The sequence below is a fragment of the Theropithecus gelada genome, chromosome 11 (assembly GCF_003255815.1).
Source record: "Theropithecus gelada isolate Dixy chromosome 11, Tgel_1.0, whole genome shotgun sequence".
In the NCBI taxonomy this organism is placed as follows: domain Eukaryota; kingdom Metazoa; phylum Chordata; class Mammalia; order Primates; family Cercopithecidae; genus Theropithecus; species Theropithecus gelada.
This window is the reverse complement of record NC_037679.1, coordinates 35,033,543-35,105,631: the sequence shown is the minus strand read 5'-3', so window position 1 is coordinate 35,105,631 and position 72,089 is coordinate 35,033,543. Positions and strand designations below refer to the sequence as shown.

At 41.1% G+C, this 72,089-nt stretch overlaps 2 pseudogenes; one reads left to right on the top strand and one right to left on the bottom strand.

Annotated features, from left to right (window-relative positions):
* Positions 1 to 34,539: 34,539 nt before the first annotated feature.
* Positions 34,540 to 34,798, bottom strand: LOC112634093 (annotated as a pseudogene).
* Positions 34,799 to 36,361: 1,563 nt separating this feature from the next.
* On the top strand, positions 36,362 to 36,806 carry LOC112635064 (annotated as a pseudogene).
* The last annotated feature ends 35,283 nt before the right edge of the window (positions 36,807 to 72,089 follow it).

Below are 72,089 nucleotides of genomic sequence, written 5' to 3'. Positions count from 1 at the left end.
ATGGTGGCTCATGCCTGTAATCCCAGCACTTAGGGAGGCCAAGGTGGGTGGATCACGAGGTCAGGAGTTCAAGACCAGCCTGGCCAAGTCTCTACTACAAAAATTAGCCAGGTGTGGTGGCGAGCACCTGTAATCCCAGCTGCTTGGGAGGCTGAGGCAGAGAACTGCTTGAACCCAGGAGGCGGATGTTGCAGTCAGCCGAGATTGTGCCATTGTACTCCAGCCTGGGCGACAGAGTGAGACTCTGTCTCAAAAAAAAAAAAAAAAAAAAAAGAATCACTTGCTATTCCAGGGACAATAGTTCTATCTTGACATAGTAAGAGGATTAAACAAGTATTGAATCCTTAGTATGTGCCAGCCACTACACTAAGAGCATCACATTCACAATCTCATTTAATCCTCACCGCAAGCCCATGAGCTGAGCACTGTGCGTGCATGCTACTGGGAGGTAGTGGGTGGGTCAGTATAGGCTCTTCCAGCTCACTGCCATGCCTTGGCAGGGTGAGGTCCATTGCATTGGCTTCCATGCCAGATGCTGTCGGAAAACACACTGGAGGCCAGATGTAGTAGCTCATGCCTGAATCCCAGCACTTTGGGAGGCTGAGGAGGTGGGGCAGATCCCTTGAGCGAGGAGTTCGAGACTAGCTTAGGCAACATGGCAAGACTCCATCTCTATGAGAAATACAAAAATTAGCCAGGCATGGTGGTGCATGCCTAGTCCCAGCTTACTCAGGAGGCTGAGGTAGGAGGATTGCTTGAGCCCAGAAGGTCAAGTCTGTAGTGAGCCAAAATTGCACCATGGCACTCCAGCCTGGACAACATAGTGAGACCCTGTTTCCAAAAAAAACCAAAAACAAGCAAACATACAAAAAACACCAGAGACCTGGTTCCTAGGTTCATAGCATTCTCCCGTGGAACATGAACAGCTAGTGTAAGACCTTTCTTCCTCCGGAAACGAGTGAGTTATGAGTGCAGATACAGTTCATTGACAGTCAATGTGATCCATAAGCTGGGTGGGACAGTGGTTTTTGCAAGGCCACATCCTACCTTATCATCTTCTTCCTTGTAATAGCTGTAAGAGTATTAGCTCATATTTGTTGAGCTGTTGTTGAACTCTAGACACTGTCCTAGTCATTGTACATTCATTCTCTCTTATCCTCATTGCTACTCTCTGAGGGTGGAACTGAGACAAAAAAATTAAGTCCATTTGCCCAAGGACTCACAGCAAATGGAAGGGCTCTGATTCGGACCCGAGGGCATCTGTTTTTAGAGGCTAAATGCCTGACAGGGAGATATACAGCTGAAAGTCTCAACCAGACCATAAATGAGAAGCACTGTGTTTTGTTCACCTTCCTGACACCAGGTCATGTACTGTAGGGACTCAGTAAGACTTGTTACTCAGGGCCAGGTGCAGTGGCTCATACCTGTAATCCCAGCACTTTGGGAGGCTGAGGCAAGTGAATTACCAGGTCAGGAGTTCCAGACCAGCCTGGCCAATATGGTGAAACCCTGACTACTAAAAATACAAAAATTAGCTGGGTGTGGTGGTGGGCATCTATAGTCCCAGCTACTGGGAAGGCTGAGGCAGGAGAATCGCTTGAACCCGGGAGGCAGAGATTGCAGTGAGCCAAGATCGCATCACTGCACTCCAGCCTGGGTGACAGAGTGAGACTCCGTCTTAAAAAACAAAACAAAACAAAACAAAAAAACCTCAAACATTTGTTACTCAGAAGAACCAACGAAAGGTTGTTGTTTTGGGGGACTGGCAGTGGTGTGGAGTATATTGGATGTGCTAAGTGCTTTTTAACCAACTTGGATCGAGGCCAGGGTTATTTTCCTATTCTAGGTCTGACCTCAAAGTGCTCCCTTTGGCATGTTGGATTCAATTATTAGGGTGGTTTCACATTTACCTTTCCCAGCAATAGTTTTCAGCCTTAGCATTCTGCTCACATTTCACATTTAACAAAGTCTCTCTTTAGCAATCTGCTCACACCTCTTGCCTTTGTGAATAAAGTTTGATTTTCACAAAGGGCACTTTCTAGTCAAAATTCCATACTTGCTGCTTTCCCGGCTATGAAGTGCTGACCTGGGTGGAGGAGGCATTGCTTCCTTAGAAAAGGACAGAGCTTGAAGCTCTTCATTCATCTCAGGGCCCTTCTCTCCCACTTTGGAACAGTATCAGTCAGATGTACTTCATCAGAGAGACCCTGGGCCGGTTCCTAGGAACTTCCTGTCCGCCAGCTGCTACAGTGGGGTTGGCAGGTACCAGGTGTGGCCAGCAAACATACCTGCCTCAGAGGCCTGGGTCCTTTGAAGTACCGAAGGAATGTCACACTTCAAAGAAACCTCACTGCAGCTGTCACCTGGCTATCAGGGGAGGTCAGAGAGTTAATATGCAACCATGAAACTCCCACCTCCAGCCAACACCTGCAAAGCTGAAGCACATTTTTTTTTTCTGGTGCACAGGATTTGAAAGCATTGTTCCTAATTTATCTCAGCATTGTTCCTAACTTATCTCAGCAAGAGCTCAGTGCCCTATGTCTTCAGATAAAGATCCATTGTACATATCTGTCCAACAATAAAATAAGTAAATGAGCTGGAGTTTTCTTTTCTGAATAGGAATTATTTAGTAATGAAGTAAGTCTTTGCAATTACTATTTGCAGAAGTTTAATTATGGGACTAATTTGTAAAAAACATTAGCAAGACTTTGTACAAATGTAGCATCTTTTATCCGAGGATCACAATGTGTTGTATGCAAATGAATGAACTCTGCTGACGACTCTGCTTGGTATGCACTCAATTACTGTTTTAAATTTTCCTTGGGCATTCAGCACTCTAGGGCTGGGGTGGGAAGCCAACATTTATTTATAAATTGCAGCAAGATGGATGTAGATTAGATCTAAAAAAGGACTTCCTGGTTGTGATGTTGCTAAATGCTGGCCTGAATTACTGTGGCAGTTTTTAAAGACTTCCTGTCACTTTGATGGTAGTCTTTTTGTTAGAAAAACAAACCCATCATCTTCTTCCAGTGGAAGCAGCTAAGTTTTGAACTTCAACACAAATAGTAAGCCATTAAAGAAAAGAAAAAGAGGGTTGGAGCGAGTGACTACAAAAGCCCAAATTCTGGCAGACTCTCCTTTAAGGCTCTGGACTCTGCTAAAACCTGGACAGCAGGAAGGTATGCCTCAATTAAAATCATAAAGGCCAAATTTTGCCTGGGGATAGCCTTTGTTACAGTTCCTAGCCTCAAAGAAATGGCTTCAGCTCCCTTTCCCTCCCACCCTTACTTATACACTCCAATAAAGATTTGCGTCTAAAAAATAAGATAGACAAATACCTGCATATATATGTTTAGAGTGGAATTTCATTACAGATTTCTGCCTAGTCTTGACAGATAAACCAGACCCAATGACCTAATATGCCTCCTGCGTTTGTTTTATTTAAGCTTCGTGTTCCTTCTACCTACTCCTCCTTCGGCAGAAACAGAAAAGATTTTAGAAAAGAACAGGTTCTTTGCAAAACTGCCTATGGCTACTCTGAGGGCGGACCCTCATTCACCCTCACTCTCTGCTTCCTAATCTCTTTCCTGTCCCAGTACCTTATGGTTTATTGAACCCTCAAAACTTTCTGTAGCTTTGGTGCTAAATTTTGCAATCAGTTTTCTTCCACTCTTAGGGGTTAGTGCCCCTGGGCTCATATTGGGCTGCAGTAGAGCAAGTGGAAGGTCAGAGGAGCTGAAAAGAGGAGTTTCTGGAATTGGGCTGCTTAGTTCAAAATCTGGTTTATGAACCATGGGAACTTGAGCAGGTTTCTTCATCTCTCTACCTAGTTTCTTTAACTGTCAAATGGGGACAGTATTAATCCCTACCTTATAGAAAAGTCATGAGAGTTTAAATGAGATGATACGTGTACAATACATATTTCAGATAACATGTATGATTCATATTTCAGATAACACAATACAGATTTCTATTAATTAGACTCCAAACACATAAGGATGCGTATACTTGTATCTCATAGCATTTTTGAATGCTTTTCACATGCTTCTTAAGTATTGTACACGTATCATCTCATTTAACTCTCATGACTTTTCTATAAGGTAGGAATTAATACTGTCCCCATTTGACAGTTAAATAAACTAGGCAGAGAGATGAAGAAACCTGCCCAAGGTCCCATGGTTCATAAACCAGATTTTGAACTGAGCAGCCCAATTCCAGAAACTCTTCTTTTAATTAATTAGACTCTGAAAACATAAGGATGCTTATACTTACGTTTCTTTCCTGGATCCAGAGCATCTTCAATTATTATGGTGTTTCTCCAACTGTGGGTTGGGTATTATTAATGGTTCAAGAATTCAACTTAATTTGATATCCACTAGCCTATGAAAAAAGGAAAAATATCTGTGTACAAGGCAGGTATTAAGGATAGTACTGCCAGGCATGATAGCATGCGTCTATAGTCCCAGCTATTCAGGAGGCTGAAGTGGGAGGATCGTTTGAGTCCAGGAGTTCTGGGCTGTAGTGCGCGATGCCAGTTGAGTGTCTGCACTAAGTTCAGCATCAGTGGGGTGACCTCCCAGAAGCAGGAGACCACCAGGTTGCCTAAAGAGCGGTGAACTGGCCCAGGTTGGAAACAGAGCACTGATCAGTATTGGCATCACACCTGTGAAGAACGACTGCCCAGCAGCCTGGGCAACATACTGAAACCTGCCTCTTTTGAGTTCTCACCTTATAAAGTGTGCTTTCTTCTCATGCATCTATCCTAAGACAACAGAAAGTACAGTATGTAAACTTTTTTTTTAAAAAAGAATAGTGCTGTTTTAGAAAACTTTTATTTATTTTATACCTGTATACTTATATATGATATATACATTGACTTAACATGCTTTACCTATGTATATTTACATATATACTTACATGAGGTACACTGAATCATGATGTAAAATATTATTTCAAGCACAGTCAAAAAAGTGCAAAAATGCAAGACATTTTTTCATACAAATTGAACAGAGTTGCCTGCCACAACCCTGTGACTCCCCTGCATCGTGGGTTATGTGCTGAACTCTTTCAAGATGATAATGGCCTTTTAGAAATATTATTAGGAAAGTCATAAATGGAGCAAGGAGGGAAGAAAGGAATAATTTAAATGACATATAGGGGAAGGCAAACAAAAACTATTAGGCATAGTATATAAATTGTAGAAGCTCATTTTTTACAAAGTATATACATGTAAAGGGTTAATATCTTTACTATATACAGAACACTTACAAGGCATATGAGCCATTGATTCATAAAAGGACAGTCGGCCACCTCTATCTGTGGATTCTGCATCTGTGGATTCAACCAACTGTGAATCAAAGCATTTCAAAAAAAATAATAATTATCTCTGCACTGAAAATATACAGACTTTTAGATCTTGTCATTATTCCCTAAATAATACAGTATAATAACCTTTTACATAGCATTTACATTTTATTAGATATTGTAAGTAATCTAGAGACTAAAGTATACAGGAGGCTGTAGGCAGGAGAGGAGTATGAGGAGGCTGAGGCAGGAGAACTGCTTGAACCCGGGAGGCGGAGGTTGCAGTGAGCCAAGGTCGCGCCACAGCACTCCAGCCCCAGTGACAGAAGGAGACTCTGTCTTAAAAAAAAAAAGTGTACAGTAGAGACCAGGTGCAGTGACTCATGCCTGTAATCCCAGCACTTTGGGAGGTTGAGGCGGGCAGATCACCTGAGGCTAGGATTTCAAGACCAGCCTGGCCAACATGATGAAACCCTGTTTCTACTAAAAATACAAAAATTAGCCAGGCGTAGTGGTGGGCGCCTGTAATCCCAGCTACTCAGGAGACTGAGGCAGGAGAATCGCTTAAAACTGGGAAGTGAAGGTTGCAGGGAGCCAAGATGGTGCCACTGCACTCCAGCCTGGGCGACAGAGCGAAACTTCATCTCAAAAAATAAAAAATAAAAAAAAAGTATACAGGGAAATGTGCATAGATTATATGCAAATACTATATCATTTTATATTGCAAGAGTGAGTATTTGCAGATTTTGGTACCTACGAGAGGTCCTGGAACCAATACCCCATGGATACTGAGGGACAACTGTAAATAGTAAGCATATAAAAATATCTTCAGCTTCATTAGTAATATAGGAATACAACGGAAAACCTTGAAATTATGTTTTTCATCTATCAAATTAACAATTTTGTTTTATGGTAATATCCAATGTAGAGAAAGTTACAGGGAAATAAACACTTCCAAAAAAGACTAGCAGGGATAAAGATTGGGATAACTTTTCTGAGGCAGCAATCTGGCAATTTGATTTCAAAAGCCATACAAATGTATATACCCTTTGAGTTCACAATTCTACTGCAAATAATTTATCCTAAGGCCATAATAAAGCTGTTTCACAAACATTTAGCTATCAGGATGTTCATTGCAGGACTGTTACGGTAAAAAAAATTGGAAGATAATTTAAAAAAAAAGACAATTGATAAAATAAACTTTGGTGCACTGACAGAAGAATTTAAAATGATGCTGTGGTATGGTTTGAGATAATTTCCTTTTGTGTAGGGTTTGGTCTCTACAAGCAAAGCTTTGGGTACCAGACTTCTCTTAAATTAAAAACTAGGACCTTATGTTTTGCAACTGTGTCAAAGTGCAATAGATTGAATTTAGGCAGAAGTGCTAACTTGAATAATAATGCGATTGGCTTTAAGAGTATATAGTGTGGAAGAAATTGCATGTTATTTATACAGGTGTCAAGTAGTCCACACTTGCCTGCTGTTCTCCGTAAGAGCTGTAACCACACCCAGGTAAGCTTTGGCCTCCCTGCCTGTAACCTGATAAAAGGGTCAAGCCTGCAGGACGGTGTGTTGCTATACTCACTGATGGAATTTTCTCTCCCCTGCCTGGGCAGGTGAACCCAAGGCTATGAACCAGGGCCTGTAGGTATTTGAGGCTATCATGATGCTGCCCCTTCATTCCTGCAGTCAACTAGGAGCTGTGGGGACTGCAGCACTTGCTCTCTCCTGGCCAGCAGCCCGGGGGTGAGGAGGGCTTGGGGATCCGTTGAATTTTCCTTTTTGTTTTCTTCATTTCTATTGACTCGAACTCACCTGTTAGAAAGAAAAAAGTCTTACTAGTCTTACTGTTGGAATTAGGAAATTAGTCTTTAACTGGACTGCAAATATGGCTCACACCTGTAATCCCAGTGCTGTGGAAGGCCAGGGCCTGAGGATCATTTGAGGCTGGGAGTTTAAGACCAGTCTGGGCAATATAGTGAGACCTGTCTTTACAAAGGATTAAAAGCAGCCAGGTGTGGTGGTGAGAACCTGTAGTCCCCACTGCTTAGGAGGCTGAGGCAGGAGAATCATTTGAGCCCAGGAGTTTGAGGCTGCAGTGAGCTATCATTATGCCACTGTATTCCAGTCTGAGTGGCAGAGCAATGTCCTATCTTTAAAAAAGAAAAAAGATCGAGACCATCCTGGCTAACACGGTGAAACCCCGTCTCTACTAAAAATACAAAAAGTTAGCCGGGCGTGGTGGCGGGCACCTGTAGTCCCAGCTACTCGGGAGACTGAGGCAGGAGAATGGCGTAAACCTGGGAGGCGGAGCTTGCAGTGAGCTGAGATCCGGCCACTGCACTCCAGCCTGGGCAGCAGAGCGAGACTCCGTCTCAAAAAAAAAAAAAAAAAAAGAAAAGAAAAAAGAAAAAAGAAGAAAAAAATAGATGAAAAAGGACAGTGTATACCCCATGAAGTTAACAGTTGGGGTTTTTTATGTTTTTTTGTTTTTCCTGGTTGGGAGGATTCAGGTGGTTACTCTTTCCAGTTTACCTCCATTTTATAGTTTTTGTCCCCAAGCACATATTACTTTAACTAGAAGGACAAAAGAATGTTTTTGTCACTGTTGTCTTGTTCACTGCTGCCCAAGTCCTAGAATGGTCTCTAGTCTACAGTAACCTCTCAATAACTACCTGTTGGAGAAATAACCGAATGAATAAATGTCAAAGGTCATTGCTTCCTTTGGGAATGGAAAGCTTTAGTACCATCAGATTTTTTTCAATATCCTCAGCTTCTCAGGATCACAGGTTGGAGTTTGAGTAGCATATGTTAAAAATCATAGTTCCTGTCTTCTTCAAAAGTCCTGTGACTTTCAAGAAACCTATGACTTTGGGCACCCTGTGTGCTATCTTTCCTTCAGCACAGATGGTTCCTGCCTGCTGAAAAGTGCTGACTATTGCACCTCAGCTAAACCACTCAACCTTCTTCTAGAGGCCCAGGGAGATACGAATGTGACCAAGAACTTGGCCTTTAATATTCAACCCAAGTCTGGCTAGAGGTCGGAAGGAGAAAAAAAAAAATCCCTCCATGAGCCATAGCTGTTTGTATATTCAGTGTCTCTAGGCAACTGGGAGGACATTTACCATTCATCCTCCAAGAATGCTGAGTAGCCCTTCATACGTGTGATTCACTTTGGGGTAAATTTCTGTCCTTTCTAATGAGCCTGTGATGGGAGTCAAGTGAAAAGGAATCATTAGCCGGGCGCGGTGGCTCAAGCCTGTAATCCCAGCACTTTGGGAGGCCGAGGCGGGCGGATCACGAGGTCAGGAGATCGAGACCATCCTGGCTAACATGGTGAAACCCCGTCTCTACTAAAAATACAAAAAACTAGCCGGGCGTGGTGGCGGGCGCCTGTAGTCCCAGCTACTCGGAGGCTGAGGCAGGAGAATGGCCTGAACCTGGGAGGCGGAGCTTGCAGTGAGCCGAGATCGCGCCACTGCACTCCAGCCTGGGTGACACAGCGCGAGACTCCGTCTCAAAAAAAAAAAAAAAAAAAAAAAAAAAAAAGAAAAGGAATCATTAAATCTGGTTTTATTCAAGTTACATAATTAACTCTGGCACTGAAGTTGGCTTCCCAAGTTTTATACATGGCCTGAGTTTGTCCATTGAATTAAAGGTGAGCATGGGGGTTGATGACACAGTGGCTATAGGTTCTTATTTCTTATTCTTCTTCATAGGGTTAATTTGAAGAATAATTTAACTAAAGCACCTTGTGCAGGGTTGGGAACGTGTTAGTGATCAGTACATGAAATGTCCCCGTCCATTGCCTCTTTTCCCTCATGACCCCCTACATGGGAGGTTTTCCCTTGGAGGGTGTGACAGCTGATTACCCAAGCTGGTGTGGGAATTTAGCTGCGGAGATTGACTGGCAGATCACAACTTGGACTGTTCTGACCAATAGGGGTAGGGCTCTCTACTTCATTAAGTGTCTTTGTGGCATTTTGTCTTTCTCTCTCCCGGCTAGTCTACTCAAACACCCTTCTCAGAGACTGCCACTGTGGACTCAAGTTTTCACAATACCAGGAGGTTTGTGGGAACTGAATAAATTGCTTCAAGATCTAACATAAAAATAAGTCCTGGCCCCAATCCTAAAAGAAGTCACTGGGAACCCAACCAGTGCTGGGCAACTAGCCCAGGCCCAGGCTAATGAGATATTTACATGCTAGGCCTTTCCCTTCATTTTGGTCTTCACAGGCCTCATTTGTGAGGAAGTCTGGAGTGTGTGTGCTGTAGGCAGAGGCCGGTGCTTCCCAGCTTCGTGCTGTGGACTTCTGTAGCAGATCAGGGGCACTATCAAACACCAAAAAATCCAACACATTCAACAAACGGCAAATTCCCAGCTCTAAGTGATTACTTGCCTTTTTTTTTTTTTTTGGCAATTATTTTTCATTTACATTATTTTCTGAGTTTTGCATGTTTTACTCTGAGTTTTGCATGTTTTCCTTTACCTGTTTACATGTTTATAAACAGGTAAAGGAAATGTAATCTCATTTATTTCAATATTTTGTGAGTGCTTGGTCCTAGGAGTTTTAGGAGAGCATTTTTATTTATCAGATTAAGACACATTTAAAAGCGTCCCCAAAGACGATTTAGAATTGGAAAACTAAACCTAGGAGGAAGTTAAGCTACAGTGATTATTTTGCTTGGAGAGTAGTATTGGCTTTCCAATAAAATGAAGGTGATTACTGAGAAAGGTAGCTGATTGGTCATTAGTGCATGGCAAGGACAAGAGCGTGAAGACTCATGTTTGCTTAAAAGAATCATTTTTCTCTCAGGTGGAATTTGTTGGACATTAGTGTGGCAGATTGTGATATTTCTTCTAAAAGTGGGAAAGCAATTTGTGTAATTTGTGCTCGTGTGCAGAGAAGAGAACCAGACGGCTTTCGCAGTAAACTTTGAGGGCTTTACTAGAATAGGGAGAGACAAAAGGGAGGCAAACTTGGTGGCTTGTGGGATGGAGAATCATTGTTTCAAATCAGGGGTGAGAACAACCCGAAATTTGGGAATGGCTTTTCAATAATAGCTCTTCTGATATGTAGTACTAGAATCTCATTTTTATTTGTTTTAAGCACAGCTTCAGAGGTTCTTTTAAAAAATTCCAAACTTGTAAATAAAGAAAAAAGAGGGGGCCAGGCACAATGGCTCATGCCTGTAATTCCAGCACTTTGGGAGGCTGAGGTGGGCAGATTGCCTGAGGTCAGGAGTTCGAGACCAGCCTGGCCAACATGGTAAAACCCTATCTCTACTAAAAATACAAAAATTAGCCGGGCACTGTGGCAGGCATCTGTAATCCCAGCTACTCGGGAGGCTGAGGCAGAAGAATCACTTGAACCCGGGAGGAGGAGGTTGCAGTGAGCCGAGATCGCGCCATTGCACTCCAGCCTTGGCAACGTGAGTGAGACTTTGTCTCAAAAAAAAAAAAAAAAAAAGAGGAACAGCATGTCTTATCGATGTCTCATTGGGAAAATGTTTAAAAGGCCTCCAAGGATTACTCATTATTTACTACTGACAAGGCCTAGACTCTGTGAGGTCACATGTTGATTTGTAGGTTTATGTCTGGTATAAAAGATAACTCTATAAAGATTGTGGTTTCATTGCCCTGAAGGACATTAACCTCTTTTGACTTAACATAGTAATCTTATTCATATATTCTCTTTTACAAATTTCACTAATTTTTCTGAGTACCCAGGTCCCCAAATGGCCTCGAAACCAGCTTGCTTATTCTTCTGGCTCCCCACCAGTGAATTGAATGTGTGTTAACATGTGTTCATTATTTAAGTCATGTTTGTAACTATTTTAAAATTGCTCTTTGACTAGTGGATTTTTATCTTTTATTGTTTGCTGAGTAAGATTTTTCATAATAACTTCTCTTCTGCTCTTTGATTAATGCTGAATAGAGTCGTGATTTTACTAACATTTATTTTTGTGGCAGCCTCATGTGTAATCCCACCTGCATTCTTCAAAAGCATTTGTAAATAACCAACAAAACTATTTCCTGGTGTAAATCAGTGCGTGGAAATCCGTTCTTGTTCTTAAAGGAAGTTAAAGTGAATGAGTTTTCTTCACAGCAATCCAGGATTTTTATCTACAGAGAAAAATCAGTATTTATGTAGTTTTGTACTTATTGTCAACCAACAGGTCTCGTAAATACAGGGTTTTTGCCAGTTTTTGTGTTAAAAGTTACATGTACTCACATAAATGGTTTGGGAAGAAAGACTGAATTGGTTTGGAAGGAAATCAGTAATTTAAAAAAGAAAACAACCGGCCGGGCGCGGTGGCTCGCGCCTGTAATCCTAGCACTTTGGGAGGCTGAGGCAGTCAAGTTGCCTGAGCTTAGGAGTTCAAGACCAGCCTGGACAACACGATGAAACCCCGTCTCTACTAAAATACAAAAAAAATACACCATTGGGTGTGGTGGCATGTGCCTGTAGTCCCAGCTACTCAGGAGGCTGAGGCAGGAGAACTGCTTGAATCCAGGAGGTGGAGGTTTGCAGTGAGCCAAGCTTGCACCACTGTACTCCAGCCTGAACGACAGAGTGAGACTCCGTCTCCAAAACAAAACAAAACAAACAACCTGAACCATAAACAGTTGAATTCAGTCAGGATTGTTTACTCATTGCATGAATAAATTTGACCCCTTAAATAATGAGCCACTTGAATTCAACTGCTTTTCGGTGTAATACAGTTGCATCTTTGAAATTTTGGCGATGCAGCATGACCTCAAATGGTTGTAATTGCCTATTAAAAAAAAAACAGGCATGAGAAACTGTGCTACTTTAAATGCAACAGATACACATATTTGGACTTTGACAATTCCGTATCGGTCTCTTCCATCCAGAGAGGTAAGATCCCTTTATATAAGTAAATACCTGAGACTGGATCCTGGCTCACTCCTGTAATCCGGCACTTTGGAAAGCTGAAGTGGGAGGATTGCTTGAGTCCAAGAGTTTGAGATCAGCCTGGGCAACATGGAAGGACATTGTCTTTACAAAAAATACAAAAATTAACTGGATGTGATGGTGCGCACCTGCAGTCCCAGCTACTTGGGAGACTGAGACGGGAGAATAATCACCTGAGCCTGGGGAAATGGAGGCTGCAGGGAGCTGTGATTGCATCACTGTACTCCATCCTCGGTGACAGAGCAAGACCCTGTATCAAAAAAAAAAAAAAAAAAAAAAAGGCCGGGCGCGGTGGCTCAAGCCTGTAATCCCAGCACTTTGGGAGGCCGAGATGGGCGGATCACGAGGTCAGAAGATCGAGACCATCCTGGCTAACACACAAAATACAAAAAAAACCTAGCCGGGTGAGGTGGCGGGCGCCTGTAGTCCCAGCTACTCGGGAGGCTGAGGCAGGAGAATGGCGTAAGGCCAGGAGGCGGAGCTTGCAGTGAGCTGAGATCCGGCCACTGCACTCCAGCCTGGGCGACAGAGCGAGACTCCGTCTCAAAAAAAAAATATGTTTCAAATATTTAAAACCAAAACAATGCTAATGATTTTTACAGACAAAGTAATATTTATTTCTTTAGAATAACCATTCCATAGTTAAGTAATTAAATTATTGCTTAGAGCTGTGCATAAATGAACTATTAGGAAACATTTTCATTTTTTTTCTCATCGAGGGCAGTGGGTAATGATAGAAAATAACAGGTGAGTTTTGTACATTTTAAAAAACATTATTCATCACTTTTTGCTCTCCAAATCTATTGTTTCATAAATTTGGCATTGCCTTTGTTTAAAAATTGGGATAAGCATTATACTCCTTACTGTAGGAGTTCCTATAGCAATCTGTTTCCAAGACGGAATATCAACCAGTATTTGACTAAAGAGGGATTTTTTTTTTCTTTTTTGAGACGGAGTCTCACTCTGTCTGTCGCCCAGGCTGAAGTGCAGTGATCTCTGCTCACTGCAAGCTCCGACTTCCGGGTTCACGCCATTCTCCTGCCTCAGCCTCCCGAGTAGCTGGGACTACAGGCGCCCACCACCACACCCGGCTAATTTTTTTGCATTTTTAGTAGAGACGGGGTTTCACTGTGTTAGCCAGGATGGTCTTGATCTCCTGAGCTCGTGATCCGCCCACCCCAGCCTCCCAAAGTGCTGGGATTACAGGTGTGAGCCACCACGCCCAGCCTAAAGAGGGAATATTTAGTTTTTAAAGTCATGTATTAAAAATTGAAGACCAAGAAGAAAATTCTATACTCCCATGGTTGGCAAATTAGAATTGGTTAAAAAATAAAAATGTAGAATTGCAATATAATTTTTAACATGATTTTACTAATCGATATGGAAGTTGTTGTTATTTTAAGACTGACATTCCTGGTACTGGATAATGTTTGCAGGCATCTAAATCAGAATTTAGAATAGTTTAAAATGGACAAACACATAAACTTCTCAGATTTACAAAACTCTTTATAACTCTTGTTAAAAGCTTCGTAGGCCAGGTGCAGTAGCTCACACCTGTAACCCTGGCATTTTAGAAGGCTGAGGTGGGAGGATTGCTTGAGTCCAGGAGCTCAAGAGCAGCTTGGGCAACATAGTGAGACCCCATTTCTACAAAAAATTAAAAATGTGCTGAGTGTAGTGGTGCATGCCTGCAGTCCTGGTCACTCTGGAGGCTGAGGTGGGAGAATTGCTTGTTCTTGGGCGGTTGAAGTTGCAGTGAGCCATGATTGTGCCACTGCACTCCAGCCTGGGTGACAGAGTGAGACCCTGTCTTTAAAAAAAAAAAAAAAAAAAAGGCTGGGCGCAGTGGCTCATACCTATAATCCGAACACTTTGGGAGGCTGAGGTGGCGGATCACCTGAGGTCAGGAGTTCGAGACCAGCCTGGCCAACATGGTGAAACCCTGTCTCCACTATAAATACAAAAAATTAGCTGGGCCGTGGGGGCAGGTGCCTGTAATCCCAGCTACTCGGGAGGCTGAGGCAGGATAATTGCTTGAACCTGGGAGGTGGAGGCTGCAGTGAGCTGAGATGTCGCCATTGCACTCCAGCCTGGGCAACAAAGAGAGACTCCATCGCAAAAAAACAAAAAAACAAAAAAACAAAAAAAACAAGCTTCCTTAAGATAAAGATTTTTATTGTTTGTTTCCCTTTTGACTAGTAAGGAATTATAAGTAAATATAAATAATGAAAAAATCTTTGCTCTCAATAAAATATTTTCAAATTAAAAAAAATTGGGGTTTGAAATTATTAAAACCAGTTTGTAGCACCACTTTCACTCTTCAGGCTTTATTGCATTTCTTAGAATATGGACTTCCGAATATAGACAGCTTCACAGCTGCTTACCTGAAGATTAAAGTTCATCTGTTCTGCAGGTATTATTATTATTATTACTTCTTGAGACAGAGTCTCACTCTGTCACCCAGGCTGGAGTGCAGTGGCACGATCTCGCTCACTGTAACCTCTGCCTTCCAGGTTCAAGTGATTCTCCTGCCTCAGTCTCTCAAGTAGTTGGGATTACAGGCATGCGCCACCACACCTGGCTAATTTTTGTATTTTTAGTAGAGATGGGGTTTCACCATGTTGGTCAGGCTGGCCTTGAACTCCTGATCTCAGGCGATCCGCCCGTCTCGACCACCCAAAGTGCTGGGATTATAGGTGTGATCCACTGCGCCTAGTCCTCTGCAGGTATTATTAAATGTTACCACAGAGGCTCAATTATTTCAAATAAGTAGTGTTTACGAGTCCTTTTCTGAGCACATCTCATCCAAGTTGGATTTATTTTGGAAAAATGGAAATGATCTGTGAGCTATCAACTCTTAGAACAAGAGAGTTGGTCAGGTGATCGGGTTTTTATTTTTGTTTTTTAAAATGACTGTTATAGTGGCAGCGTGTATTTCTAGCTGAATATACAGAAAAGATTAAAGATCTACAAGGGCTTCAGAGTCAATCCACAAGGCTGTTTACTACTATCAGCCAGAGAAGCACCTATTTCTCTTCTGTTCAGCAACTTTGAGGAAGGAATTTCTGTTACTTGCAACCCAAAGCAGATAAATATTCTTAAAAACATTCTCCCCAGATTATTATTTTTTTAATTAGCAAAATGGTACTAAATTTGAAAAGAAAATGATACAGACAAATTAAAATTCTTACCACTTTAGACATTTCAGCATTTTGTTCATATAGCAGCATGTCCTGTACAAAATGGCCTGTAACTGGCATCTCAAAAATTTTTTTAAAAAAGTTATAGGCACCATTTTACTATGAGTAGCTGAATAAATCTTCAATTTAGAACAGTTTTTACCAAAGGGAAAAAATAATTTAAGTTTCTTTTTAAAGTCATTCTTTCGAGTAGTACACAAATGATTTAGATGACTTTCCCACAAGACAACTAGCTGGCTTAATTCCTTCAAGTAAAGATTTAGTATTAACTTAAGATTAGTTTGAATGTTCCTCAGAAAAGCAAACTTATCATGTTTTGTGTCAGGAACTTGATGAATCTCACATAATCATGGTCATCCAGAAGTAACAGTTCCAGTGACCAAAAATTATTCTTTTCTTTCTTACTTTTTTTGAAAATAGAGATAGGATCTCGCTCTGTTGCCCAGGCTGGAGTGCGGTGACAGGATCATGGCTCACTGCAGCCTTAAACTCCTGGGCTCAAGTGATCCTCCCACCTCAGCTTCCTGAGTAACTGGACACAGGCATGTGTGACCACGCTCAGCTAATTAAAAGAATTTTGTTTCTTGTGGAAACGGGGCCTTGCTATGGTGCCCAGGCTAGTTTCAAACTCCTGACCTCAAGCTGTCTTCCAGCCTTGACCTCCCAAAGTGCTGGGGTTACAGATGTGAGTCACCACATCAGACCTGTTCTTTTCTATGAAAGAATGTAGGGGTTCCCAAAGGAAATAACACAGTTCAAGGAATTTGGGGAGGGATCTGGACATTTCAGGAGTTTTCAGCCTTCGGGGTTTAACAGGTGGAACAGGTACAGTTTGTGTTGCTTAAGGTACTTGGTAGGGACTCTCAGTTCAGCTCCAACCCACATAGAACTGGCCAGTATCTTTGACTTGATTGGCTTTCTTTGCAGATAAGCTCATGGACTCTAAGTTCAAATCCCGACTCTACACTGGTTGTATGATCTTGGGCAAGTTGCCTAAACTCTCTGTGCCTTAGTTAACCCATATGGAAAATACGAATATCAGTAGAACCTATAATAGTCTTTCCTTGGTATTCACAGGAACATTGATTCCAGGACTGCCTGTGGATACCGAAATCCATGCATACTTAAGATCTGCAGTGTGCCCTGCGGAACCGTGGATAAGAAAAGCTGGCTTGTCCTTCCATATTTGCATCCCACAAATACTATTTGGTTGCAGATACAGAACCTGATATAGAGGCCAAGAATATTTATTGACAAAAATTTACATATACATGTACCCATAGGATTCAAACCCTGCGTACTATGTAAATTGCAGTAATTGACATAATATGTATAAAAAAATTAGAAAAAGTAACTGATACAGGGCAAGCATTCAATAAATGTTTGCTGTTATTATTTTTAGAATTTCACCTATGTTGTCCTACGACTCTCTTTTAACTTTGTTTCCGTGTGCCTATGTATGTGCTTTTAAATTTATTTTGTGCATGTGATAATCACATATCTAGTCTTTTTTTTTTTTCTGAGACGAAGTCGCAGTCTGTCGCCCAGGCTGGAGTGCAGTAGCACGATCTCTGCTCACTGAAATCTCTGCCTCCCGGGTTCAAACGATTCTCCTGCCTCAGCCTCCTGACTAGCTGGGACTACAGGCATGCGCCACCACACCCAGCTAATTTTTGTATTTTTAGTAGAGACGGGGTTTCACCCTGCTGGCCAGGCTGATCTTGAACTCCTGACCTCAAGGTGATTCACCCACCTCGACCTCCCAAAGTGCTAGGATTACAGAAATGAGCCACCATGCCCAGCCATCATATATCTAGTTTGTTTGTTTGTTTGTCTGTTTGTTTTTTGAGATGGAGTCTCGCTCTGTCACCAGGCTGGAGTGCGGTGGTGTGATCTCGGCTCACTGCAAACTCTGCCTCCCAGGTTCAAGCGATTCTCCTGAGTAGCTGCGAACGCCACCACACCCAGCTAATTTTTGTATTTTTAGTAGAGACAGGGTTTCACCATGTTGGCCAGGATGGTCTTAATCTCTTGACCTCGTGATCCGCCCACCTCCCGAAGTGCGTGAGCCACCGTGCCTGGCCCACACATCTAGTCTTAACAGTACATTCAAAAACATTTTTGATAAAGTCAGGAAGAATTGGAAAGTCTTCCTAATATTCTGAAATCTTATCAGATAAGAAGAATCTTCAGATTCACAAATTACCAGATAAGCAAAGGTAGGGAAAATTCCTGTTGAGAGAGCAAAAGACGGCTGCTTCCTGGGTAGGGTTTTCCTCGCAACCCACGAGGAGGATTACTTAATAAAACACTAAACAGAGAAAGATACTCCATTCGGAGGTGACATGGTTTCCTTTCTTGTGTGAGATGGATCTAAGGCATTCCAGTTTTTCTGTATACCCAGAGTCAAAGCTCTGGCTTTCTCTTGAGTCTCCCCTTCTGGAAGTCTTTACTTCCACTTCATCCTTGAGGTCTCAGCTTGGAGGACACTATTTCCTGAGAAGGTTGCCCCCTTCGCCCTTCCTTGAACTCTCAGAATAACCTGTTCCACCTCCTCCACCCACATTATAGCATTTAGCACTGGCATTGGAATCACCACTCTGTCAGTGTCTCCCGTTGAACTGTAGCACCCAGAGAATGGAGAATGATCTATTATTTTGCTTATGATTGTAACCTTGGCAACTAGCACAGTGCTTACCACATAAATAGGTACTCAATAAAATATTGTTGTATTTTGTCAGGCCTCCCAAGGCCTTTAAACTTTGCTGCTGGTGGCTCCTGTTAGCTGTGAATGTGGACATGGGAAGGGTTGGGTGAGTCTGAGACTTTGCTGGACATAGTTTCATATGCAGGGCTTACAGGAAGGATGAATCAGGCCTCTAGCGCTCCCAAGGTAATAGGAAAATGCTTCAGTTTCTACTTACTTGCTCTCTTCCTTCCTACTTTACTCTTCAAATCTAGTCTTCAACTCCTGCAGAATGAATCAGCTCTGATAAATCTGTCTCAGGGGCTGAAGAAGACTTATAGTAGGCATTGGGGTGGGAGAGAGGCAGTCACTTTCCCATACACTTGTGCCGTCTCAGAATACTACTGTGGTTGTTCTACAATTGAAAAGTAAGTCCTGTGCAGAGTCCTCATCTGAAGATGAGCCTGTGGCTTGTTTCCTTTTCCATTTTCTGACCATAGCCTTCTTTAAGACTTCCTCCAAAGTTCATTAGTAATTTGCTGCTGTGAGTAACATGGGGTTAACTTCCTTTTGGAAGAGATAAACCTAACCTGAGTCATTCAAAGGCTTCTTGTTATTCAAATTCCTTTGTGTCAGGTTAACCCTGGCTGGACCTGTGCTTTCCTTGTATCATCTCATCTGCCTTTTCATCTCACTTGTTCATTTCCCTCTGCTGAAGGAGGGTATTCATTGGCCAAACAGTGTGTACACTGTATGCAAAATGATGTTGCTGTTTTGTTTAGAGCAAAAGCCTTTTACCTTCTTGTGATTTGAATGAGAAGAAAAGGTCTGTTAAGGTTTGTGCTGGGTAATAACTATGTGCCTCTATCTCTTTTAGTTCTTGCTTTTAAAAAGGAAGTGACTCATACTGCAGATAAACTGGACTTGAAAGAATGTCTGGCTTATGCAAAGCTCTTATTTACATACTAGTCTCTTTCATTCACAAGCAAATAGGGACTCTAGGACTTTGGTTCTGGAGTTCCTCCCGTTTTATTTTTGTTCTTTTATGAGCAGTGGCCTAAAATGATCCCTGGGGGGATTTTCTCTGCTCTTAGCAGGTCCCCCATTCAGACTCTTCTCTTTGCTGAAAGTAGGAATTTCATAAATATAAGACCAGGGACCGGAGAGAGGGTATAAAAACGTCCTCTCCTACATTTCTAACTCCTCAAAATTTCAGACATCCCGCCACTGGTATCTCATGTCTTCTTGTCTGTCTAGATGGAGCTATATTTACATCCTATGATATCCTTCACAGAGTTCAACAAAGCAGCTTAGTGCAGAGGTTAGGAGTGTGTGCTTTAGTGTCAGCTAGACCTGGCTTGGTGCGTACTCTTGGGCAGGTCATTTGATCTTAGTGTATTTCCTCGCTTATAAATGGGAATCATAATACTTGGATCCTTGTGCTGCTGTGATAGTGACGTGAAAATTTATGTATAACAGAAGCTTGCCCAATATTTGAGATTGTCATTAATAAGAATTTCATTTGTAACCTGATTTAGTATCTAATCCTTTTTTGATTTTAAGGTTCTTTACGTCGTTTCTGAATCACTTCTTCAATTTAAACCACTTTCTTTCTCACTGTTTTCTGGGTTGATGAAGAAATGGTAGTGGTTTATGTTTTTGGTTACAAGAGCCTACTAGATTCTCAAAAATTCAGGTTTGTTCTAGAGACTCCTGGGCAGGCAGATGAATGCAGGGTGAGGAGTTTATTCTATTCAACTACACAGTTAAAGGGTTTCCTAGAGGCCAGGATTCCTTGCCCTGCCCATCAGCTTGTGAACCAGAGATGACCTCAGGCTGGTGTGATCCAGAACAATCCCACTTAGACCTGGCTCCGTCTTCCCAGTAAAACAGCATCCGGGCAGGGCAGTAGGCAAACAATCTTCTCTTGTTTTCACCTCCTTAAAATAACTCTCCTGCACTCAGAGACAGTTATTAATCTAGTCACAGCTTGTACAGTAGTTTGGGTACAAACCAATATTAAAGTGAACTCCTGGCCAGGCGTGGTGGCTCACGCCTGTAATCCCAGCACTATGGGAGGCTGAGGCAGGTGGATCACGGGATCGGGAGTTCAAGACCAGCCTCGCCAAGATGGTGAAACCACGTCTCTACTAAAAATAACAAAAAAATTAGCTGGGCGTGGTGGCGGGTGCCTGTAATCCCAGTTACTCGGGAGGCTGTTTACTCGGGAGGCTGAGGCAGAGAATTGCTTGAACCTGGGAGGCAGAGGTTGCGGTGAGTGGAGATTGCACCACTGTATTCCAGCCTAGGTGACAGAGCGAGACTTTGTCTCAAAAAAAAAAAAAAAAAAAGTGAACTCGTTTGAGTTTGTCTCATACATTCTACTTTTTATTCCTTCAATATTTCTTTTGCTTTCTGAATCTGCTTTGGTGCATATTCATTCACTTGTTTTTTTCCAGCCCTTCCTCTTGCTCCCAAACTAATCAACTAACTGATGGTGAATGGAAATTTGAAATTAAAGAATTACTTAGTCCTTCCATGTATACCATGCATTCTCCAAATATTTTATAAACATCTTTGTGGCTGGGCACAGTGGCTCACATCTATTATCCTGGCACCTTGGGAGGACAAGACTGGTTCATCGCTTGAGCCCAGAGTCTCCAGATATCTCTGCAAAAATTAAAATTAGAATAAATTAGCTGGGTGTGGTAAAGTGCACCTGTAGTCCTTGCTACTCTGGAGGCTAGCAGTAAGCTGTGATTGTGCCACTGTACTTCATCTAGCTTGGATAACAGAGTGAGACCCTGCCTCAAATAAATACATAAATAAATAAAATTAAATAAAAATGCCTTCTCTGTGCCAAGTACTGTACCAGATGCTGGGCATATATTTAGAGAGAGAGAGAGAGGGAGACAGAGACAGAGAGACAGACAGACAGATACCATCCTTGTCTTTATGGAATTTATAACCTAGCATCATCATTATGGGATATTTTAGGCTTCCGTTAGCACCCATCCAGCAGCCATCTCACAATTTCATAACCTTCTTAATTTTGTTTGACTTTCACCTCCTTTCCACGTCAGCCATCCTTTCACATAGGCACTTCATAGGCATTTACAATTACACTTGACCTTGTCATCAGTCAGAACTGACATCTTAAACTCTAAAGACTGGCTTGCTACCCACAGCCTCCCATCCTCCCAGCTTTCTCACCCTCATTTTCCAGCCATGCAGGATGGCCAGTTTCTTTTTTCTTTGAGTCTATCAGTCACTTCCGTGTTTCCTTTCTCTTCCTATCCAGTCTAAACAGGATGCTGGCTTACTGCTTGAATGTGTCCCTGGTTAATACCATCACATCCTTTGCATCTTCTTCTGCGGTCATATCCTTTAAGATCTGTACTTTGTACCAATGCAACTTTTTTGCTTTCACGTGAAGGCTTCTGAATACTGCTAGGAAAAAAAGTCACTTGACTTTGTCACAACAAATTTATTGTCTTCATCTTTAGCCAGACTTACAGTGCTTCACCATAATCTTTCTGTATGCTTCCTGTTGTATCTTTCTTTCATTTCCCATGATTTCATTGCTTTTTCTTCTGGCTTTTAAAAATATGTATTTTTTTTCATAGAAAAATTCAAACATATATAAAAGAGATAATAGTCTCATAAACTTTTATATATCTATTACTTAGCTTACGGCCAATCTTGTTTAATTTAGGGCCTTTATCCCATCCCCAGATTGCTTTCAAACAAATCCTCGACACCATATTATTTTATCTGTAAATATTGAGGGCACTTAAAAGATGAGGGCACTTAAAAAATTAACCACAACAGCATTATCTAAACAAAAAAGTTAACAGTAATTTCCTAACACCAGCAGACATGCAGGCAGTTTTCATATTTCCCTAATTGCCTTTTGATTTTTTAAAGTCTGTTGAATCATGATCCAAATGAAGCACACGTTATTGTGATGCATTGACATATCCGTGAAGTCTCTTTTAAAGTAAAGGTTCCCCCTCCTTTTCTCTTTTTTCTTGCTCTGGGGGAGTGTGTGTGTGTGTGTGTGTGTGTGTGTGTGTATACACATAGGGTCTCATGACTGCTTTTTTGAAACCATTACTGCATTACTATGACCATCTCTCACTCCTGACAGCTGATCAAGATTTATGGGAAGAGTCCCTTAACTCCCTGCCCTTCTGTCTGTAACCTGATTAACATCTGCATACATCATTCCCTCCTCTGCTGGTCTCCAAGGACAGTGTCTCTTACTCCCATCTAAGGCTAATTCTTCCATCAGTGCCCTGGTTCCCTCCTTACTTAGGGAGTGTGCTTCATTTTTCAATCCTCCCTTTTTGGCATCTTTACCTCTCCCTGACATTTTCCTGTCAGCATATAGACATGTTCAAGGTTCTCTCAACTATATAAACAAACTAACCAACCCAATAACAGTCCCCCAACACTGCCATACACCTACACCCCCAGATTTTCGGGACCATGTCTCACTCTAATTTTGGTTGCATCTCTCATCTTCCTTTTAAAGCCAAGCTTCTATAAAATTCTCTAAATTCATTTTTTTCTGCTTTCTTAACTTCCATGTACTCCCTAACCCACTGTCTGGCTTTGGTTTCCATCACTTCTCAGAAATAGTGCTTTGCTTTCCAAGCTCCCTAAAAACCTCCTCTGGGCTAAATGCAATGGGCATTGTTTGAGCCTTTATCTCATTTGAAATCTCTGCAGTATTTTGCAGTTTTGGCCGCGCCCTGGTTCTTGAAACATTCTCTAGCTTTGGTCTGTCTTGGTTTTTCTCCTACCTCTCTGATGGCAACTTCACAATTCTTTTGAAGGTTTTTCTTCCTCTCTCTGCCTCAACTTTCAATATTTTGTTAGTTCTATACCATTTCCCCACATGATTTCATCTATTCCTATGAATGGCTCTGAAATATTTCTAGTGAGAACTGGACCTCTGTAACCCACTGCCCACTGGACGAACACTTTAATGTTCCTTGGACAACTCAGACTCAACATAGCTAAAGATGGATCCATGCTCTTCCCACTTAATTTATTCTCCTTCCTGCATTGTCTATCTCTGTGAATGATAGCCCTGTCTACCTAGTTGCTCAAGCCAGAAATTTGGTAATTATCTTTGATGCCTTCCTCTCCTTCCTTGCTATCTTTACTCCCATGTCTAATAAACCACCAAGTGATATTAATCTTAACATTACTCTCTTTTCATGTTCTCCTCCCCAAAGCTCCTCATATTTTACATAGATTGCTACAATGGCCATGACAGGGCATTCTCCCTCCTATCTAGGACCCTTCGATCTTCTTCCCACACTGCTCCCTGAGCAATCAGGTTACCATGCTGCAAGAAACCCTCCAATAGCTTTCCATTCCTCCAGTGAAACAAAGAGGTGTGGGAGTGAATGTATAAAGCTCTGTTGACTTGGTGAAGTCTTACGTCTTCATCTTTGTCAGCCATTCCCCATCTCCTTCCCTGTAATCCAACTCCCTGCATTTCCAAAAAGGGTCTGTTTTCTTGACGCTAAGCCTGTCCGCGTGCTGCTTGCTCCAATTTGATTGTTCTTCCTTTCCTTTGTTTAACTCAGCCTTCTAGCTAAGGTCAAAGGGGGGGTCACCTCTACCAGAAATTCTTCTCTAATCCCTGGTCCAAGTTAGGCTCTCTTCTTATCTATCTGCCTCAAACATCTCTTATCTATCTGCCATAAACATCTCTATGATAGGCCATGCTCACTACTTTACTCTGTCCTTTACCTATTGATGTAGCTGTGGTCCTGGCCGGTGCTCAGACCCGGCTCCCTAGGTCATGGAATGTCCCAGCTGGAAAGGACTTCCTTTTCGTTTTGCAGATGATGATTTGTTTGTGGTTTACTGCCTTTGAGAAAGGAATCTAAACTTCCTGTTTTAGCAATTGAAAAACTGTTTACTAAGGGCCTGCCTTGGGCAAGGTGCTATGTTAGGCATCTTCAGAGTATATAGAAACCCTTCTCTTAAGTTGCTCAGTGAGGCAGAGGAGATAAAATATCTAGTAAGTAAAATGCAACCAGTAAAGAGGTAAACAAGAGAGGTAGAGATAAAATGCTGTGAGACCTCAGAGGAGGGTATGATAAAGGACACTGGGGTTCTCAAAGGGGTTAAGGAAAGTCCTGTGGAGGAGCTGTGTCTTGAACATGGGTGGCAGGGAATAAATTGTAGAAGGGGCATTTGGGGCAGAGAGGCTAGTAAGAGGAAAGGCAGAGGCTAGTTGAATTTTAAGCAATGGGCATAATTTGCTATAAATCTGTCTGAGAGTTAGCAGGCCCTTTCACGATTTTTTTTTTTTTTTTTTTTTTTTTTTTCGTGTAGCACCAAATTGGAATCTTTTGCTGCTCGAAAAATATTTAGATAGCCTAGATATATTATCCTGTGTCGTCATGTTACTCTGGCTGTCTCCTTTTCCCCAGCATTCAGAGGATCAAAAGTTTGTAACATTTATTTATTTATTCAGTAAGCAGTTATTGATCTTCACTAAGGGCTGGGTGTAATGGCATTTGCAAAGATAAATAAGACAAAATCACTGCTTCCAAGAAGTCACAGTGTTGTGAGTGTGGTAAGAGATAGAAAGGTTACAGGATGGTTAAAAAACAAAGTAGACCAGGTGTGTTGGCTCATGTCTGTAATCCCAGAGCTTTGGGGGGTAGAGGCAGGTGGATTGAGACCAGGAGATTGAGACCAGTCTGGGCAATACAGTGAGACCCCATCTCTACAAAAAATAAAAGAATTAGCTGGGTGCAGTGGTGCATGCCTGTAGTCCCAACTACTGGGAAAGCTGAGGCAGAAGCATCACTTGAGCTCAGGAGTTAGAGTCAGCAGCGAGCTATGATCACATCACTGCACCCCAGCCTGGGCAACAGAGCCTGTCTCTAAAGCAACAACAATAACAAGGTAATAAATACTGTCTGTGACACAGGTATGAGCAGGTTGCTATAGGAGCTGAGCCAAGGGAGCCCCTACCTCTGGCCTGGGGCAAGAGGAACCATTAAAGAAAATGTGAAACCTCTGAAATAGGCAGGAATAAAAAGTGTCCCAGAGGCCGGGCGCGGTGGCTCAAGCCTGTAATCCCAGCACTTTGGGAGGCCGAGGCGGGTGGATCACGAGGTCAGGAGATCGAGACCATCCTGGCTAACATGGTGAAACCCCGTCTCTACTAAAAATACAAAAAACTAGCCGGGCGTGGTGGCGGGCGCCTGTAGTCCCAGCTACTCGGAGGCTGAGGCGGGAGAATGGCGTGAACCCGGGAGGCGGAGCTTGCAGTGAGCCGAGATCGCGCCACTGCACTCCAGCCTGGGCGACACGGCGAGACTCCGTCTTAAAAAAAAAAAAAAAAAAAAAAAGTGTCCCAGAGATGGTTACACTATGTGAGAAGTAAATGGGAGGTGAGAAAATGGAACCAAGGTGGTTAGCTTTTTGTATTTCCATAGATTTGCAACTGAGCTTCAGCAATATTTCTACCCTGACCTATGTTATTTTTATTTAATTTTAATTTTTTTTATTTGAGACAGGGTCTCACTCTATTGCCCAGGCTGGAGTGCAGTGGCACAATCTTGGCTCACTGCAACCTCCGCCTCCCAGGTTCAAGCAATACTCCTACCTCAGCCCCCCTGGTAGCTGGGATTACAGGCATGCACCACCATGCCCGACTGATTTTTGTATTTTTAGTAGAGATGGCGTTTCACTATGTTGGCCAGATTGGGGTCGAACTTCTGACCTCAGGTAATCCACCTGCCTTGGCCTCCCAAAGTGCTGGAATTACAGGTGTGAGCCATCATGCCCGGCCAATCTATGTTATTTTTTAAAGAAGAGTTGAAATAGATCAAGGAAGAGGAGAAAGACCTGGTTCTGTAGATCTGACTCTGCAGTTTGTGTGCTGTGTCATAGAGAAAAGTTAGTGCCCGTTTGGACATGGGCCAAATGACTTTTTGAGTCTCTGGTAGCAGAAATGACCTGGAATCCTGTTTTCTTTCTGATGATGAAGCTGGGCATAGGTATTCTGATGGACACAGCCAAGATACTTAAGCCAGCATTTGCTGAGAAACAGTGAAACTCATTTTCGGACATTCTTCCCCCGTGACTGAGAAGTGTTAGGTTTTTGTCCAGCAGCAGTAGCTGTTCATTGCTGTTTTCCTTAGAGAGAAAGGCTTTTTTTTTTTTTTTTTTTTTTAACATTCTGACACCTTTTTTTTCCCCCTCAGTATCAGCACTGCTCACTAACCACATCGTATGGTGATAAGAACCGAAATTACTCATTGACATTATCATGGGGCTATTTTGAAAACATTATCTCATTTCATTTCCTAGAATATCATCAAGTCTCCACAATACCAGTTCCTTAAAGGAGAATGTTTTTGTTCCAACTGAAACCAAAATATTTTAGTGAATTTTGTCTTCAGTATTACTTCCTTCCTATTGTAATACTGTGGCCAGAAGTATAACTTTTGGCAAACTCTGCCATAGCAGAATTTGACCCAGTTTGCTGAATTTGAAGTTAGCTGTTTTCAGTAATTTCTTTTTTTTTTTTTTTTTTTTTGAGATGGAGTCTTGCTCAGTCCCGCAGGTTGGACTTCAGTGGTGTGATCTCGGCTTACTGCAACTGCTGTCTCCTGGGTTCAAGCGATTATCCTGTCTCAGCCTCCCGAATAGCTGGGATTACAGGCACCCGCCATCATGCTCAGCTGATTTTTATATTTTAGTAAAGACGGGTTTCTCCATGTTGGCCAGGTTGGTCTTGCACTCTTGACCTCAGGTGATCCACCTGCCTCAGCCTTCCCAAGTGCTGGGATTACAGGCTTGAGCCACTGTACCAGGCCTGTTTTCAGTAATGTATCTTTACACTTTAGGTAGATCATCTGTGTTGCAGATTACTTATTGTAATTTTCAAATCCTGGACTGAATTTCTTTCATCATTACCTGTGGATTTGTCATCTCTTTCTTCATCCCCACCCTCTATTCAGGCACCATGTAACCAGGCAGTTAGACAAAGCATTGTTTCATAGCTGAATCCACCACATATTTTTTTTTATATATATATTCCCAAAGGTATACAAATAGTTTTCATATTGTTGGAGAGTTTGACTTGTTTCCAATAATGTAGAAAAATAGTTGTTTAATAATTAGACACTCCTTTTGTTTGATCTTGAATCCTTTTTCATGAGACCAGATGAAGTGAGCATTCATTAATGGTCCTATGAAATAATTATTTTAAATACTTTTAACCAGTTCCAGTTTTTTTTTTTTTTTTTTTTACTTTTCTGATGTATTTATCATTCATGCATTCACTGACCATTTACACCATTTTTATATTGCTCTCTAAACTACTATATTCAAAGCTAATTGTAGGCAACATCCTTAAATACAGTTAAAGCAATAATAGTTCAGGGGGATGAGTGTTAGCAGCATTTTAGGATATTCGGAGAAAAAGGTACAGTAAGACATCTTAGAGTTTCTAGGAGGTCCAGGGACTTGTTGGCTAATGTTTCAACCGTAAGAACTTGTTTCAGCAACAGTCTTGGCCCTACTACATGAGTCATAAACACCAGGATAGGCAATGCCTTCAGCCAGATGCAATGGAAAAGGGTTTGTTAACATGGAAAATATGGGATGGCTATACCACATATGTCAGTAGGACTCCCAGAACTGAGTCTTTTAGACCCATTAATTACTTTTTGAGTGAATTAATGTATATGAGCAAACACATTTAGGATGTTGCTAGCATTATTAGTCAATGATCAGAATTCCTTGCCAGACAGATTAAGACCGAGACCAGCTAGTTAATGAATTTACTGAAAGGCTCATTTATAAGACTGCTTCACAGGGAATTTAGCAATAAACAATTCTGCCAACTCTTGATCTTTCAGCTATAGCCTTTCTTCCTGTATTTCTTTGGAATAACACATAATTAACATACAGCGATCAAGTTTTTGCTTGTCATTTAATATAGCACATTTTTTCTTTTGTGTTTTAGTATGTTTGCATATCAAGCAATGCTTTTAAAGCTTATGCAAGGGTTGTATTTTGGACTCTATTTCTTGATAATTTTTCATATCATCCTGCTGGGTAGAGACAGTGTGGGAAGAAATGCAGAGATTTTTATTGAATACTACCTTGTTTTTAGATGGTGTTTAATATTTAATATGTTGGGTCTGCTCATTTAGGAGGAAAAAGTATTCTTTGGATTTTCTTTTGCATAGGTTATTTTAGTTGCCAGTCTTTTCTGTGTCTGAAGGGTCCAAAATGCCTGATAAAAAATAGGTAAATAGCAATGAATGTGATGGTAGGAAAATAGGAATTGATGTTGCTATGAAAGTGTTAATCTCCTATCATCAGTCAATATTCCTGGTTTTAGTGTCACAGGAATTTGACAGCCTCCTCAACTTTAGCCACCTCTCAGAAAATCCTGCTTCTCTTTTGAACAATGACTCCAGGACTGGAAGATGGGTGAGGCATCCACTTAGTGTGTCAACAGTGTGGAAAGGACCAGGGTGGAAAGCCGACTAGAAATCCACAGTGCTAGTTAAAGAAAAGAGGACTTTGAAAAGAAGTGAGAATAAGTGTGAACAGTTGACTCCTAGTAGGAAATTAGTGGAGGATGAACTAAATTAAAGTTCGGGATAAGCAAAGAACAAAGGTATATTCTATGGCCAGGAGCCAGGCTGGTTGTGTAGTGAGTGAGGCAGTTTTATTTATTGAGTGTGCATTCACAGAGTGTAGGGGTATGTGTGTGTGTATCTGTGTGTGTGTGTGTGATCAAGTCAGCTGCTTTCTCTTTAGCTCCAGTTAGTTGTCAATATGTGGGCCTAGTGTTACTGGGTTATCTCACTTTTCAAAAGAAATGAGGAACCTGATATTTTAAAGGATATATGTCAGATTTTTTTTTTTTTTTTTGAGATGGAGTCTTCCTCTGTCACCCAGGCTGGAGTGCCGTGGCGTGATCTCGGCTCATTGCAACCCCTGCCTCCCAGGTTCAAGTGATTCTCTTGCCTCAGCCTCCCAGGTAGTTGGGCTTACAGGCGAGTGCCACCACACCAGGCTAATTTTTGTATTTTTAGTAGAGACGGGATTTCAGCATCCTGGCCAGGCTTGTCTTGAACTCCTGACCTTGTGATCCACCCACCTTGGCCTCCCAAAGTGCTGGGGTTACAGGCATGAGCCACTGTGCCTGGCCAATATGTCAGATTTAAAATGTGGCACTACATTAAAAAAACTGTGTGAGCCCAGGTGACTATCTATGAGTTGATAGGACACTTTGGTCACCAGTGGGTCACCTCTATTCAAAGCTGATTTTAGGATTACATGCTTCATGCTGAGAATTGTGCTACTGATTAACTGGGCAACCTCAAAATCACCATCTGAATAATGTGCTCTAAGAAGACTTAGCACATAGGGTTGTTTTGAGAATTAAATAAAATGATTGATAAAAAAGCCTCTGCTACAATGCAAGGCAGTTAATAAGATAATAAGTGTTAGCTGAATTTGAATCAGCAACCTCACATAGTACTGAGGGTCGGGTTGGTCTTTTTCATGTCTACATGCATGACAAGCTTAGGAGGAATAAGTGGTGATTTCTGTTATGTGGTTTTACAATGGCTTCCTCCACAAGTCTCTCTTCACCTTTGTCTGCCAAGATACATATTTGAGATTAACCTTTGCAGCTATAGATAGGTCTCTTTTAAATATAAATGCCCCCTGCCTCATGGGTGAGTGGGCATGGAGGTATAAGGTGGTGGAGATCACATGAATTGCATAGACATAGCTATAGTACCTTGGCAGCCTTCTGCCTCTCCATCCCACAATCTACTCCTTGAGAGACCACTTATCCCTGGAGCTTACTTTCAACCATCAACCAGACACTTAAGACACTTGAGACAATTAGTTATCTGAGTATAATTAGACATAAACCTAGCCATATCCATGAATCAGGGATGTCAAGGGAAAAAAAGATTTGACTGTTCTTAACTGAAAGTTAGAAAGCATCTAACTTTCCTTTACAGAAAGGTACAGGGAAAACCTGTCTTTGTCTTCCTCAGTTTACATTTCTTACTGGTTTTCCCCCAGTGTTCCCTTCTACTATATCTCCGCTATGACACATATTAGGGAGCTGTTCCTTAGTGTTGGGAAGGTGTCACAAGGCTCTTAGGGCCAGGTAGAGAAGCAGCTTCATCTTGCTAGCCAGCTACAGATGTTAGGCTGTCCAGTATCATACATTGAGTAGAATTTAAAGGCTTATGAGATTCAGTGTGGAATGATGTCCCAAACTATTAGTGATGTCTTCCACAGGCCCATGAGTGGAGAGTAGAAACACATGCTAATTCTGTGCCTAGTAAATATAAATATTCACTTAAACTTGATTTAAAAGCAAGGAAAGAAAAGTAAGTTTGCTCATATCTATCCCAGGTTTGCTTTGATGTGTTAAAGCTAAAGGACAGGCTAGGCACTGTGGCTCAAGAGTGCCTGTAATCCCAGCACTCTGGGAGGCTGAGGCGGTGGATCACCTGAGGTCAGGAGTTCAAGACCAGCCTGGCCAACATGGCGGAACCCCATCTCTACTAAAAATACAAAAATTAGCTGGGTGTGGTGGCGCACACCTGTAATCCCAACTACTCGAGAGGCTGAGGCAGGAGAATTGCTCCAACCCCGGAGGCAGAGGTTGTAGTGAGCCAAGATCAGCCTGGGCAACAGAGTGAGATTCCATCTCAAAAAACAAAACAAAACAAAGCAAAAAACCACCTAAAGGACAGAGCCTATGTTTTTAGTGGGCTTTATTATATATTTGCATGTCATTTTGGCAAGTATAAGGAATCTTTATTTTTGAAATCACTAATATGGAGATTATTCCTTGTCCTCTATAGATATTATTTCTTTCTTCCTTCACCTTTTCCTTCCTTTCCTGTCATTATCCTTCCCTAATGTTTGTGTATTTAAGAGATGTCACTTCTAGCTCAGTAAGCCACATTCTAGATAAAGAGTAGGTTCTGTCTCTGAAGATGATTCAAATAGTAAAAGATCTGGAAAGTCTGAGTTCCAATTTCCTCATGGTCTTTCTGGTAACACTTGCCCAGAAAGCCAGTCTTACTCTGCCTAGACCACATATAATTTTCCTAGGTAAATATGAAGTTCTCTTATCATAGAGACCTCAGGTGGTGACTTGAAATGCCCCCAGGGACCAAGTAGAATGTAAAGCAGGGTTAGTTATGGGAAGGCAGCAGCCCAGTGGGAGAATAAATGGCACCTGGCCTTTGGCTGGGCATTGTGGTGAGCTGAAGGGTGTGCTCATCTCCAGTTGATTGCTGCAGTAAACCTGGGTCCAGGACTGCAAGAACAAACATTTAGATCTTTTTGTGGATGTTAAAATATAATGTGGGGCAGACATAACATGTCTATGGACTGAATTTAGCCTTAGAGGCTCCAATTTCTGATATCTAGCTAAATTAAGAAGTGATCAATGACATTAAGAGCAGGTGGTCTGAAATCTTTGCTTATAGAATAAGAGGACCTGAGATAAATATGTGTATAGGGAGAGATGGGAATGGGTAGGCAGTGCAGAGAGGTGATGTCTTAGGGATAAGTCAGTACAGTGTCTTGAGCACTACATGAAAGCCCCCTGGAAGAAAACATATGGAGGGACAGCAGTAGCAGCAAGATTAATGCTATACATGGGATGTACAAATGCAGGACAAACATAGCAAGGAAAAGAGACAAGAAAAGAAGGGCATGAGTGAAAAGAAAAGACTTTACGTGTTTTGCAATCAGCACAGCAGAGACCTTTCAGGAAAATATTAAATAATGTAGAGAGAGTCACTAATTGTCTTTTAACATACACAAGACAATGACTGACAGTGAACCAGGAAACTGAAATGATAGGATTGAGAAACTCATTATCCAAAATTGACTAGAGAGCATTTACTTGCTGCTAAGAAGGGATAAATGACCAGAGTCAGAATTTCAGGTACAGCATGCCTCTAATTTTTTGTTTAGGATGGTTTCTTAGTCTGTATGTGTTGCTGTTAAGGAATACCTGAGACTAGGTAATTTAGTAAAAAAGAGAGCTTTATTAGCTGGGCATGGTGGTGCCTGCCTATAGTCTCAGCTACTTGGGAAGCTGAGGTGGGAGGATCATTTCAGCCCAGGAGGTTGAGGCTGCAGTGAGCTGTGATCATGCCACTGCATTCTAGCCTGGGTGACAGAGTGAGGCCTTGTCTAACAAGAAAGTGTGTGTGTATATATATATATATATATATATATATATATATATATATATATATATATATATATGGAAGAGGTTTATTTGGCTCACAGTTCTTCAGACTGAACAAGAAGGATGACGCCAGTATCTGTTTCTGGTGAGGGCTTCAGGCTGCTTCCATTTGTGGTGGAAAGAGAAGGGGAGCTGGCGTGTGCAGAAATTACAGGGAAAGAGAGGAAGCAAGAGAGAGGGAAGATGTTAGACTCTTTTTAACCAGCACTAGGAGAAACTCTTGAGGGGAAATAATAAAGACAGAACTCACTCATTAATGTGAGGAAGGCACTAAGAGATTCATGAGGTATCGGCTTCCATGATCCAAACAGCCTCCCATTAGGTTCCACCTCCAACATTAGGAATCAAATTTCAACGTGAGATTTGGAGGATCACATATCCAAACTATAGCAGATGGTATACTTAAATATTTATTGACTATTCGTAATTCTCTAGAACATTCCTTAATATTGAAAGCCCCAGGTTGGTGTACCACCTGGATTGGTTATACCTCGAAATCCCAGATAATGAGGTTATAAGTGTGGAAGGAACCCTAGAGATCATATAGTACAGCACTTCCTTTTTAAAATAAGGATCTTTGACCAGAGGGATGACAACTTAATCAATGTCACAAAGCTTGTAGTCCATCTGGGTCTAGAACATAGTTTCCCACCTTAGATCCAGTCCTGATTTCTGAGCTCAAATCCTAACAAGAGTTATTATCTCTAGTACCCCTATCTATCCACCTAGTGGAGAAAAAAGTCAGGCAGAGCATGAAGAGGAGAACTGGAAGTACAAACTAGCATTTGAATGAAGATTGCACATATTTACTGTGCCCTTGTTTTCCTCTTTCTTAACTCAATGACACCTTCAAATAGGATTCCTTGCTTGAATTATCTCTGATAAATAAAACAAAGTTTTTGAATGTAGGTGGAATCTATCAAAGAGTTCTTTTTACTCTTCATACAAATTCATATTAATTTTTTTGTCTCATTGAATGGGGGCAAACTTCCCCCTTGCTGTTCCTGTGATAGTGACTGAGTTCTCATGAGATCTGGTTGTTTGAAAGTGTGTGGTACTCCCCGCTTCGCGCTCTCTCTCTCCTCTACCACCATGTGAAGAAGGTCCTTGCTTCCCCTTTGCCTTCCACCATGATTGTAAGTTTCCTGAGGCTTCCCAGTCATGCTTCCTGTTAAGCCTGTACAACTGTGAGTCAATTAAACCTCTTTTCTTCATAAATTACCCAGTTTCAGATAGTTCTTTTAGCAGTGTGAAAACGGACTAATACAGAGCCAATCTTCTACTATGTTTTAGGATCTAAGTCATGCATATTCATCATGTCAAAGCATAAGTACTGATTATGAGGCTTAAAAACTGTGGTTTTAACTTAATATATAGATTTAGCTTATTTTTATTTTTATTTAATTTTTTTTGAGACAGAGTCTCACTCTGTCACCCGGGCTGGAGTGCAGTGGTGCCATCTTGGCTCACTGCAACCAATGCCTCCCGGGTTCAAGTGATTCTCCTACCTCAGCCTCCCGAGTAGCTGGGATTACAGGCACCCACCACCATGCCTGACTAATTTTTGTATTTTTATTAGAGACAGGGTTTCACCATGTTGGCCAGGGTGGTCTCGAACTCTTGACTTCAGGTGATCCACCTGCCTCGGCCTCCCAAAGTGCTGGGATTACAGGTGTAAACCACTGTGCCTGGCAGATAAGCCATTTATTAACTCCATACTCCTAGCACCAGCTGTCACCCTGGGCTTGTTGGAGGTCCAGGGGTTAGAAAGGGAATGACAAAGTGCACAAGCCCCTACTACCCTATGCCCCAGACACACCCTCTCTGCTGGCAGTGCAGATAATGTGTCCCAATACCCTGGAGGAGAACCACCACCCCAGGGAGAATCCTTTCTTCTCCAACCTCCTGGGCAGGTCCCAGGTTGGAGCAGCAGGCCAGACAACCAGGCCCAGGTTGTCAGGCCTGGCCGCACATGCGGACAGAGGATATGGTTGGGGTACCCTAGGGTGTGGGGGGGGTCAGATTGGGATTGGGGGTCATAAAGGCTGTGTTCCAGGACTCCTCCTCCTGCCCCCAATCCTCTGTGCCCTATCTAGAGCTCTCCTAGCTTTGCTGATCTGTGCTCACGTCTTTGGGGAGCTGCCTGGTCTCCAGGGAGAGCCAGAGGTTGTTGCATTTCTCCAACTCCACTCTTGTTACCCCATAGCTGGCACAGAGCCGGAGACCACGGCCACTAGTAGGATCCACTGCAAAGGATATGGAAACTTCCTCTGAATGAACATCTGCAAGCCAAAGGCCATGCTCGTGCTGGGTGCTTGGCAGCCATGGTGTGGTCCACCTAGGACAGGCCCAGGTTCACCATGGTTGGCCAGGTTCAGGTGACTTAGCTTTTAATTAAAGTATTTTGGTTAGCGTATGTAGTAAGATGAATGGAGAAATGTTGATATTTTAATTTTATTTTAATTTTCTACATTTGTATTGTGGATAGTGATTTCTAGAACAGAGATTCTTAGGATGTCATTTTATTTGGTTTTTTTTTTTTTTTTTTTTTTTTTTTTTTTTGAGACGGAGTCTCGCTCTGTGGCCCAGGCTGGAGTGCAGTGGCCGGATCTCAGCTCACTGCAAGCTCCGCCTCCTGGGTTTACGCCATTCTCCTGCCTCAGCCTCCTGAGTAGCTGGGACTACAGGTGCCCGCCACCTCGCCCGGCTAGTTTTTTGTATTTTTTTTAGTAGAGACGGGGTTTCACCGTGTTAGCCAGGATGGTCTCAATCTCCTGACCTCGTGATCCACCCGTCTCGGCCTCCCAAAGTGCTGGGATTACAGGCTTGAGCCACCGCGCCCGGCCAGGATGTCATTTTATTTCAGCAACTTCCACTTAACTTCTGTGCCTTACCAGGGAAGTGATTCTAAAGGAAAGAGAGTGATAGGTACTTCAGAGGTGTATCTGAATCTGATTCTTGGTGGATTAGGTGGTGGAAGTTATATGTAGTTTGAAAATGCATGCTTTTGGAGAATTTACAACATCCTGTTGTGGGAGGTGTGTTGCCTCCTAGCTCTGAAAATCCCTATAGTACTTGTTCCCATCTTGGGGTACTGGCTAAATTAGGATTATCAGGGGTCTAAAAGGAGTCTTAGAAAATGGTCCTCAACCTCCTGGTTAAAGAAAGATCTTACAGAGGCTCTCCAAGTTAGATGATACTCTGTGTGTGTGTGTGTGTGTGTGTGTGTATTACCACACCAAACTGGGTTTACATACCCATGCACAATGGAAAGCCAAACACTGAAGCACTGGATTTTTGCAGTGAGAAAAGTCTATTGTAAGTTGACTGTCAAGGAGACAGAAGGAAATGCTCAAAAATGTCTTCCTGAGCTGGGGGCTGGGTCAGGTTTTATAAGCATAGGGTAATGAGGTGTGATCTGATTGGATCTTGCAATGAGGTGATGCCAGAACTCAATATGATTGGATCCTGGATCCTGCCATGCAGTGTCTACTCCTTAATACAGCCCCTGTTCCTGCTCCTCTATTGGAGCACTTGGGTTTCCCCATAGTTGCATGCTTGGTTCATCTGGGCATGCTCAGGTTACATGACCTTCAACCTGGGGGTCCATGGTGACTGAAAAACAACTCACAGCTTTGTTACATAAAAGTTGAACGATTGGTCTGGTGTGGCTATATGTGTTTTGGGAGTAGTGGGTTAGGAAGGGGAAAAGTTGGAAGAAAGAGTACCTGAAAGTAGCTCAGACTCCAGTAGCTGAAGGGATTTTTTCTTCTCCTGATGTGAGCCTCTGTAGTTTACCAGTTTATCCCCAGACTTTCAGAAGCAGCTTGGGTCATATTTCTTTTCTCTCTGGTTCCTTATAGATTAAGAGATTGGGGGGAGGGCGGTGAAGAAGGGGCCAGCCTTCAAGCAACATCGAGGCAAGATGGCAGCCACCACGGGCTCGGGAGTAAAAGTCTCTCGCAATTTCCGACTGTTGGAAGAACTTGAAGAAGGCCAGAAAGGAGTAGGAGATGGCACAGTTAGCTGGAGTCTGGAAGATGACGAAGACATGACACTTACAAGATGGACAGGGATGATAATTGGGCCTCCAAGAACAATTTATGAAAACCGAATATACAGCCTTAAAATAGAATGTGGACCTAAATACCCAGAAGCACCCCCCTTTGTAAGATTTGTAACAAAAATTAATATGGAATGGAGTAAATAGTTCTAATGGAGTGGTGGACCCAAGAGCCATATCAGTGCTAGCAAAATGGCAGAATTCATATAGCATCAAAGTTGTCCTGCAAGCGCTTCGGCGCCTAATGACGTCTAAAGAAAATATGAAACTCCCTCAGCCACCCAAAGGACAGTGTTACAGCAATTAATCAAAAAGAAAAACATAGGCCCTGCCCCTTCCCCCCCATTTGATTTAGGCAGTCTTCATTTTCCACAGTAGTAAATTTTCTAGATACATCTTATCACCTCAAAGTACTAGAAAGGAAGCTCCCATTCAAAGGAAATTTATCTTAAGATACTGTAAATGATACTAATTTTTTGTCCATTTGAAATATATAAGTTGTGCTATAACAAACAAACAAAAAAAAGATTAAGAGATTGGGTTAGAATGGGAGAAACAGATTAGTCAAACATCCTAAAGATTAAATGTCAATTTTGTATTTTGATGATCATGGTTATATATGAGTTTCATTCATTGAAAAATAAACACAAACACATGTCCCTGTAGGTTCATCAGTTGTAACAAATGTACCACCCCAAAGCAAGGTGTTGGGGAGGCTGAGCACATGTGGGAGGCAGGATCTATGGAAAATCTCTACTTTCCATTTAATTTTGCTGTTAACCTAAAACTGCTAAACAACTTTTAAAGAGCATACCTTCTTCTAGTTGCCTTTAAGCACTTAGTGTCTTATAACTTCATTGGTATTTATGGCAAAAAAATAAATTGAGGCTTCTGTGCTGGAAGTGAAACTGGCCCAGTTGTCTCATAGAACTGATGTTTATGGTTTATTTTGGATAAACATAAAAATTGACCTTTCCAGTCTTAAAACTTGAGAAAGTTACATTTGTCTTATCTGAGTTCCTTTCTCAGGAAACTAACCAGCAAGCTCCCCAGATAGTATTATGGAACTGAAACTCACCAGGTCACTGCATCTAGACAGTGAGACACCAGACCCCTCACTGGACATGATTGCCTAACTGATCACCAGCTTCCTGTTGACCAGTCCTTTTCTTTACTCCTCCCTAATTCCTATTTTTCCACACAGTTACGTTTCTCCCTTGCTGTACCAACCCCTACTTTCAGTTGGTTGAGGAGATAGATTTGAGACCAACGTCCCATCACCTCAGATGCAGGACTGGAATAAGTCTTCTTCCCTGGCAGTACTCCTTGTCTCAGTGATTGGCTTTCAGTGCAGAGAGCAATGGGACCTAGACCAAACCCCTGGTGTTTTGGTAACAGAAGAAATATGCTGACATATTCCTTTTTCCTTTCTTCTCTGCTCTCTCTTCCATCTCCCACTTCTTTATACAGCTGCTGGCTTTTAAACCTGTTGCCCCCTCTCTGATGTTCACTTAGGCTCAAGACAGTGCCTGGTATGTAGCAGATGTCCAATAAGTTTTATTGACTGACTGAAAAAAAGCAGGAATAAATGACTCTGATTTGAAGGTTCTAAACTTTGGTATAACATGAACCTCTGTTTCAAATTCAACAGGCATTTGTTACATCTTAGGGGACTCCAACAATTTGAGGATTTCTAGCCCTATACATTTTTGTTAAGGGTTAAAATGAGTCCTAGTTTTAGAATAGGTTTTTATAAATGGAAAATGGTTTTAGAGATCATCTAATCAAGTACCAGCATTTTTCAGATGAGATTTTGTATGTGTGTGCTCTTGTGGGATTGAGAAAACAGGGATCAAGAGAGGTTTACTGATGTGTTCAAAGTGTGTTCAAAGTCACAAAGCTAGTCAGGGGCAAAGCTGATGTTTTGAAGTCCAGCTCTCCTGACTCTTAGTAGCACATTCATGACATGACGATTCTCAGAGAAAAACTAAACTAGGAAGATGTTCTGGGAGGTGACAAATGGCACATTGATGATTTGGATTCTATGGTGACATGAATATAACTTGTACATTTTCCTTATCATCAAGCTGATTTCTACTACTGAGAATGTTCCCCTTTCTGAGGAGTATTCTGTAGCTTCAAGTTCTGCGACTTCTGAGAAGGGCTCTGTGGCTTTGACCCTGAATAGAAGTTTTAAATGAACTTATTTTATATATATATATATATATATAAAAAGTCCCTTAAGTTTCTGATGTCAGGAAATTCTAACTGTGAGCTTATATAAATTTGGATTCCTAATGGGAGATGAAAATTCAATAAAGTGGGTCCTGCTGATAACCTACAAAACATTAAGTTACATATCAAAAATCAAAATAGGATATGAATAGAAACACTTATCTTAGACTCATCTTAAGTTAAGCACTTTCATCATAATTGGCTTGAAAACATTGCCTGCCTAGAGGTGAAATAAAGTCTGCTAACGTGTACGCCTGCAACAGAAACAGAGCTGACAATCAGTTGAAATGATGTCTTCAAGAGCATCAAGATGTCATTCATAGAAGGCTTGGAGACCTTTGGAATTAAATGGAGAGAGGTTGAATTCACTTTATGTTTAATTGTCTAGAAAATATTTGTAGTCTTTGTCTACCATCCTTGCCAAATTACTGTGATCCTGGCTGCTTACTGGTCTGCCTAACCCAGCCCAAACTGGGTGATTAGAATCATTTGGGAAAAGAAATGATTAACTCTAATGTTAGCTATGGGGACCTGTGGATGTTTGGATTGATTCAAAGAAGAGGAATAAACTAAGCCAATAGGGTGGATGACTGATGAAAGTTATTTAAATAGTAGGGAGTCCACAGGTCCTATTTTAGACAAAATCTGATTGTTTGGTCGTCTTCATACCTTTCACTGATTACTCCTTATCACTTCTAGAAAGGCATTAAAATGACATTTTACACTTTAGCATAAATTACATTAGTTTTACTATTTTTTAATATATTTTTTCTTTTTTAATCCCTAATGTGATAGTCAAAGTATATTAGTTTTACTCGATTTTTCTGCCTTAAAAAAAGCAGCTAGGACTTCAAACATTTTTGACCCCATGTACACTTAAAAGAAAAAAACATTTTCTGAGTTTAACTAAATTGAGATCTGATTAGATTCTAGCCTTAGTACTTTTTCTCCCTTCCTTCCTTTTTTTGTCCTTTCCTCATCCTCTTTCTCTTCCTCCTTCTCCTTTTTCTTCTTCTCTCACTTTCTCTCTCTCTCTCCACCCTCTCTCCCATCTTTCCTGTCAGGAGAGGAAATGGAAAGAGAATGGTAGAGCTGGAAAATGTGCTTTATAAATGTTTTATTCCTTCCAGGATGTAAGATATATTACAATTTACCAATAATAAAATTCAGATCCTTGAATATAAACCATTTCCCTTATTGACTCTGCTTTTTATCCGCACCATTTTAGAGCTGGGTAAACGGCATGGCCAGAGAAATTTCGCAGTGCTCCAGCCTACTTTTCCACTGAAGGAATCTCTTCCCTCACCTGTGAAAAGGCCAGGGAGGAGAGCTCAGGCCTTTCTCCATCACACTGTGTAAGAGCTTAGCACTTGGACTCTCGAACATCCCTCTCCTGGAAGCAAGAGCAGAGAGGCAGCCTCAGCCCCGGCCATTCATTCAGCCCCGTGTACGAGGTCTGTCTGAGGTGGTGCATATGCAGGCAGCAAGAAGTCCAGCTACTTCTCTCTCCAGCCTCCCCCATCATTGGTCTGTCACAGTGCCTGGAAAGAACTGAGAAAAGACTGTTAGATCTTGTTTATTGGACAAGGTGTTATGAGATAACTTTTAGGATGTTGGGGCCATTTCCTCAATCTCTCTAAAAGTTGTTATTTGTTATTTTCCTTCTGGTACTTCCATCTGGTACTGTTTACTTTTTATCCTCTCACCTGTTATTATTTCTCTCACCCCTAAAACATAACAAGGCATTTCTGATCATGTGTGATGTTTATCCTTTTAGTGAGAGGCATTAGATAATAGATAAATAATAAGGGGAGTTTTAGTAGTTTTTCCTAAATATAATTTAAAGCAGGATATATATATATATATGTATTTTTTTTAGCTGCTGTTTTGCTCTGTTGCCCAGGCTAGAGTTCAGTGGCACGATCTCTGGTCACTGCAAACTCCACCTCCTGGGTTCGAGTGATTCTCCTGCCTCAGCCACCTCAGCAGGTGGGATTACACAAAACAGGATTTTTTGAAAACTGTGAACCTCAATTCATTAGTGGGATATAAACTCAATATAGTGAGCTTCAACTTGCAGCAGCTTTTTTTTTTTTTTTTTCTGAGACAGAGTCTCACTCTGTTGCCGAGGACGGAGTTCAGTGGTGCAATCTCGGCTTACCGCAACCTCTGCCTCCCCAGGTCAAGTGATTCTCCTGCCTCAGCCTCCTGAGTAGCTGGGATTACAGGTGCCTGCCTTTGTGCCCAGCTATTTTTTTTTTTTTTTTGTATTTTTAGTAGAGATGGGATTTCACCATGTTGGCCAGGCTGATCTTGAACTCCTGACCTTCTGATTCGCCTGCCTTGGCCTCCCAAAGTGTTGGGATTACAGGCGTGAGCCACCGTGCCTGGCCAGCATTTTTTTGTTGTTTTTTTTAAGGAAAAAATTATATAAAGTGTAGCAAAAGTCAGCACAGTTTTGTGAAACTGGCTTCAGTTACACAGCCACGTGGGAGTGTAGACTTGGGTGTGACGTGAAATGCATTTCTTTCTTGTTTTTGAGACAGGGTCTCGCTTCGTCACCCAGGCTGGAGTGCAGTGGTGCAAACACGGCTCACTGCAGCCTCAACCTCCCTGGCTCAAGCAGTCCTCCCACAGCCTCCTGAGTAGCTGGGACTACAGGCTTGCACCAACATGCCTGGCTAGTAAAATACATCTGTTACAGTGGGTCCAAAGAATCTGAAGCTATTGATTTAAGGCATTCATGCTTTCTGCGCTCAACTTAAAGTAGCATATACTGTCTTTGTAAGATCTTAAATCACTGGGTTTACCACAGAGCTTACATTTCCAGAGGAACCACTTCACCTGACTGGTAGGAAATCCACAGGGCCTATTTTGGGTAGGCTGGAGGTAAAAACTTACTAGATAATAGAGCTGTAATAAGAAGTTTAAAGAACTATTTGTATGAACTGTACCATCTGCTTGCCACTGCTCCAAACTTTTACCCACTTGCTTTTTGTAAAGAGGTCACCTGCTTATTTAAAATATCCTTTTGTAGTGTATTGGAAAGGTGTGAGAACATATGAAAATGGTTGTCAATGGAGACGGAAGGGGCTTTGTTCTCACTTAAGAGAGCCCTGGGAGGAATAAGGTTTTATCTGGATCAGGATATCCAATTGCATTGGATAAACATGGCCTGAGGCAGGATAAAATTTAAAAACACAATAATAAACCTCCTGGTGACATTCTCTGTTCCTTTTATAGTCCCTCAGCTGGCTTGTTTGCAGGGTGCAGGATGGGTGACCACCTAACGTGCTTATGTGGTCAGTAAGTTATCTGAATAGGGTCTCTCTGGACGCCCTAGAACTTGTGGAGCTGGGTTGTAGCATAGTAAATGCAAGCTGTGCTGGTGTTCACAGCTAGAGTGAAGGAGAGTGGTTGGATGTGCACCTGGCTCTGCAGGAAGCCCTTCTCAGGTTGTTGCTGAGGATATGGCACTGGAATGGTTAGAAAGGCTGTAAGAGCTCCACATGCCACCTGGCCCTTTTTGGGTATGTGGTGCCCAGAACTGAGCTGCTATTTAGACTGACAAAAATAGAGGGATTTTTTTTTCTCCCCTCTTTGGGCAACCTGCCCTGTATTGTACAGAGGAAGGCACAAAGAAGTCAGTGATTTATAGACCCTCTGTAGGGAAAACAACAAAAAAAGCAAAACAAAAACGTCCAATAAACTTAAGCTACACTTTTCCATTAGCAGCTGGTTTTGCCTTTCTTGGAAATAGCGTTTCTTGTATTGAATCCAGCTTTAGAAATTCCTCCTGTAGTCTCAAGATCTGTCATCAGACAGGTCAATGGGTAAAGCTCATTGGAGCTGTTTTTATCTTTATTCTGTCCAAGAACTTGCCTGCTTATCCTTCTCAGACAATATAATGTTTCTCCAGACTCAGGAGTAGGTAATGGCTTATGAAAATATATTGATGTCCTATTTGGAAACTGACCTTTTACTTTTATCCTTGTTATCCATTTTCTTCTTCCAGTCTGTTATTTGAGAAGGTTGGGACAAAGAAATGCAAAAGGAGAGACCACAGCTTGCTGGGGATCTCGTCCACCTCCAATAAGCCACAGGCCATGTCTGTACACTTAGTCAAGGCCCTTTGAATATGTTTTGTGCCAGTTTGACTCCTTTTTCATGTGCAGACTTAAAAAGAGAAGTAAACTGACATCTCATTATGGAGGACTTCACCTCAAGTATGGACATCAGAGAGAGGCTTTGACAGAAGTAGGCCTCCTGACTTATTTTCCCCAGGATCCCAGTCTTTACCCTAAGATCTTTGAATTGTTGCTGATGGTGGTAGTTAGAAAGTGAATAAAGAGGAGGCACATTACACACAAGGGATGAACCCCTAGAACTTTTCATTCAGTGGAAGAGGCTGGTGGAGGGGAGTGAAACAAGGCTTCCCCTACCTGTCGAGGTTCCTTGTCTGGGCTAGAAATTAAATTGACATAAGACAGATGAACAGGAGAAAAACATATGTAACTATATATGCGTGGGAGTCTCCCACAAAATATGGAAGTCCATGAAGAGTGAGATGATTGAAGCTTATCTAGCATCCTGAGCTACAGAAAAAATCGGGACCCAGGATCTCTGGTGGGCGAGGCAGCAACAAGCCTCAGGGAGGGTAAGGGGAGGAAACGCACGGTGAACAAAAACTGTCCTGCTATGCAGATAGAAAATCGTCAGGTAATAAAAATTATCTCAAAGCAGCCTTCTTGCTTGTACCAATAATTTACTACTATAGATTTTCTTTATAAAAAATTTTCTTTTATAGACGTAAATTTATTTTACAAAAGGGCAGTTTTTCAGAGCTATTCCTGTGTTAGCAGTTTCTCAGAATAACCAGCTCAAAATGAGCCAAAGAGGTATATTTTGGGATGGCATATTCTGGTCCCCTACAGTCATATTTTGGGGTGGAGTATGCTGAGCCCCAACACTGAACACTCATGAGGGAGAAGGGGAGGGTAAGTTATGCCTTGATGGTTAATTGCTGGAATATCTAGGTCTCGTGATTTCTTGTTCTCCTGCTATTTGGTCATTAACACAGCTGCCCAGGAATTCAGTGGTGAAAAAAGATGGGGGGATAAAATTAAAACAAGTAAGCATTTCCATTACAGAGTAGACAAATCTGATTTTATTCAAAAAAAAAAAAAAAAAAAAAAAGAAAGAGTTTTGCTCAATTTTATTTTTCACATGGTGAAAAGAGGGTGTTCCCTTAGTCTTTTCTCTACTTTCCAGTGACTGCATTTTAATAATCTGATTTCTCAGGATATCTGACTGGTGAAGCATTTCCTGACCCCAGTTACTGAGGCTAATTGCGAGTTAATTATATGTCTGCTCATTATTTTGCTTACTTCCTAGTCTGAAAACAACAGCAATTGCTCACACTCCAGAACTGGGCCAGGAAGTAGCATCATAGGGTATGATTTGAGATGTTAGAACAGCTCCCTCCTCACTATCTTTACCACCGCCTAATCAGACTACCTAGAATTATACCATTAGAGAGATGTTATATAGGCTAAACATGGCGTTGTTTTTCTCAGGAAGAGGCAATCTTATAAATTTTCTTTAAAAAGTTTTTCACTTTTTCTTTTATAAGTTGGTGTGCATTGCAAGTTATAAATCTAGTATTTCTTCCTAACAAAGTTTTATTAATTTATAATGCATTTTTAGTTGATGATATATTAAGCTATTATTAGTTAATCATATCCAAGTATAAAGTATTTCAGGATTTTGCTACTGAAAAGCTACCTGAGACAAGGGCATTGTAGAATTTGGAATGCTAGAAGGACGAGGGATGGAAATAGCATAATATAGAGTATGTGCAGGCTCAGGGATCTAGTTGTCAGGTAGGAAAAACTTTTTCTCTACCCTCTTATGTTTAGTATATGGGGACCTTCAAATTAAACTAACAAAAGACAGTTCAACAAAAGAAAAGGCACATGATTTTATTAACATTTACATGCTTGGGTGTTCACAGAACAGAAGTGAAACTCACAGAACTGATTAAACTTGAGTGGTTATAGACTCTTTCCTTTTAACAAAGGAAAAAAGGTTTGGACTTCAAAGTATGACAAATTGTGGGGAAGTGAGTAGGAAGTGTGTGGTAGGAACTAATGGAAGATAAAGGCTATTTTAGTAAGGCCTATTTATGCAGACTCACCATCTTTGATAAGACTTTTAGGTAGATAAGGGGAAGACTGTAGATCTCTTCCTGTATCTTTTGATTCTCAGTTGCTTTCGGCTCAAAATAATCCTTATGTCAAAGTAGCATATTTTGAGTAGCATATTCTGATCTCCTTCAGAGGCAGGTGAAGGGAGTGTTACACACAGTTAGATGGCTTTAGACCCCAAGGCTAAATTATATAGTTCCATGACATTTACCTAATATTGAACCTAATCCTTAAAATGTGAATGTTGGGTGACCCCGTCTTAATGAATAGACATATGAGTTTATTCAATCAATTTGAGGATATAATTTGTATCCAGACTTTATGGAATTGTGATTTATCTTGGTTGATGTGGTTTATACAATTAATACCTATACCTGAGTGTGGGTCTGCTGGGCGTAAGCTGAAATCCAAACATCCAGGCATGTCTGGTTGGCTGATAACAAGGTCCTAGCAGGTGATTTGTTTGAATTAAGGAATTTGTAATGGCTATAGGAAGAAAATGTTTGGTAGTTTACAGGCGTTTGACTGGGCACTGTGCTACATCCTGCACAAATAGATGCTGAAAGAACTCTTATTCTGGAGGGCTTCTGTTGCTGTGGGGTATAGTTGAGAAAGTGCAATTTACTCTTAAACACAGTTTAAATCTTATGTACAGACCATGTGCGGTGGCTCACGCCTGTAATCCCAGCACCTTGGGAGGTCAGTCGGGCAGATCACCTGGTGAAACCCTGTCTCTACTAAAAATACAAAAGTTAGCTGGGCATGGTGGTACATGCCTGTAATCCCAGCTACTCAGGAGGCTGAGGTAGGAGAATTGCTTGAACTTGAACCCGGGAGGTGGAGGTTGCAGTGAGCCAAGATTGCGCTACCCTACTCCAGCCTGGGTGATAGAACGAGACTCCATCACGAAAAAAAATAAATTTTACTATATACTTTGTGATATACTGGCAACCTCTTTAATATCTAGAGATGAAATATAAAATCAGGACTCATTTGTCCATTATATACCCTATATATGCAGCAAAACAAAATGCACCAAACATACAGAAAAAATGGTGCCTGAAAATGTCCTAGTACCAACACACTAGCATATTACCCTTTGCAATTCCTTCCCTCCCACCTCTTCTAAACCTTTGAACAGGTATAGTTCACAGAGGTGGTTTAACAACTCCATTTCCAAAAGACAATATTTCCTATGAATTTTAGCAAAATATATCTACAAAGTGATATTTTACTACCTCTATGTGTAATATATGTTGGGCACTTCTGAACATCTAGGTAGACTAGATGTTTTAGATAAGGAGTTAATTTGTCCTCTATGTACACAGCAGTCTTTAATAAACTGCACACATATAACAATAGTTATAATTTGAAAGAGTCTTCGAATATGAACGTTCTGGCCCAGGACCTTCCCATCTCCTTCAACTCAGTGGGTTATAATGCTCAGATTTTCAGAAAAGAATCTTTCCCAGGAATTTTAAAACAAAATATACAAATATATTAGTTTACTAACTGTACTTTTGTCACACACTGACAACCTCTTTAACATCTGGAAAGACTAGATGTTGTAAATTAGGACTCATTTGTCTTTTGTATACACTACATACACAGATAAATAAAACAAACACACAGACATAAGGGATGACGGTTAATCTTGCCTCACTATAAAGCAGAATGGCACAGAGCTCTTCACTCTTTCTTCTCCTCCCTCTTCCCTTGAATCAGTGCCCAAACACAATGTATGATACTTAAGAGGTGGTTTGGTCAATCCTTGCCCTGTCCCCACCCCCACCACCCTGACCCTGCCACCCTGAATCAACATAACATATATGAATTTTAACAAAAGGATATTTATGGAATGTTAAATATACTTTATTGGACAGTGTAATCCATATGTTACTTTGTTTTCATATACACCCTGGGGCAATTAGTTAGCATTTGAAATACATTGTGGGTGGTTTGCACTTGAAAATGGTTTTTATTATAAAAACATTGCTAATTTTTAAGGTGTGATAATGATTTTAAGATGTGGTTATATTGTCTTTTAGAGCTTCATACTAATGCATCTGTGGATGAAATGATATGATGTTTGGATTTGCTTCAAAATAAGTCATTGTTTGGCTTGGGTATGAGAGGAGAGGAAGAATGGCTAAATAGAGATGAACAAGATTGGTCTGGGATTGATAATTGTCAAAGGTGGGTAATGGGTTAAGGGCAGTTATTACCCTAGTCTCTAGTTTAGAATATATTTGAGATTTACATAATTAAACCTATTTTTAAATCGTAAAACAATAAAAATAAGTGTATGAAAGAACCTACTTACTGCAAGCACTTTGTTTCTGATTAGCCCTGAAGGATATGGTAATTAGGGTAAAGGATATCAGAAATTATTTTCCTTTTGTTGAAACAACAGCTGTTCATAAAATGTAAATTGGCAGAATATTATACAGCCATCTCCAATGTCACAGGAATAGGATTTAAGGATCTGGCAAAGGTAGCAGACTCCCCTTTGGATTGGTGTTCTAGACCTAGGGTATACTGGGTCTCTTGTCAGGTGCTTAATGGAGGATTTTATATCTTGATTCTGACCAGAGGGGAGCTGTGCCTGCCTGCTACCAGAATACTGTCTATATTAAGCTGTTTTTGCATTGCTATAAAGGAATACCTGAGATAGGGTAATTGATAAGGAAAAGAGATTTAATTGCTCACAGTTCTGCAGGCTGTACAGGAATCATGGCAGCATCTGCTTCTGGAAAGGCCTCAGGGAGCTTTTACTTATGGTGGAAGGCAAAGTGTGAGCCAGCATCTTATATGGAAGGAACAGGAGAAGAGAGAGAGGGGGGAAGTTGCTACACATTTTTTAAACAGCTAGATCCCATGAGAACTCACTCTGTATAAAGTACCAATGGGGGATGATTCTCATTCATGAGAACTTTGTCCCATGATCCAATCACCTCTCAGTAGGTCCCACCTCCAGCAATAGGGATTACATTTCAACCTGAGATTTGGGTGGGACACAGAATGAAACCACATCATTCTTCCCCTAGCCCCTCCCAAATCTCATGTCCTGCTCACACTTCAAAATACAAATATGCCTTCCCAACAGTCCCCCAAAGTCTTACCTCATTCCAGTTTTAAAAGTCCACAGTCAAAAGTGTCATCTGAGACAGGGCTCCTATTTACTTATGCAAGTGTCTCCAGCTTGCTTGAATTCCTCCCCTAAAAATGGACTTTTCTTTTCCACCAGATAAGTAGGTGGCAAATTTTCCAAACTTTTCCCCAAACTTTTATGCTCTGCTTCCCTTTTAAATATAAGTTCTAGTCTTAGGTCATTCATTTGCTCACACATATGTGCAGAGGCTGTTAGAAGCAGGCAGGCCACGTCTTGAATGCTTTGCTGCTTAGAACTGTCTTCTGCCAGATACCCTAACTCATCACTCTCAAGTTCAAAGTTTCACAGGTTCCCTAGGGCAGGGGCATAGTCCAACAAAGCTCTTTGCTAAGGTGTAGCAAAAGTGACCATTGCTCCAGTTCCCAATAATTTCCTCATCTCCATCTGAGACTTCCTCAGCCAGGTCTTTCAGATCATATCACTAGCAGCATTTTGGTCACACCATTCAATAAGTCTCTAGGAAGCCCTGAATTTTCCCTCATCTTCGTGTCTTTTTTGAGCCCTCCAAACTGTTCCAACCTCTGCCCATTACCCACTTCCAAAGTTGCTTCCACATTTTCAGATATCTTTATAGCAACGCTCCACTCCTCAGTGCCAATTTTTTGTAGTCGGCCTTTCTCACATTGCTATAAAGAAATATCTGAGACTGGGTAATTTATAAAGAAAAGAGGTTGAATTAGCTCATGGTTCTACAGGCTGTACAGGAAGCATGGCAGCATCTGCTTCTGGAGAGGCTTCAGGAAGCTTTTACTCATGGCAGAAGGCAAAGTGGGAGCAGGCTCTTTACATGGCAGGGGGCAGGAGAAGAGAAAGAGCGGGGAGGTGCTACACACTTTTAAACAATCAGATCTTGTGAGAACTCACTCACTTTATAGTACCAAGTGGGAATGGTGCTAAACCATTCATGAGAACTTCTCCCCATGAGCCAACCACCTCCCACCAGGCCCCACCTCCAGCACTGGGGATTACATTTCAATATGATATTTGGGTAGGGCACCCATCCAAACCATATCACTGTCCCATCTGCTGCTAGTGAAATTTGCAGGCAACAGTCTTTTCAGAGGCCAAAATCGTCAGTGCACTGAGAAGTGCACTGAAGTATATTGAGTTTAAGAACAAACTCCGTGACTATCGCACCTGCTTGAAAATGAATGTTTGTGTGCTTGCCAGATTTGGTCATATGGCCTATCAGAGAGGTTAATGGAAAGGAGAATGCTAGGCCTCACTACAGACACAGGGAGTTTTAAATAGCCACTTTGGCTTGGGCTGGGCTCAGAGAGGAAGCTGGGGGCATCCTCCCACTTCTGTGTTAGGCACAGCATGTCTGCCACAAAGTGAGGGCTCAGGAATAGGAGTGGTGTCTGTGTAAGCCCAGGGTCGGCACCCTGCTGCAGCCTTCTGCATTCACTTCTGCTTAGGCTTCCCACAAGCGGGAGGGAGTGGAAGGAAAAAGGAGTGGGCACATTGAGAGCACTTTTGATAACCCCTGATATTGCCTAGTGACTCACAGAACAATCTGAAGGAAATAGCAATTCTGGAAAGGGGTCCTGAAGTGTGTAGGTAGGAACAAGAGTGAATGAATTGGTGTAATTACTCTTGATCGCACTCCCACGTGTACCCTTAGCTTTATAAGGCTTTGGCAAACTTGTGTTATACAGATTAATATGAGTTTCTTTTCTTTTTTTTTTTGAGACGGCAGAGTCTCACTTTGTCGCCTAGGCTGGAGTACAGTGGTGTGATCTCGGCTCACTGCAATCTCCAACTCCTAGGTTCAAGTGATTCTCCTGCCTCAGCTTCCCGAGGAGCTGAGACTACAAGCATGTGCCACTAGGCCTGGCTAATTTTTGCATTTTTAGTAAAGACGGGATTTCACCATGTTGGCCAGGCTGGCCTCAAACTCCTGACCTCAAATGATCCACCCGCCTTGGCCTCCCAAAGTGCTGGGATTATAGGCATGAGCTACCATACCTGGCCAAGATGAGTTTCTTGTTCATCTGTACATTGTCACTAATTTTAAAAATGTGCATATGTATTTTATGTCAAGTCATGTATGGCTGAATGATGGGGATACATTCTGAGAAATGCGTCCTTAGGCCATTTTGTGATTGTCAAACATCATAGAGTACACTTGCACAAGCCTACGAAGTATAATCTACTACACAATTAGGCTTTGTGGTATAGCCTATCACTCCTAGGCTACCAACCTGTACAGCCTGTGACTATGCTGAATACTGTAGGCAATTGTAACACAATGGTATTTGTGCATTTAAACATATCAAAACATAAAAAGCATACCTAAAAAGTAAAAATACTGTACAAAAGATAAAAAATGCTATACCTTGGCTAGGCGTGGTGGCTCATGCCTGTAATTAGCATTTTGGGAGGCTGAGGCAGGTGGATCACGAGATCAGGAGTTCAAGATCAGCCTGGCCAAGATGGTGAAACCCCATCTCTACTAAAACTACAAAAATTAGCCAGGCAAGGTGGCAGGTGCCTGTAATCCCAGCTACTCGGGAGGCTGAGGCAGAGAATTGCTTGAACCCAGGAGGCAGAGGTTGCAGTGAGCTGAGATCACGTCATTGTACCCCAGCCTGGGTGACAGAACGAGACTCCATGTCAAAAAACAAACAAACAAACAAACAAACAAAAAAACCTACACCAGTATAGGGCATGTACTATGAATATAGTTTGCAGGACTGGAAGTTTGTCGTGGTGAGTGAGTGAGTGAGCGGTGAGTGAACGAGTGGATGTGAAGGCCTAGGACATCACTGTACACTACTGTAGACTTTATAAACACTATACACTTGGGCTATACTAAATTTATACAAATATTTTCTTTAATAACAATTAACCTTAGCTTGCTGTAACTTTTTTACTTCATAAACTTAAAAAAGTTTTAAAAACCTTTTTGACTCTTGAAATAACACTTAAACACCTTGTATAGCTGTACAAAGATATTTTCTTTCCTTATATTCTTATTCTATAAGGTTTTAAAAATTTAATTATTTTTACTTTTTAAACTTTTATGTTAAAAAAAACCACAAACACACATTAGCCTTGGCCTACACAGGGTCAGGATCATCAGTATCACTGTCTTCCAACCTCCACATCTTGTCCCACTGGGAAGTCTTCATGGACAGTAACACATGGGGAGCTGTTTTCTCCTATGATAACAATGCCCGCTTCTGAAACATAATACCTCCTAAAGACCTGCCTTAGAATGTTATACAGTTAACTTTTTCTTAAATAAGTAGGAGTATACTCTAAAATAACCATTAAAGTATAGTCATTTATTGTTTTTATCGGTATTATGTACTGTACATAATTGTATGTAGTATACTTTTTTTGTTGTTTTTTTGAGATGGAGTCTTGCTCTGTCATTCAGGCTGGAGTGCAGTGGCATGATCTTGGCTCACTGCAACCTCTGCCTCCTGGGTTCAAGTGATTCTCCTGCCTTAGCCACCTAAGTAGCTGGGATTACAGACGCCTGCCACCACGTCTGCCTAATTTTTGCATTTTTAGTAGAGACAAGGTTTCACCATGTTGGCCAGGCTGGTCTTAAACTCCTGACCTCAGGTGATTCGCCTGCCTCAGCCTCCCAAAGTGCTGAGACTGAAGGTGTGAGCCACCATGCCCAGCTCTACGTGATATACTTTTACACAATTGGCAGTGCAGTAGGTTTGTTTATAGCAGCATCACCACAAACACAAGAATAATAAATTGAGCTGTGACATCACTAGGCAATAGAAATTTTTTGGCTCCATTATAATTATTTTTATTTTTAAAATTTTTAATTTGAGACAGGCTCTCAATCTGTTACCCAGACTGGAGTGCAGTACACAATCATCACTCACTTTAACCTTGAATTCCTGGGCTCAAGCAATCCTCCTGCCTCAGCCGCCTGAGTAGACAGGACTACAGGCATGTGCCACCACACTGGGCTAATTTTTTAATTTTTTGTAGAAACAGGGTCTTGCTATGTTGCCCAGGCTGGTCTGGAATTCCTGGCCTCAAGGAATCCTCTTGCCTCAGCCTCCCAAAGTGTTGGGATTACAAATATGACCCATTAAGTCTTATGGGACCACTGCCATTGACCAAAACATTGTTATGCAGCACATGACTCACTCTCTCTCTCTCTTTCTCTGTGTGTGTGTGTGTGTATTTAAATTAATATATCTTGAGTACCTTTTGATGTGTTTTGGGCTCTGCTTTTATTAACATGATCTCACTTGATCTTTAAAACAACCCTACAAGATAGGTGTTAACTTTTATTATTATTATTATCATAAAACTTTGGCTCAAATAATTTGAATGACTTTTATTTATTTAACAAATATTTATTGAGCATCTACTAGGTACTAGGAATCATTTTAAGTGCCAAGGATTCAGAGATACATAAAGCAGGTATTGTCTCTGTGCTCAGGAAGCTGAGTGATAAATAAGCAACCCAGAGTGAGATAATTTCAAATATCATTTTGAGTGCTGTGAGGCAAATAAAGAGGTTAATGCATCTGACAGTAGCAGATGGTTGCGGGGGTCACCACTATATAGGTGAAGGGAACAGCAGTTACAAAGTGCTGAGCCTTTGCTTGAGGCTGACTTTTCAAGGTCACCCAACTTGTGAATGACAGCTCTGGGTTTTAATCAATTTCTGTGGAATGGCAGGCAGCAGCGGCATGGAAAGTTTAGCTTACTCAAGGTGAAGTCTTGAGAGTTATGGGAGCATGTTAAAATGATATTTGCAGGGCTGGAACGGCTCCAGAACACCTGGGCTGTGAGGTCCCCCATCACCACTCAGAGCACCAGGGACTTCAGAGGAAATATTTGTTTTAATCATTTCTGGAAATGGGATTGCTCTTTGATATTTTCTCATTCTGTTTGCCTGACAACCACACAAGAATCAGACTTTTTAAAGGCCTCTCTCGCCTAATCAACTAGATGCTTTGGAAAAAAAATTGCCAAATGATAGAAATATTTCTCTTTCAGCTTAACTGCTGACCCAGGCTAGTGAAAGAAATGGCCTTTCAAAGAATAAATCTATGAAATTCCATTTCTGGGGCAAGTGCCTTGATTTGCATTGAGCATTGTTGTAAATGTCAACTGTCCGGCTCCCACTGTCAGCCTGAATGGCCATCAGTGTTTACCCTCCCAAGATAATTCACTAACTTATTCAGCACATGGTTGGAGGCTGAGGCCATCCTGTTTCTTGTTAATCTCAATCACATCCCTCTTTCCTCCTTCTTTTTTCTCCTATGAGGCACTTCTAGATTTTTCAAGGTTATGATGAAATACTAAATTCTTCGCTTAGCAGGGCTGTTAGTTTTCCTGAGCTGCCTTGCCGAGCCAGTATTCCCACGGCTGTTCCTGAGAGCAGGTGGGAGAATGTGAACCCACTGAAGAGACTGAACAAAGGGACAAGCAGTGGCAATTTCCTTCCCTTGCCACTGGAAGTCGATGTGAAGAAGCAAGGGCACAAAATTTTTCCAAATCAAAAATACCAGAATATACATGCCGTCTTGTTTGCCAGTATCCCAAGGACCCAGAACATAGTAGGTGTTGAGTAAATACTTACTGAATCACAGCGAGTTGTCTCTACTGGCTTAAGCATCCTCCCATGGCCTCCTCAGTCCCTTCCTCATTGGACACTGCTGGATTTTTGCCAATTATATTCTCTTGAGGAAGGGGTTGAGGGGACAAAGGGAGGGAAGGCTGGACAGATTGCCTGGGCATGATTGGCTGCAGCCGTTGTGACTCTTTTCCAGCTGCAGAGCATTTTGCATGTGATGAATGATACAGAAACATGCCTCCAGCAGCCAACTGGCCCCTCACCAGTTCTTTGTAAATACCAGCCAGAGGCAGCTCTGGTCTTCCGCCAGGCTAGAGACAGTGAAAGCAAACCTCGCAGGTTCCTTGCCCTCACGTGGGGCTCATGAAGACCCTACAGCTGTTGTTTCAGATCCAGATGAATTCTTTGTATTTTTCCTTTAGAGAATCTACTAAGGAAATGTCAATCCCCCACTTCCCTCTGCCTATATATATTTACTTTGGCAGAGAATCACTCTGCATTCCTCTCTTCTCCACTCTCATCTCTTTGATCCAAATGTTCTCTCCTGCTGGTTGCTTCTTGTCCCTGGAGGTACAAAACACATGTCTGATTTGGTAGAAACATCAGGAGAATATCTGAATGTCTTAGGTTGCTTAAGGGGGGGTCTTGATTAACATAGCTGTGTGTTTCAAAATCTGTTTTACCTGTTCTTCTATCAGCAGCATGATCATGAGCCAGTCTAGGAGAGACACTTTATATAAATGAAAGATTTGGCTCAATTTCTAGGGGGTTATTTTACTGTGTTTTGTGGCTTTTGAGACTCATACATTTTCATACTTTAACACCTCAAAATTTGGAAGGCAAATTCTTATCATAGATATATGCCATGCATTAATCAGGAGTGCTGTTTTTTCTTTTTTGGTAGATAAAATAATGGTGTGTCTTATAATAGATGGAATCTTAGATTTGATGAAATACAGTAGTTTATTTTGGCCAGAAATATCTCAATTTGCTTATTTATTTTTCCTTTGGTTCTTGATTTGGAGATTTATTTTTCTAGTTATTTTTTTTTTCTATTTGGTGTTAATCATTCAGACTAATCTATGAACTAAATATTTCTATAATCAGCCTATTTTAAAATGTTTCCACATGATAATTTTAAATATATATAGATAGACTTACATAAAGGAAGAAAGGATCCAGGAGTGAGAAAGCCGAGGTTCTAGTCCTGCTTTTGCTTTAACCTTGGATAAGTAATTACCTTTTGAGCTCTTCTTTCTTGGCTATAAAATAATGCATAAGAATGCAGTGATTGCGAAGACTTTGATTTCATAGTGGCCCCTCTTCCCTGCTGGTTGTTATTCAGAGTCAAAGGCATGAGACGGGTAGCAAATCTGATTAATATCTCCTCAGAGTAAGGTTATGTCATAGTGACTGGCGAGAACCTGTCATGCCAGACTAAATTAGTTTTCTCTGTGAGATAATTATGCCATTGCATGAACAAAGGAGAAGAGCTAATAGTTGAGTGCCAACAGAGTGCCAGGCACTGTGCTATCTGCTTGCTGTGGGTTGACTTGTGTACACCTCCAAAATGTTGAAATCCTAATTCCCAGGGGCTATGGTATTTGGAAATAGGATTGTCTCAGTCTGTTTGTATTGCTATAACAGAATACCTAAGACTGAGTGATTTATAAAGAAAATAGATTTAGTTAGCTCGCAGTTCTATAGGCCAGGAAGTTCAAGGGGCAGAGCACTGGCATCCTCTCTGCTACTGGTTGGAGGGGTTTTGTGCTGCTTCCACTCATGGTGGAAAGCAGAAGGGTAGGCACATGCAAAGAGGTTACACGGCAAGAAAGGAGCAAGAGAGAAAAACTGGGGAAACCAAACTCTTTTTAACAAGCTACTCCTGCAAGAGTGAATTCATTCTAGAGAGAACGAATCCAGTCTCAAGAGAGTGAGAACTTACCCACTACCTCAAGAATGGCACCAAGCCATTCATTCTTACCCAAACACCTGCCGCTAAGTCCCACCTCCCAACACCACCATGTTGGGGATCAAATTTCTACATGTGTTTTGTTGGGGACAAGCAATATCCAAACCATAGCAGGTCTTTACAGATGATCAAGTTAAAATGATATCATTAGGATTGGCTCTAATCCAATATAATTGTCTTCTTATGAAAAGGGGAAATTTGGACATAGAGACAGACAAACACACAGGGATAGTGCCATGTAAAGATGAAGGCAGAGATTGGGGTGATGTATCTACAAATCCAGAGCACAAAAGATTTCCTGAAAACCACCAGAAGCTAGAAGAGATGTGTGGAACATTCCCCCTCAAAGCCCTCAGAAGGAATCAATCTTGTTGACACCTTGGACTTCTGGCCTCTAGAACTGTGAGACAATCCATTTCTGCTGTTTAGCCACCCAGTTAGTGGTGCTTTATTATGGCAACCCTAGGAAACTAATACACTGCTGTAGACAGACTGAATCATTCCATCCTCACAATGATACTATCCATTTATTCCCCAGTGTGCTAGCACTAAGGCAGGAAACAAATGAAAAATGTTTGCTCTCGTGGGGCTTACGTTCTAGTGAGAGAAGCCAGATAAAAAACAAACAAGTAAATATGTCATATATCAGATGATGAGACATGCAATGGAGAAAAATAAGGCACGATGAGGGAGAACAGAGAGTGTGTAGCGTGGAGGTGGCAGTTACTGATTTATATAGGGGTGTCTGCAAAATATTGTGTAGAAAGAATATTGCAACTTCACAGCAAACAACATGAAGGCATGCTCTTGGTGTAGTCACCAAACAAGTTTCTCTTTATTATTTTTAAAAAATTATTTTTTAGAGATGGGGTGCAGTAGCATGATCACAGCTCACTACAACCTTGAACTCCTGGGCTCAAGTTATCCTCCCACCTCAGCCTCTTGAGTAGCTGAGACCACAGGAGCATACAACCATGCCAGGCAAATTTCTTTATAAATCTGTTTTGTTTTTGTGTTTGCTTTTTTGAGACAGGGTTTCACTCTGTTGTTTAGGCTGGAGTGTGTGGCATAATCATGGCTCATTGTAGCCTCCACCTCCAAGGCTCAAGTGACCCTCCCAAAGCAACATCCTGAGTAGGACCACAGGCATGCACCATCACTCCTGGCTAATTTTTTATGTTTTGTAGAGATGGGATCTCACTATGTTGCCCAGGATGGTCTCAAACTCCTGGGCTCAAGCAATCCTGCCTCAGCCTCCCAAAGTGTTGGGATTACAAGCGTGAGCCACTGTGCCTGGCCTATAAATCTGTTTTATGTGTGAAAAGCTTAGACATGTGGAAATAGTTGCCTAGGGTTATATAGACAGCAAATGGAGGAGTTGGCATTTAACCCGGATATGTAACCGCGAGCGCATACACTCTTAATCACGACAAGGGCATTTTGCTCACCCTGTCTTTATTGATTCCAGTATAATTTATGTTCTGTTTAGCCAGAGTCTAGTTGTAGAGTTTCTATGATTAGGCAAGGAGAATATTTCCCTGATGATTCTTCCAGAAGCGTAGTTTCCAATGACCTGGAATCAGTGTGAGGGGCAAATGTCAAGTGGTCTTATTGCCCTTGGAATCATTGACATCTTGACTAAAGGTGTTGAAGGTGTGCTTATTTAGCCTATTGGTGATGTAACATCAAACAGACCAATGTGGTATTATTAAATAGCAAGCACAACCCTAGGCAAACAGGATGAAATCCAATTGTATAAGGGTGAGAGTAAGGACTTATATAAACCATAAAAATAATTATAGAATTGGCTAGCCATCATCCTTGCTTTAAAAGAGCTGTGGGTCAGGGCTGAACTATGATCGATGATCATGATCCTTGCTTATCATGAATCAGCAATATCATGTCATTGTGGGGGAATAAAGCTAAGACTATCCAGGGCAGATGTAATTCTTCCTCTATGCTCTGAGTACATCAGCCATGACTGTGCTACAAATAATATTGCTTCCTGAACTTAAAAAGAAAGAGACTCAAATATTAGTATTTTAGTTTAGCCAATAAAATTGGCAAAGTTAAAAACTAATCCTCTGTGTTAGTGCTAGTTCGAAGCAAATATATTTTCATGTACTTCCGATGGCACTCCTAATGATACCACCTTTCTACAAGGCAATTTAACAACATGTATTGAAAACCTTTAGCTGTGAATATTCTTGGAGCAATTCCAATTTCAGTATTTTTTTTTTCTCAAAAGAAATCACTAGAGACAGATGAAAAATTTAGCTACAAAGTGTTTATTGCAATATAATTTATATAGCAAGATTGGTTAATATTGTAAAATGTTGGCCGGGCGCGGTGGCTCAGGCCTGTAATCCCAGCACTTTGGGAGGCCAAGGTGGACGGATCATGAGGTCAGGAGATCAAGACCATCCTGGCCAACATTGTGAAGCCCTCTCTCTACTAAAAATACAAAAATTAGCTGGGTATGGTGGCCCATGCCTGTAGTCCTAGCTACTTGGGAGGGTGAGGGAAGAGACTCACCTGAACCCAGGAGATGGAGGTTGCAGTGAGCTGAGATTGCACCACTGCACTCCAGCCTGGGGACAGAGTGAGACTCTGTCTCAAATAAAAAAAAAAAAAAGGTAGAATGTTATATGGCTATTAAAATCGTGATGCTAAATAAGAATTTTTAACTGTTTTCAGTTCATACATCCTTTTGGGAATCTGGTAAAAGCAGTGAACTCCCATCTTGGGAAGAAAGCACTTATGTACCTACATAAAAATTTGTACATAATTTAGTGTATAATTTCATGGACTGTGTAAAGTCTATGCACAGACTCAGGTTGAAGATGCCTACCCTGTAGGGGTAATAATTAGTGACGGGGAAAATAGTCTCCAAGACACATATGTGCATTGGCTTATGAGACTGGAAAGATATACATCAAAATAGTTATTAGCTCTGAGAAGCAGGATTATGAGTTTTGAACAATTTCTCCTTTGGGCTTTTCCATATTTCTCAATTTTCCACCATAAAAATGTATTATTTCAATATGATTTTAAAAATATTTTAATATGGAGCAAAGGAAAAAAAAACCCAAAAATTAAACACAGGAAGCTTAGAGAAATCCTCAAGAAATATAACAAAAATGATACATAATGAAAAGTGCAAAGAAACAATATTGCTTTGCCTGCAGTAATAGGTATTACTATGAGGGCACAAAACAGTTTTCTAAGCTCATGGAACATTCAAAGGAAATGGATTTAATTTAAACTAAATGTTACACTTGGGCAGAAAGTAGAATTGTGTTACTATTGGTGTTGTAAAACACTTCGATGGGGGCACCCAAGGGCAAGATGGAAACTTTGTCCCTGGAAATGCAAAAGATGTAGCCAAAAATTATGGATCTCATGGATTTAGGCATCCATCTCCCTGAAGGCATGAAACGGTATCAGGTTGTTTATCTTGAGCCTTTCTGCTCAGTTTGCTTATGGCTTTGAAGCAGGGCACAGTGGTACACAAAAGGGAAAGACACTGGGGGTACCCAGCCACCTGCTCCATCATCACCTACTTCAGTGATGCCCCCTCCTCACTCAGCATCAGGATGAGGGTGGAGAGTGTTGCTTCTCTATAAGGTGATTTGGGTCTCCTATTAATCACATTGACAACCAGGGAAATTGGTGATCTGATTTCAACAAAGCTGAAATTCGTTTTTGTTCCTTCGTCTGATCCACAGCACTAAGTGAAGTATTCAATAGACAAAGTCCAGCCAAGTAAAATTCTCCTCCATGCTCACAGTTATTAATGTGAATGTCTCCTCTGGGGGAAAGTATTTTGTTTATTGGATAGACCAAATCCTCTGTAGACTCACTGAATCTGTAAAGGAGTTTCTTTAATCTGCACTGTCGGTTTGGCAATTCTTTGACCTTGTTATTTTTTCTTTTTTATCATGCTTACCATTCTTTTTGTGAATGTTAGGTACTGCTGCTAAAAGTATATGACTTAGGACAGTTCAGTTTCTATGACAATGTGTGGATTGAATATCATTGTAACACACACACACAGACACACACACATGTACGCATGTATACTGCATATATGGATGTAGAAAGTCGTGGTTAAGAGCCTCAGGTCTATGGACAGACTTCCTGGGTTGGGCCTCTGGTTCTGCCATAGCTTTGTGAACTCGAGTAATTTATTTATTCTTGAGAAACTTCAGTGTCCTCACCTGTAAAATGGGCATAATAATGATTACTGTCCTCTGAGAGTAGTTGTGATGATTAAATGCATTAATAGTAATACAGCGATTCTAACGTTACCTGGACTGTAGTGCATGTTTGTCAATAGTATTAACACTTTTAAATGTTAGAAGGTTTATGAGAGACTCTGATTTCTGAGCCCTCTTAGTCCCAGGACACAAAACTCTTGCATGTTCCTAAGGTCACAGGAATCAGGATCTCCCTTAGATATTATACCCTTTCTCGGTAGTAGCATCTCTAGGGTTGGTACTCCCCAAACTGCCTTTACTAATGCAAGGTCATGATGTGGGTAGGCTTACCCAAAGGAGTTCATGAAGTAGATAGAGCTCTCACGGCTCTGGGCACCCGCAGGAGTGGAGTCCTGCCAGTTATCTATCCCTAAGTTAGCCTACTTGCCATGGCCACCTGAGGAAGTGGTTCCATCTTAGGCTTTTGTGTTTTTACTGGTCTCCCAGGAGGCCACAGACTGGGAGTATAGAATGTCCTTTCTGCTTCACAGCTTAACTGTCTGATTGATTATTTCTTTATGTACTCTCTGCTTTCCAGTGGGGTACCTGAGTCCCTCTTGGGATTCTTGTTCTTTGGGATCCCAGACTTGCTGACTTTTCTAGATGAGCCAGGGGAGCTGATTATATTGACATGCTGACAAGGACAGCTCACAGAATCGTGGGTGAGTGTATTTCCCTTTCCACAGAGTCAACTTTCTAGATTTGTAACCCAAATATCAACTCAACCTTGTAATAATTTGTTCTTTCTCTGTTAAAGATTCTACCATAGTCTCAAACAATGTATCAAATAAACACGTAAGAGTATTCTCTATAGCATATATAAAGCACTATAAATCTTGTGAGGAAGTTATCAGAGAAATCGAAATTTTATTTGTCTCCATAGAGTCTGTGTTTTAATGGGGGAGTCAGGGAAATATCTAAATGAAGATTTTTTTTGTTTTTATCAATGTATATGATCCTGTTTTGAATGTTCTACTGTTGTGGGGAGTAGAAATGGTCTCTACCAAACTTTACAGAGGCAAATCTGCAATACTTTTACTATTTTGATTTCCTGAAGGCTCCATACCCTGGGCTTTCTAGGGCAGCATCATCTACCTCGGTGATTTTATTCTAGTTAAATAAGTGATTTTTAGAATCTATAACAATGCAACTTGGTTACGTAGTCATGCACAACTTTTCATGCAAATAAAAAATAAAACAACAACACACCTTTGATGGACTTCAAGTTCTGGTATTTAGTTCTGAAAAAATATGATCTTTAGGATTCAGACCCCTTTGAGTTTCATGGGCTTTTGAAAAATATTACTGAGACAAGGAAGCCAGAATAGTTTGAGCGTCTGACAGCCTCCACTGAGGTGAGGACAATGCTTTCCTATTTGTGCAGGACATCTCGGATTTAAGTGCGCTTTTGGCACAGTTAATCATGGGGCATTGTGACCTCTGTACCACAGATAGTGAGCCTGTCAGCCTTTCATCTGTCAGAGAGGACGGAGAACAACGTTCGAGCAACCCTGCAGTTGTTTATCCCCGGCCCCTGCTTCCTCTCCTCTCTGTTTCCCACAGCTGCTCGGTTGTTCTTCACCGGTGAACTTTCTCACCTGTGACACTTTGAAAGCTGGGTAGTAAAGGGATGGAGCAAGGCTTATTGAATATTTCCCCTCCCGCCAACCCAGTTAAAGGGAGATGCAAGAAAGCCTCTGCTCTATTTTCTTTTAAAGGAGATTGAAGAGAGCATTTGTGTGTCATGTGTCATAATGTGAGTTTGGCCTGCAGTGCCTCTATTGTCTAAACTGAGAAGCAGAGAGTTCATTGTTCATCTTTGTGTCTTCGGGCTGTCAATTCTTTAGCTGGTTTTGTCCTTTGTCTAGAAGAGTAAATGTTACACATGGAGCTCAAAGGAATTTTCCTGCTTACTATTTAATAGTACAAATAATAACTTTAATGTCATACAGAAGAGACACTTTAATGACTGACAGAAAATATTTAGAGCCAACCCATCCCTGGAGTTAGGGGAGAAGAGAGGATTGGGCAGACCTAGTGTTTGAATCACCCTAGATCAGAATTTCTGTTTTGTGGTTTCTCCTTTGGTTCATAAGCTGTATTTGCTACAAAACATTTTAGAAATCCTAGCATAAAACATCCTCTAATATGCCTCAGAGTCGTCTCGAAATAATTTCCCTTAATTAGGTCTAATGGACTGTCTCATGAACTGTATGACTCTCCATTTGGCCTGACAGAAGTAATTCGCCATGAACAATTGTACTTGGCCATTTTTAATTAGACCAGTGTGAGAATTATGCTTTTATTTTTACAGCTGCCAATTGAAGAAACCTAAAGACTTTACTGAAGTAAATATTGTATCTTTTTTTTCTTTTAAAATATCTATTTTAAATCAGGACGCTGACTTTTGAGATCTGCCACATCCCCCTGTTCTAACCCCTAGCACTCACTGGCTGTGTGGTCCTGACAAATCACTTATACTGTCTGTTTTCTCAGCTATACAATGAAGTTAATAATGATTCCCACAGGATTAAATGAAATAGTATTGTGATTACATTTAGTAAATAATGCCATGTCATGTTGTTTATATTATAAAAAAGAATAATGAGATGTTCCAGAGGCTTGAATAAGTGATGTTTTTTAAACGGAGGGTTGTATCCCATTATTGGATCCTGAAATGAATTTACTAGGTTGGGATGAGCAGGTAAAAAAGGCGAAACAGTATAGGATAGAACACAGAAGTATGCTTCATAAGTAGTACAGGCAAATGTTGTTTCCTTGAAGGTTTGATGTGTATGTGCATGTGTAGGGTTGTGAGATATACACACACACACACGTATGTGTGTGTATATATATGTGTGTATATATATATTTACTGTGGCTCAAAAGCAACAATATTTGAGAGCTACTGGAGTAGGTGTGACTCATAAATGGAAGCAAAATCCATTGTTGAGCATTTTATCCATTGGAAAACTTTAATACTGTATAACTTTTTTAGGTGCCTTCCTCTGGGTTTTTATTGAAGACAAAATATCAATTTTTTGAAGTCTTAGACCAATAACATCTTTTTTTATATGTATGATAGGGGAATACAGATTAATTGGAAAACAAAATGGATTGTCACCAAAGATATAAATGTTATCATATGGATGGAAGTTTAAAGCTGTAATTGTCTATCAGGAATATAATGTTTGGCCCTAGGGTTTATTTTTATACTATAATTTCAAGAATTTGAAAATCATATTCTCTATGCAAGTAACAAAATTCTTCTTTTTCATATCAAAAATGAATTCTCTTATATGAGTTTTCCACTTCAGCACAAATTGTTTATTGCTAAAGGGCTTTGTAAGATTGCAGAAAATGTGCTTACCTCTTTAATATCCTTTTAGACGAAAGTGGAGTGGAATCCACAGGGAACATTTAGTTATATCAAGAGGGTGGGAAATTTGATTAACTTGGTGTTTTCTTATGAAAATGTTGAGAAAGGAAATTTTCTTTTTCACCCCCATTTCATTTTAGATTTCAGGAAGTAGATGTGCAGGTTTGTTATGAGGGCATATTGGTGTGGCGCTGAGGTTGGGCTTCTATTGATCCCGTCACCCAGATAGTGAACATAGAACTCAATAGGAAGTTTTACAGCCCTTGTCCCTCTCTCCCTCCCTCCTTTTGGAGTCCCGAGTGTCTATTGTTCCCATCTTTATGTCCATGTGAACCCAAGATTTATCTACCACTCAAGTGAGAACATGCAATATTAGGTTTTCAATTTTTGCATTAGTTTGCTTAGGATAACAACCTCCAGGTGCACCCATGTTGCTGTGAAGGACATGATTTTACTCTTTTTTTTTTTTTTTTTTTTAATTGAGATGGAGTCTTGCTCTGTCGCCAGGCTGGAGTGCAGTGGTGTGATCTCGGCTCACTGCAAGCTCAACCTCCCGGGTTCAAGCGATTCTCCTGCCTCAGCCTCTGGAGTAGCTGGGACTACAGATGCCTGCCACCATGCCCAGCTAATTTTCGTATTTTTAGTAGAGACGGGGTTTCATCATGTTGGCCAGGATGGTCTCAATCTCTTGACCGATTTCATTCTCTTTTATGGCTGCATAGTATTCCATGGTGTATATTTACCACATTTTCATTATTCAGTCCACCATTTATGGGCACCGAGGTTGATTCCATGTCTTTGCTATTGTGAAAAGTGCCATGATGAACATACAAGTACGTGTGTTAGACCCATAAAATCTTAATTAGATGCATTAAATGACACTTTTGAAAGCACAAGTATTTTCTCTCTATTGCAGACAATTTTGCTTATCTAATTGCCAGATTCATACAACTTCTTTCTGATTGCCACTTCCCTCTCCCATAAATCTCATGAAAGATTCCCTCTACCTTCAGGTCTAGGGATAAATCCTGACAAGTCTAAGCCAATTATAATAGTTTCATTTCCTTGCTGCTGATTGGTTTAGGAATGGAAATGTGAGTTACAGGAAAAACTTACCCCCCTCTTCTTTGACTGTATGTGTCATCCAGTAACGTCTGTGCCTGTGACAGACTTTTTTTTCTTGGAGATGAAATGTCGCTCTGTCGCCCAGACTGGAGTGCAGTGGTGCGATCTCGGCTCACTGCAAGCTCCGCCTCCTGGGTTCACGCCATTCCAGGCGCCTGTGTGACAGACATTTTTAAACTCAGAATAACCAGCTGGGCACATCCCAGGGAATGGCAGAGCTGAAAGAAGGAAATAACTTGGCTCATCGATAATGATGTTGAGCCCCAAACTTTACCCACTTGAAGCTGGTCTACTCTAAGACTGCTTGCAATCGGAGATAATACATGTTCTTTGTGGTCTAGCCTCACTGAGTCAGGATTTTCTGTTACTTGGATCTGGAAATGAATACCATCTGGATTATGTTCCTTAGAAAGGTAACCACTGCCACTGTATATCCTTGGACTGTATTGAGCTTTACCATGGGGCTGTTTCCAGCCTCAGAACCAGCTGTGAGTGAGCAGATTCTGCCTCATCCTCTTCTAAATCATGATGCCTCATGTTCTTTGGAGTAAATTGTTTCAGCAGATAGGGATGACTTCTATCTCAGGCCAGTCGTCTCTCTACAGGGATTGTTGGTGTTGGCATGTGGGGGAAAAAGACTTAATGCCTGCTGTTGGTATTTGCAGCTTGTACTTTTTGAAATAATTTTACGTCTATTTTTACTGAGCATTCATTAATTAAAAATTACTTATTGAACATCCACAAATGCCAGAGTGTTGTCAGGCATTGGAGATACAGTGGTAAATGTAATCAATATGGGTTGTCTTCACAGGGAACCTAAAATCAAGTTATTCTTAATAACTTTGTAAAATAGGGAAACTATTATAAAATTTATTAATTTGTGCATTTACTCATTAATTTACCATGTTTTTTTAAATTTGATTTTATTTTAAGTTCTAAGATACATGTACAAGACGTGCATGTTTGTCACACAGGTAAACATGTGCTGTGGTGGTTTGCTGCATCTGTCAACCCGTCACCTAGGTATTAAGCCCAGCATCCATCAGCTATTTATCCTGACACTCTCCCTCCATTAACTCCCTGACAGGCCCCAGTGTGTGTTGTTCCCCTCCCTGTGCCCATGTATTCTCATTGTTAGGCTCCCGCTTGTAAGTGAGAATATGGGGAATTCACCATGTTTTTGATGAGATTCTGCTATATACCTGGGAATGTGCTGGGGACAGTGGTAACTGAGATAGCCATGACTGCTTACTCCACTAGGAGCTTAAAGTCTAGCTCTTTATGATAATCTTACAAGGTAATATCTATTACTAATTCATTCACTCAACAAATATTTACAGAACACCTTCTGTGTACTAAATACAGATGAGAAAACTGAAGCCAGAGAGGTGAAATGACTTAACCAACTTAATCCTAGATAGTGAGAAAGCTCAACCTAGAACACAGAAATCTCTTGTATTCTACATAACCTTCTCACCTGATCACAGTGTCTTTTAAACAATACAAAGGATAATTAGAATTACTTCTTTTTTTTTTTTTTTTTTTTTTTTTTTTTTTTTTTTTTTTTGAGACGGAGTCTCGCTCTGTCACCCAGGCTGGAGTGCAGTGGCCGGATCTCAGCTCACTGCAAGCTCCGCCAACATACCTTGCCAAATCTGGGAAAGAGGCAGCATCAACACTATCCCCTCAAATGAAGCATAGAAAGTTTAGTGGACTATTCTTCTGAACTTTAAATGTAACATCTACTTTTATATTCCAGGGGTAAAACCAGCCCAAATATTTTTAGCCCAAAAGACTGGGGCTCAATACAAATGGAAAGTTTGCAAATGAATTAATAGGAGTACTAGGGTGCTAAGAAAAAGTAAAAATTCTGGGATTTATAGGGGAATGACTACAGATCAGTGCCATTGTAGCTGTTCACCCAGAATAGGTATTTCTTTATACATTATACTTTCAGTGTACTGTCTGTAGTATATTTTCCCAAAGAGTTCGTGTATCCTAGGTGTCTGTGTAGTGGGACTTCCTGCAGGTGATTGTCTCGTTGTTTGTGTTTTTCTTCTCATCAGACCTTTCTTTGGATTCCTTACTTTTTCTAAAGTTGTTTTTGACCTTGATATTTTATCCAACTTCTGTCTCATTCTGATTCAGAAGGACAAGAAAGGATGCTTTAGGGCCATCAAATACAGAATATTTAAGGCTTAAGGGGCTGTACATTTCTGAATAGCACCAATCCTCAGAATTTGGAGACAGGGTTGAAAAATGTCACTTTCTGAAATGGTAACTAAGAAGCATCACACAATATGACATTAGTCACCTCGTGGAAATAATCCTGGGAAATAGCATACCTTAAGAGAAAGATGAAAGTGATGAAGAGAAAGGTGAGGACAAAAAGTACTGAATTAATTGAAGAAAGAAAGAAAGAGTGGGGGGAAGTGGAGGAGATCAGCAGAGAACATGGATTAAAAAGGTCATCTTTTAGGTCAGCCTAAATGAATTGGTTTCAGGAGTAAAAGTGGCCACAGTCATGTAAGGAGGTCTTGCCTCTCAGATCTGCATAAGGAGGTCTTGCCTTGCTGATCTGCATGTGGATTCCAGGTGGCTATAGGAATGCTAGAGAGCTCTTGGGAGAGAGTAGAAAGGAAGGCTTCCTATCAGATGACGAATTCTCTTGGAGTCACCACTTCTTGTTCAGAATGACAATTCTCATATAGAATTTTGTTCCATGAATGGTATTGATGACATTCTATCTTGCAATATAGTTATAAGTTGAGTGAATGGCCTGCCTGGAATCTTTTAGACAGTGCTGTATTGGTGCTTTGTTAGTTCTATTCACATATTTACAGCTCCAAGCATAATTTCTGGTACATGGCAGAGAGTCAATGAATGTTCTTGAAAGTTCAATCAACTAAATGGAACGTGAGTGTGGCTGTTCATGTATCTCAAGTGGAGAGGTGAAAAGTTGAAATGTGTCATTCTATTTTTATTGTATTTAACTTCCTCAGTAGTTGTTGCTTCTGTTGTTGTGGTGGTTGTTACCTCCCAATTTAGCAAATAGCTCAATATTGGATCAAATAGCTCAATATTGGAAAGCCAATTTCCTAACAGAGGCAGAGAAAAGTGAAAGCAGCAAGATGGTGACAAAATGAGCATCAAAGGAAATGCCATTAATGGAAACTTACTCCGGCCCATGTGACTTACTTGGATTGGAACATATGTAGGCAGACCAGCCAGCATGAATTTCTTTTTATTATTATTATTTAATTTTATTTTAAGTTCCAGGATACATGTGCAGGACGTGCATGTTTGTTACATAGGCAAATGTGTGCCATGGTGGTTTGCTGCACCTCTCAACCCATCATCTAGGTATTAAGCCCCACTTGCATTAGCTATTTATCCTAATGCTCTCCCTCCCCCAACCCCTACAACAGGCCAGTGTGTGTTATTCCCTCCCTTTGTCCGTGTGTTCTCATTGTTCAGCTATTATTATTTTGTTTGAATTTAGTTATCATAGATTTCCTGGTTGTACCTCTGGTTGTATATATGCCAGCATACACACATATATCAAAGTTTGTATCTACTTAGAAATATGCTCATTTTTATAGAAAATAAAATTGATGTCAAGGTCACAAATAATGTTTTGGTTAAAAACAGTGACACCAATATATGATTGCAAAGCTGAGTTCTCCACTGATTAAATGTGGAAACAGAGGTCTTGGACTCTGGAACCAGATATCTGAGCTTGGATCCCAGCTCTGCAACTTACCAGCTCTGTGGCAAGTTACATCACCTCTCTGTGCTTCCGTTTCCTAATATATAAATTAGAGATGGTAATAGGTCTACTGTATAGGGTCATGGGAGGATTTAATGAGTATGTGAGTATGTAATATATGTTAAGTCATTAAGTCATTAGAACAGTGCCTGGCACATAATAAATGTTGGCTATTATTATTAACAATAATAAACATTACTAGTAGTAACAGTGTCACAATTCAATTATTAATATTAATATTAAAAATGTAGAACCACAACATGTTATAATAGCAAATGTTGACTGAGAAAATAGACAATGATAAAAGCTTTTATAAATTAAATAACACTTTAAAATATATTTTATTAATAGCCTCTATATAAACAATCTATGTATATTTGAAACATAGCAATATTGCATATATATATGAATATATGTGGATATATCTGCGTGTGTTTACATAGCATTGTTCACTCAGTCCTCACATGAATCATAACGAGTGCATGAATTTGTGTTCCTTGAGGCCTCCAGGGTATGCATAGCTCTCGGTTTGTGAACCACTGGCTTCGTGAACCTTTATGTTCACTCTGTATATCAGTCATATAAATTAGCGCAGATTCTTTTCCTGAAAAAAATTCCATTGAATACAAAGAAATTAGGCTCTAGTTGATGAAGAATCAAATACACTTAAATATAGTTAAAAATAATGAACAGAACTCGGATGATATCTCCTTTAGGCTAGTGGGGTTCGCTCTGTGATACCGGGGTCTTGTAGATCTCTTGGAAATAAGTGAAGGAGGAACCAAGTGCAATGTTTTTGGATTGCAGTTGTGTAGAGGACAGAATGGTTAAAAGCACATAGTAACCCTGTGAGGAAGGTGGTATTCTTGTCCTCTTTTACAGATTAAAAAAACTAAGGCTCAGTGAGATTCAGTAACTTGCAAAAAGTCTTACAGTAGAGCTAAGATTCAAATCCAAGATTGGTAGATGCCCAAGCTCTGTCCTTCTACGCTATAGTCCTTACAGCGATGGCTGTCATTTTAAGATATCCTCTGGATTATGCAGGGTTTCTGTTGTTGTTATTGTTATATTTTTATTTTGTCAAACTCTCAGAACACAGTGCATCCATGTAATAGAGATAGAAATACCAGGACACAGCACATCAATGTAATAGAAATAGAGACACCAGAAAAATAAACATGGCTATTCATCATGGCAGCCCGCAGCAAAAGCCTGCGGGTTTTCCATGAAATTCTTTACAGGCCAGAGACTGAAATCTAGGTTATTCAAATCAGTTACTCAGGCATTGCTGGTCAGTAAAGATTAGACCTACTGGGTGTGCTTAAATGCCTATGGCGAGTAACGTGAAGCAAGACTGGACTTCAGTCCCTGCTGCCAGGGTGGCCGAGGTGGAGCTGACAGAGTGGTGAGGAGGAGGCCATTCTAAGTGGCTGGTTATCTTTCAGAGGATATGGGATAGAGAAGGCCCTATCAAGATCGAAGAATGCATGTCCAGGGGTTATAAAGGAAGAGAAGAGAAACAGGCTCATTGAGATACCAGGAAAGAAAGGAGGCTGACAGATGATATTCATCAAGTCCCTGTGGAGCGAGGGGGACGTGTAGGGTGTAATACGGGAGTGAGGTGAGGAACGTGACCCTTACTGATAAAGTCTATTCCTTGTCTTTTGCAGTTGCTTTAAGCTCTGAAATGGTACTTGGGGGCTCTGGGTTTGTCTTAGATCAGTACTTTCTAAGATATTTATCTCTTATTGCTGACACATGGCCCTTGGTTGTTCCCTCTTTTCTATAGTTCCCCTCCCTACATCTCGTTTCAGGGGTTTCTTCCTTTATGGTTCCCAGGCCTACTCTCCCATTGTCTTATTTTATTCAATGTTATTCCTGTGAGTGAGGTCTATTAAGCTCCTTTCCTTTGTCTCAAGTCCCCTTTGCTGAGTTTCTGAGGACCGTGTAAAAGAGCAACAATGCATGATACATGAAGATGGACAATTACTTATTGAGCATCTGCAATGTATAAGGCACTGGGAAAACCATGATAAATAAAATATAGTTATTACTTTAAGGAGGTAACATCCCCTAATGAAGGTGACACTTTAGAGGGGAAAACAGAATTACAAACTAATATATACAATACAGTGTAAGAATATAATACTGAAAATATGTGCCATGCAGAATATCATCCAGTTTTTTTCAAGGATCCCCCCTGTACCCTATGCCAGAGGAATCTACTATGTTTGAGGGAAATTCCGTATGTCCAAGAGGTCAGAGTTTATGGCTGGATGTGGTGGCTCACGCCTGTAATTGTAGCACTTTGGGAGGCTAAGGTAGGAGAATTGCTTGAGCCCAGGAGTTGGAGACTAGCCTGGGCAACAAGGGAGACAGACCCCATGTGTACAAAAGAAAACCACAAAAAAAAAAAAAAAAAAACAAAAACTGAATGTAGTGATGTGTGCCTGGGGTCCCAGGTTTTTGGAAGGCTAGGTGGGAGGATCGCTTGAGCCCGGGAGTACTAGGCTGCGGTGAGCTATGTTCATGCCACTGCACTCTGGCCTGGGTGACAGAGTGAGACTCTGTCTCAAAAAAAATGCCAGGTTAGTTTCATTTACCTGGCAGCAGGTCAGTGTAACAGCAGATGAATGACAAAGGAAGATGGAGGGAATGAATGAGGAACTGTGAGCTGACACTCTTCCCTCTATGAACAGAGGACTGTGTGGGCCCAGAGCCGGCTGCTGAGTCGATTCAACCAAGCTCCTTAGCTTTATGGAAGTACAGAAAAAATGAAAGTTACCACAGGTGATATCATGCCTACCCATAATAAAGAGAAAATGTCTTGATACCATCTGTTCCTGTCTGTTAAAGACAAAAACTAGTCAATGATACTTGTTAAAACACAGGAAGGGAGACTTCATTCAGGACCATCTTAATAGGTGTAGAGATCACTGCAATCAGATTTTGCAGTGGAGGAGAGATGGGGCTCAACTCGGAATACAGCATGGACAAGTAGAAGAAGCAGGGTGGGGGTCAGTATATAAAAAAATTACTAAGAGGAAACTTCAGGGGCAAGGGAGGATTCTGGCTAAACTGACCTAACAGGATTCTTACTGAAGACAGTCCAGGGTGAGCAGACATCACCTGGGGGATGGTGGAAGAGGAGGAACCCAGCCAGATACAGAGGGTGCTGGGATATCAAGGGTGAGGGTGCTTGCTAAACGGACTCAGCAGGATTCTTTGTTAAAACTGCACTTTATAAGAAAGTACACACTTTGGGAGGCCGAGACGGGCGGATCACGAGGTCAGCAGATCGAGACCATCCTGGCTAACACGGTGAAACCCCGTCTCTACTAAAAAATACAAAAAAATAGCCGGGCGAGGTGGCGGGCGCCTGTAGTCCCAGCTACACGGGAGGCTGAGGCAGGAGAATGGCGTAAACCCGGCAGGCGGAGCTTGCAGTGAGCTGAGATCAGGCCACTGCACTCCAGCCTGGGCGACAGAGCGAGACTCCCTCTCAAAAAAAAAAAAAAAAAAAAAAAAAAAGAAAGTACACAGATGAGCCTAGGAGAAGTTTCAGGAGCCTGCCCAAAGTTTGGTCAAGTAAATAAATAATCTTTGTCCTCTCCTTACTTAGATTAAAATTGGGTGGGTTAGCCTCAAAATTTTCATGAAGAAGATTTAAAAAGAGACTGGCTGAAAACTGGTCTAGAAGCTCATTATGAGATTATTTTGAAGAAATGGTGGTTTCTGGAGCCTGGGCCCTGAATGCTGAGGGAAGCATCTTAGAAGAATGGACAATGATCTAGGGACGAGATCTAGGGAACAGAAGAGATGTTTGCCACAGGGTACATTAACAAGAAGTGTTGCTGGGAGCTCTGCGACCCCCTCCACCCTAGGAACAGCTGACATGGGGAAAGGT